Source organism: Arvicanthis niloticus, chromosome 11 (genome assembly GCF_011762505.2).
Source record: "Arvicanthis niloticus isolate mArvNil1 chromosome 11, mArvNil1.pat.X, whole genome shotgun sequence".
Taxonomy (NCBI): domain Eukaryota; kingdom Metazoa; phylum Chordata; class Mammalia; order Rodentia; family Muridae; genus Arvicanthis; species Arvicanthis niloticus.
This window is the reverse complement of record NC_047668.1, coordinates 64,554,599-64,626,687: the sequence shown is the minus strand read 5'-3', so window position 1 is coordinate 64,626,687 and position 72,089 is coordinate 64,554,599. Positions and strand designations below refer to the sequence as shown.

General features: G+C 40.7%; 1 protein-coding gene and 1 pseudogene across 1 annotated transcript; both read right to left on the bottom strand.

Moving 5' to 3' along the window:
* Positions 1 to 29,160: 29,160 nt before the first annotated feature.
* Qpct (glutaminyl-peptide cyclotransferase) lies at positions 29,161 to 62,584 on the bottom strand. The gene is made up of 7 exons (XM_034514528.2): positions 62,361 to 62,584; positions 50,492 to 50,638; positions 43,211 to 43,489; positions 36,770 to 36,946; positions 34,895 to 34,994; positions 33,113 to 33,229; positions 29,161 to 29,779 (listed from the first exon to the last, which is right to left on the bottom strand). Exons 1-7 carry the CDS (start codon positions 62,475 to 62,477, stop codon positions 29,634 to 29,636), a joined length of 1,083 nt encoding a protein of 360 aa, XP_034370419.1. The 5' UTR covers positions 62,478 to 62,584; the 3' UTR covers positions 29,161 to 29,633.
* A 2,976-nt stretch (positions 62,585 to 65,560) lies between these two features.
* On the bottom strand, positions 65,561 to 66,536 carry LOC117716853 (glyceraldehyde-3-phosphate dehydrogenase pseudogene; annotated as a pseudogene).
* Positions 66,537 to 72,089: the final 5,553 nt, after the last annotated feature.

Genomic DNA, 72,089 nt, shown 5'->3' with positions numbered 1-72,089 from the left:
ACCAGATAGTCTACCCAAACCACAAGTTCCTACCACAAAACCTATGTTGAAACTGATAAGTAAAAATATGCACAAAACCTCTGGCCCCTGTTCACATGACACATACACTGCACAAAAAAAAAAAACCATTGTAACTGGGGGACAATCCCTCAAAGATGGGGGCAGAGGGGCATTTGCAACTCTCAACTTCAGAAAATATATTCAGAGTAAGGACACATTACTGAAAGAAAAAAAAAAAAACTACATAGCCCAATTAAAATAAGGGCAAATAGGGCATGGTGGTACGCACCTTTAATCCCACACTCAGGAAGCAGAGGTGGGAGGATCTCTATGAGTTTAAAGCCAGCCTGAGTGTACATGAAGAGTTTGAGGACAACCAGGGCTACATAGTAAGATTGTGTGTGTGTGTGTGTGTGTGTGTGTGTGTGTGTGTGTGTGTGTGTGTAAAAACAGGCAAATATAACAGGCAGTTTTACACATGATAATGCCAACCTCACAGGGAAATACTATTTCTGATCTATTAGGACAGCTGTCATTAAAATGACAGGTAGTAAAGGGTGTTGGCAAAAGTGTGGAGAAATTAAAATAATGTGTGTTTTGGAAAACACTTTGATAGTTTCTCTGAAACTCCCACATTATCCAGCAGTTTTATTTCTAAGTATATCTAAGAAAACATGTATGTATAGAAAAACTCAGAACAAATGTTCAAGTTGCTAAATGAACAAAATGTAAAAATAACCCAATGCCCATCAACCGGTGAGTATTTAATATCATACAGTGGGATATTGTTCAACAATGAAAAGGAAAGAGCCACTGATACACACTACACACTACTATATACATAGTACATACTACATGCATCCTACAACAATGTGGTTAGTAAAAAAGCCAGGCATTGAAGATTACATATTTTACCATCTCGTGTGAATAATGTAGGCGTGCCAACTGTAGACTCCAGCTTCATTTGCTCTGGGACTGATTGGGCCAACTGGAAGCCATGGCTAAAGAGTAGGTTGACCTGCTTGGTTTGAGTGTTCAGGTCACTTGTCTTATGACAGCAACAATGGTCTTCAAACCCTGGGACTGGCCTTACTTAGACCAGACAATGTGTTTTGAAACTATAAGCTTTGTTGCTAGGCAACCACTCTCCTTTCTTTTGCCAGAAAATAATATCCGCTGATACCTGGTTCATTCTTTAGCCTAGCAGCTAGGCGATCAGGCCTGGCTCTGTGCTTTAGGGCTAGTCAGATCTGAAATTGATTTGTGCTTACAGACAGTCTCTGAGACTGATCATGGTACTTAAGCTCTGTGCCTCAGTTTCTTCCTCCAAAGACTGGGTCACAGAGTGGAGGTGACTCTGTGAGATATTGACAGTATAAGTGTTATATCCTGTGCCAAAATTGGTCTCTAGGAACTGACAGAAAGGAATGATATTTAACTAAGTAACGGGAGACAATGTTATTATAAACCTCGATAATGTCTTTCTTTTTAATTATTTATAAATAGCCTATTTACATACATAGCAGAAGTCTACCCATTGCAGTTGCTCAGTTTATGATTTCTTAGTATATCTGTTCATTTGTGCAACCCGTGTGGTCTGACCTTTCCTTGCTTGTCTCCCATTCCTGCCTTTAGAGTGGGAGTGTTTACTTTGTGCTATTGTAGGTTTGGAGCACATAACTTTCTTCATGATTTTACAGGGGCTGTAGCTAAGACATTGCCTTGAGTCTCACAAGAGACTTTGGACTTTTTTGAACAATGTTGAGACTGTTAACACTTTTAAAGTCAGGCCGAATGTATTTTCCATTATGTGGCAGTCATGAGGTCTGGGGCCCTGAGATGGAATGTTGTGGTTTAACTCTGAGAAGTCCCACAGGCTCATGTTTTGAAGGCTGTGAAGGTAGGCAGTCGGGCCTGGCTGGTGGAGATGAGTCACCAGAAGAAGCCCAACTCCTGTTTTAGAGTTCAGTCACCCCAAAGAGCTCTCTTTAACCTATTTGCTGGCGGTCATTACTTACGGTCATCTCTTACAAAACACAGTTTTTCTATCTCTAGAGATATTCCATTTTTGGACGTGTAATTCACACGAGATGGTAAAATATGTAATCTTCAATGCCTGGCTTTTTTACTAACCACATTGTTGTAGAATGCATGTAGTATGTACTATGTATATAGTAGTGTGTAGTGTGTATCAGTGGCTCTTTCCTTTTCATTGTTGAACAATATCCCACTGTATGATATTAAATACTCACCGGTTGATGGGCATTGGGTTGTTTTTACATTTTGTCCATTTAGCAACATGAACATTTGTTCTGAGTTTTTCTATACATACATGTTTTCAGTTTTCTTAGATATACCTAGAAATAAAACTGCTGGATAATGTGGGAGTTTCAGAGAAACTATCAAAGTGTTTTCCAAAACACACATTATTTTAATTTCTCCATACTTTTACCAACACCCTTTAGAGTGCAATTGTCTTATAATTATAAGAAAGGTCTTATAAACACAATTCTTAGGGTCCCATGCCCAGGTGGTTAATAAAAAGCTTTGGTAATTGTAGATTTATTTTTTTAACAAACATGGGGAAATTATTAAACTCATAGATTCAAAGTTAAGTGTGCCTGGGGCTGGAGAGATGGCTCAGCAGTTAAGATCAGTGTCCGCTCTTCCAGAGGTCCTGAGTTTAATTCCCAGCAATCACGTGGGAACTGTGCCTCATAACCATCTATAATACGATCTGATGCCCTCTTCTAGTATGCAGGTGTACATACAGATAGATCGCTTGTAAAAATAAAATAAATAAATCTTAAAAAAAAAAAAAAAGGTAAGTATGCCTGGATCTGAATTCTGCTCTAGCGTAGTGTGCAATTGTCAACTTATTCATCATTATGACAAAACACCAGAAAGAAACACCTTAAGGGAGAAAAGACGTGCTGGACTCTAGGTTTCGGAGGTGTTGGTTCTCCATGGCAGGGAAGGCTTGGCAAAAACCGAGTAGACACATCTTGGCAGGCCGGAAAAGCCAGCAATAGCTTAGCTTGCTTTCTCTCTTCTCTTCTTACTCTTACTAGATCTTTGGACCATGGAATGATGTCACCCACACACAGGTCCATCATTCACTCTCTATTAAGCCATCCTTACAGACACTCAGTCTCCCTGGTGCCTCAGTCTCCCCGGTGACTCTAAGTCTAACCACATCAACAATAATGACGAACCATCTCAATAGTTGTACCATGCTAACAAGTTAACTTCTCTAAGACTCCATTTCCTTATTTTAGAAAGGAGGCCATCTAAAATAAATATCTCTATAAGACTATTATAAATTGTTAATTATAGGATGCTTCAAAAACACACTCATTAAGCAAGAGCTTATGTCTCCTTTTTCCATGCATGTAGGTGCATACGTGTGTGCATGTGTGTCTGTGTGTCTGTGTGTATCTGTGTGCATGCATGTGTGTATGATGCATGTGTGTGTGCATGCATATGTGTGTGATGCATGTGTGTGTGCATGCATGTATGCGCATGCATGCGTGCATGCGTGCATGTGTGTGGGGGGGGTGTGGGGGTGGGTGTGTTTGTGTGTCTGTGTGTATCTGTGTGCATGCATGTGCGTGTGATGCATGTGTGTGTGCATGCATGTGTATGTGCATGCATGTGTGCGCATGCATGCGTGTGTGCGTGCGTGTGTGCGTGCGTGCGTGCGTGCGTGCGTGTGTGCGTGCGTGCGTGCGTGCGTGTGTGTGTGTGTGTGTGTGTGTGTGTGTGATGCATGTGTACACATTTCCTAGAGAGTCTTGCTGGCTGCGCTGACTGTATTTCTCTCAATAGCAGATCAGGAGCAAGCACATATGCTACTGTGTTAGATAAGATCAGCAACACATAGAAAAGAAGAATAGCCATGCCCTTGGGCACTCAAGGTTGTGACCCTTGGGAGAGATGTCAACATTCATATCTGAACCCTATTGACTCACTAACAACATATTGTCTCACAGCCTTTCAATGATTCTGAGAATATATGGGTAAAAAGCTGCAAGAAGAAACATGAGGCAAAGGTGACACCTACTGGCAGGCTGAGGTCCATGCAGAAAGCAGTCATCCCAAACCCAGACAAATCCCTGAAGCATCCTATGGCAACTGTCACCCTCTTACAAGTGAAGGCTATTGTCAAGGAAACAGAGATCTGAACAAAGGTTTATATGCAAAACTTTATCAGATATTGCTTATTTATAAAAGTAAAATATTAGAAACACAGTGGGAGATTAAAATAAATACACTTGATTTGTTCATACAATGGACTATCAGGGAGCCATTAAAAATTGTTTTCAAATCACTTTGTTAGCATAAAATGTTCTTTAAAATAATTAAAGAAAGTATATTATATGTGCAAAGTGTGGATAGGATAATGGTTGATGATAAAATCTCTATGAATAGAAAAAGATGATGTGTGTACATATTCATGGAAAAAATCTAAAAAGCCCAAGAGCTGAGTGTTGGAGTGCTTGCCTGGCATGCACAAGGCCTGGGTCCAGTGCCTACCTCTACAAAAGAAAAAGAAAAGATGGAATGGATGAAGGGAAATATTACTGTTTTCTTATTTCTACATTTTTATACTTTTCAACTTTACTAAAATAAGTGCATTGCTTTAGAAAAAGTTAAAACGCAATAAACATGAACTTTTGTGAAGCAAATTATTTCAATGACATTTTTTTAAAAAAAAAATAACAGTAGCCCCAGCTATACCACTCCTCGGCATATGCTCCAACATATAACAAGGACATATGCTCCACTATGTTCATAGCAGCCTTACTTACAATAGCCAGAAGCTGGAAAGAACCCAGATGTCCTTCAACAGAGGAATGGATACAAAAAAATGTGGTACATTTACACAATGGAGTACTACTCAGCTATTAAAAATAATGAATTTGAGGAATTCTTAGGTAAATGGATGGAACTAGAAAATATCATCCTGAGTGAGGTAACCCAATCACAAAAGAACACACATGGTATTTACTCACTGATATTCGGATATAAGCCCAAAAGCTTGAAATAGCCAAGATTCAACTAACTGACCACATGAAGCTCATGAAGAAGGAAGACAAGTGTGGATGCCTCGGTCCTACTTGGAAGGAGTGACAGAATGCTCAAGAGAGCAAATATGGTGAGAAAGTGTGGGACAGAAAGTCAAGGAGGGGCCGTCGGGAGACCACTCTACCTTGATATCTGTCCCATGTGCAGTCACCAAAGATAGACACCTATATGGATGTCAGAAAGTGCATTCTGACAGGAGCCTGATATAGCTGTCTCCTCGGAGGTCTGCCAGAGTCTGACATATCCAGAGGCGGATGCTCACAGTTACCCATTGATCTGATCAAGGGTTCCCAATGGAGAAGTTAGAGGACTGAAGGAGCTTGAAAGAGTTGGTGGCCCCAAGAGGACAGCAACAGTGCCAGCCAACCAGAGCTCCCCAGCCTGGGAGCACAAAGGGAGGCACCCATGACTTCAGCTGTATACTTAGGGAAGGATGACCTTGTTAGGCATGGATGGGAGAGGAGATCCTTGGTCCCATGAAAGTTGAACACCGAGCAGGGAGGAATTTGAGGGAGGGAGGGGGTAGGAGGGTAGGTGGGGGCACACCCTTGTGGAGGCAGGAGGGGGGATGGGATAGGGGGTTCCTGGGTGGTGGGGGGAATGGGGTGAGGGGATAAAATCTGAAATGTATTTTTTAAAAAAGAGATATTAAGAAAAAACAAACAAACAAACAAAATAACAGTAGCTATAAAATGACAACAAAGGATCAGTGTTGAAGATCTGAGGTGTACTACTGCAGCTCGGCCTCAGGAGCTGCCTCAGAGAGGCTGAGGTGGACTACAGTGGCCTGGGGGGGGGGGGCTGCCTCAAAGAGGCCAAACAAAAGCAGGGTCTGGTCCTCATGGAGGTGCTAAAGGCATCTAACTTAACTTCCTGACTTAGCAGGCAAAGTTAGGAAGGAATGCAGCAAGAGCAGACAGATGAGGCAGCAACAGCATCGGTCCTAGGAAGCAGGCCCCCAGTGATGTCCTCAGATGTATCGTCTGTGCAGAGAGTTTTCTTCTGTAAGTGGCTGTGATTAAAATGTCTGCTCCCCAGAACAGATTAATCCAACTCTGTCTCTTTGGTGAATGTCTGACTCATTTCTCCCATGGTGTATGTCAAGGTCCTGGCTCTTACACACAGCAGCAAGTCACTCCACTCCTCTGATCTTTACCAGTCTCACTGTCAACCGTGACAAGAGCCTTGCAGCTGGCCTTCCATGGATGCCACCTTTACATGAAATACCGTCCATTGAAAGTGACCCCAACCAAAACACAAACCAAAACTACAATTAGATTCTAGACCACCTCTGTCAGAATGGTTATCACTAAAATAGCAACCAAAAAGCTGGGAAGCATGGTGTACAGAGAAAGTGTTAAGTTCTGTGACCATTACAGACATCAGGATGGTGGTTCCTCAATTCCTAATATAGAATTACTATATGATCCCAGCTATGTTTTTTTTCTAGAAATGTACTCAAAGGAGTCTAAATTAGCACACTACAGAAACACTTATCCATCCATGTTTATCGCAACACTATGAACTATCACCAAGTTATAGGAACAGATTACATGTTCATCAATAGATAAATAGTGAAGAAAATGGGTGTTATGCATATATACAATTTTATTCAGCCATAAACAATAAACAAGCCGTGGCATCTTCAGAAAAATGGATGGAAGTAGAGTTGATGAGGGAGATAGGTCAGACACAGAATTATGATAAATATTCCATGTTCTTCACATGTAGAATGTGTGTGTGTGTGTGTGTGTGTGTGTGTGTGTGTGTGTGTGTGTGTGTGTGTGTGTCTGCAGGGAGAGAGGGAGTAGACTAGAAGAGAGAAAGGGAACAAGATAAATAAGAAAGGGCAGAGGAATGCATGAGACATGAAAGAGGAAGGGACAAGTGTTGAGGAGAGAAGGGGAGTCAATTGTGGGTGAATGAGAAGAATGCAATGTATTCATAAAATTCATACTGAAACCCATTCTTTTGTTATCACATGAAATTAACAAACAGGAAAGAAAGCAGCCTTGTGTAAGGTCATTCCCATGTGCATCCGTCATGGATAATTAGTGGCACACACACTCACACACTGTTTGTAAAAGTGTTATTTCTAATTAAAATCCCGTGAGTGAAGTCCCAGTATCAGCGTGAGGGAAATGAGATGTAGCCTGATCAATGTTGAATGTATTTTACGTTGCAGAACCAGGATTTGAATTCAGTTGCAAATCCAAACGTAAAGCCCTTGAATACTACTCAGAGTGGCCACATGGCTTTTAGGGCAGAGCATGGGGTTATGTCTCTGTCATCTGCAGCTGAGGATAGCAAGACCCAGAAAAACACTGTGATCGGCCCAGACAACTAACAAGAAACACCACAGACTTCATTTCCAAGGACAGTGAGGCCAACTGTCCAGTCTTAAGCCAATGTGGTTCCTTGTTCCAGGGCCTGCACTGGGATTTCTGTTTCCATTTAGCACCACTTCCCTTGTCTGGTAACCAGAAACTTGAAGTCTACCCTGTTATTCAGTGGTCAAATTACATATTCTAAACTGTACTTGGTGAACCTTTGAACTTCTGTGGAAACTGAAGGTCCACACAATGGAGTTTCCACCACTGTGGGGAGAGGGGAGTTGGAAGCTCTCATGTAGGAAGAGGCCATGGTCATGAGATAAGAAGTCCCTCCAAAACACAGGAGGTCCCCAGCTGCATCATCCTAAGGACCCCTGGGACCCTTTCCTCTGCAGCCACCAATCCACAAGGCCAAGCTCTACCTAAGACAACAAGTCGGGGATGTCAGCAAGGGTTAGGGTAATGAGAATTTAAGTCAAGGGGTCTGAGTCCAGAAGCAGGAGGGTGGAGGTGAGTTTGAGCATTCCTGAAGCTTGTGGTCTTGAAATGGCTGCTGTGCTCTTCATCCACAACGAAAGGCCATGTCGCCACTGCCATGTGTCTACAGTACGTCAAAGACCAGAAATAATTCACCTACACATTTTCTCCTGGAACGTTTCACTTTTCCTTCCATTTTTTTTTTAATGTCTACCTAGGGGTAAATATTGAAGTATCTCTTTCCATTATGAAATAATATTAGCCTCTTGATAACTAAGGCAAGGAAAACCGAACCAAACACACACACACACACACACACACACACACACACACACACACTAGAATACTCTAAGTCATATCTGTTGGTAAGATAAACCTAAGAGGGTGGCCAACTGTCATTCGGCGAGATTGCCTTTTTACCAATGACAGTGTAACAGACCCCAGAAGGCTACTGAATCACCATTATGGCCTACAGTGTCAGTTCCAATCTCAAATGCCCACATAGCTCTACCGTCCGCCTTCCATTTGAATCCCGTATGAGAACCTCCCTGATTCCATTGCATTTAACTCCTTCATCTGGTAAAGCTGCCAAATGAGCAAAGACCTCCACTTTAGCAGTGTTCACATTTTTTTTTTTGTATAAAAAGGTAGATATTTAAATTTTAAAATTAAGTTTTGTTTTCATTAACAATTAATAAAATTAAATTTATTTTTAAATTAAAAAATAAAAATAAATCATGCAGCATTTTAGCAGATGGTTAAAGGTAGGATGGAACACGGAGAAATCGAGTTCTCGATTTTAAATACAGGGCTCAAGAAAGATGTAGTGTTAAGAAGTGTCTTGCTGGGGAGGGAACTTCTCTAGGCAGAGGAAATAGCTTGTGCAAAGTGTTCGGTCATGAGGGATTGAGTCATTTTAGCAGAAATGTCTAGCAAAGTTTTTAAAGACACCAACCACTTTGAGGGTCTGAATAAAAAACACCCAAAACTGTGGGCACTATGACAGAGTACCTTGCCATCTTCTATAATCATGAAACATGGGTAGTTAGGGTATGGACCCTGGAATTAACTTCTGCTAAGAGGAAGAAATGAAAGCAGGTAAAGGGGATGACCATTACCAGTTTAGGGTAGGCTTAGGTATAAGCTGCCCCTATTCACGGCACCCTTATATGTCAGTTCAGGAGCTGCTGAAGATACAGTAACTGCCCTTCACCTTTCTGTTGTTTGAGCCATCTGGGATATGGGGGTAGACTCCTCCACAGGGCAAAAGAACCCATCATCCTGTCATGTGAGACATGAGGAATAATCTGTTTTCCCTGTAGATAAGAAAGAAGGTTTCTTTTTTGGTTTGGCCTACAGAGCCGAAGTTAGTCAGGCCTACACACCCAGAGCTGGTCAGGCCTACACAGACAGGGCTGGTCAGGCCTATACAGAAAGGACAGAAGCATCAGACTTCAGGCAGGTCTAATTTTCCCAAGCACCCTTACCCTGAGATGAGACTAGCATATAGCTTACTCTGGTGGCATTATGTTCCATTCAAAAGAACTACTTAGGCTTAGGCACATCCTGCCACGTAGGTAGATTGTATTGTATTTCTAGCCCATTTTACACAAGTATTTACTTTTCATAATCAGTCTTTTTTATAGTACCTGATTTTAAATATTATTTTATATTAAATAAGCTTTAAGTTTACTTTTAAACTTAAAGTTTTTAAGTTAAGTTTAAGTTTTGAGTTGCCTCAGGCTTAACTTAGACGATATATACAGAAGACTATTTAGTGAGAGGTATAAATTGGTTCTCCCTCTAAGCTTGTCTCTGTAAATAAGTTATATTTGTACTTAGTATGACTACAAAAATAGTTTTTAGGTTAGGAAAGCTTTCTTCTATAATTTTGTTGAAGATGTTTACTGGTCCTTTAAGTCGGGAATCTTCACTCTCATCTATACCTATTATCCTTAGGTTTGGCCTTCTCATTGTGTTCTGGATTTTCTGGATGTTTTGGGTTAGGAGCTTTTTGCATTTTGCATTTTCTTTGACAGTTGTGTCAATGTTTTCTATGGTATCTGCACATGAGATTCTCTCTTTTATCTTTTGTATTCTGTTGGTGATGCTTGCATCCGTGACTCCTGATCTTTTTCCTAGATTTTCTATCTCCAGGGTAGTCTCCTTTTGTGATGTCTTTATTGTTTCTATTTCCATTTTTATGTTCTGGATGGTTTTGTTCAATTCCTTCACCTGTTTGGTTGTGTTTTCTTGTAATTCTTTAAGGGATTTTTGTGTTTCCTATTTAAAGGCTTCTACCGGTTTACCTGTGTTCTCCTGTATTTTTTTTGAAGGAGTTATTTATGTCCTTTTTAAAGTCCTCTATCATCAACATGAGAAGTGATTTTAAATCTCAATCTTGCTTTTCTGGTGTCATGTGGTATTCAGGACTTGATATTGTGGGAGAACTAGGTTCTGATGATGCCAAGTAACCTTGGTTTCTGTTGCTTATGTTCTTGCGCTTGCCTTTCACTGTCTGGTTATCTCTAGTGCTACCTCCACTTACTGCCTCTGGCTGGAGCCTGTCTGTCCTGTTATCTTGGTTGTGTCAGAACTCCTCAGAGCCCAGCTGTCTCTGTGATTGTGTGAGCCTGAGATCCTTGGTGTAAGAGCTCCTGGGAGTCAGGCTGCTTCTGGGATCCTGAAATCCTGGTGTGACCAAACTCCTGAGATCCTGTGTCCTATGATCCTATGCTCCTGAGTGTGTTAGAGCTCCTGGGAATCCAGCATCCCCTGGGTGTTCTAGGACTACTCAGGCCAAAAATAGTTTTTAGTCCATTAAGGAATTTGATTAGTTATAAGGGGACTGATCATTAATTTCTGTGTCTCGTCTTCGTTTAATAACAAGTAATTTTTATAAAATTAGGATTTTATAATTTTACCTCTGTTAAGTTGAGTCTTAAGATTTATAACTTTGACAGGGTGGTGGCATTGCATTTAGAAGGCAGAGGTAGACAGATCTTTAAGTTTGAGGCCAGCCTGGTCTACAGGGTGAGTTTCAGGACAGGCAGGGCTACACAGACAAACCTTGTTTCCAAAACCATAAAAGGCTTCTGTGAGACTTTTTCCCAACACCTACAAAAAATAAACAGTCTAAGTAGAAAGTATAGAGTGTAGTTTTAAGCTCTACCCGCCTTTACTCTGGGAGGTGACTGAGCTACCAGCCCTCATCCAGCTTCTCTTGAATTCTCAAACAAAAGACACACAGTTTGTTCCTTTTCCAATTACCTCCTTGGCACAATTGCGGGGCACTGTTATTTCCCACCTGGAAAAGCACACCCTTACCAATTTCTTATCTCTGTCTCTCCACCTGCCCTAAACTTCAGTTGCTAAACTCCCCTAACCTTCGTCTGTAGGAGCAGCCTGTGTGGCCACTCTGATTGAAGATCTCACATAGTTGCTGTGTTCTTCTCCCACCAAAGTACGGCAAAAACTCCTTCTCCTTCCTTGCATCTCTCTCCTCCCCAGGAACCCAGAAGTCCCACCTTTCCCTTCCACCCAGTAATTGGCCCATGGTTTTCTTTACTGACAGATCAAGAACCAATTGGGGAACAGGACCTTACCATCAGAACTGCTCCCTACACCTCACCTTTTCTGTCCAATTTAAAAACAAAAACAAAACCACCAACCTCTTCTCCCAGAAATAAATGGAACAAAATCATAACAATCATGTAAGTTAAACAGTATGATATACAAATGACATTTAGCCTATCATTTTTGTCAATTAGGTAAAGTACTCCTCCATCATTCCTCACTGAAAGAGTTATGATTCTATCCCTAGATTATGCTTAGATTTTAGCCTGTAATGACACCTGAAAATCTTGTTATCCACTCTATAAACTCTCTCTCTCCCTCCCTCCCTCCTTCCCTCCTTCTCTATGTTAAACAATTTGAGTTTGAATATGAGACTGAAACTAGTCTTCAACCCTGTCAGAAATCTGAGAACAACATAAACAATACCTGGGTATATAGAAAGCACCAAACATAGCTCCTCAAACAATTTAGAGACAGTTGACAACCTGGACAGACCCTGAATTCTTCAACATGTTACAGCATAGTCTTCAGCCTTCTGACCCAGGATCATCTGACAGACCTTTGCAAAGCAGAATTATTAAGGACAGTTTACCCTGTCTTGGTAGAGGCAATAGTTGACTATTCTGCATAATGTTTCCTTTTTCTGGACAGTATTTTATCTGCAGATGAAATAGGCAGTTTCTTCCCAGTGGCTACTTTGCCACAATAAGCAACCTTGCTTGGAGGTGGAAATGCTCAATTCTTCTTTGAACCAAGAAGGGGGTGCTGTCAGAAGCAGATATGTCTCATTGTCAAATGATTAAATAACATTAAATGGCACATTCTATGAATTTCTGATGTTTTTGAAGAATATATATATATACCTTGACTATACTTAGCTAATTGAAGTATATGGAAAACACCCTTTTGTAATTAAATCAAAATCTAATGTAACCATGAGATTGCTATGTAGCCCTTAACTCATATTGCTTAATCATCTAAAACCAATTTGTAATAGCAGTTATAGAAGGACTGGGTTGAATAAGAATACAAAAAACTTTGTATTCTTAAATGAGTTCCATAGGAACAATGCCTATCTAATAGTAACAATATTAATCCCAAATTTTGTATCAATATAAGAAATTCATACCAATGAAAACCTTAAATCAATATCAAAATAAATGTTGTACCAATGTAAAAATTTATAACTTCAACTTTGTATTACTTATAAAGATTTCTACCAATTAAGATTATGGCTACACAATCAATTCCACCTATTTCCTTCCTGTTCAAAATTATGACCATTCTCAAATTATCCCTTAAAATGACAACTTTTCTATAATTTGTAAAATAACCAATACCAGACCCTCAAACCCAGGGAATTGGGCTGATGACTCTCCATAATTTCTTCTGACTGAACAAGGGCAATGAAAATTCTTTAAATGGGAAGGGAGAGATAGGAAAATTAGAAAATTTGATTAGACTTTAAGAAAGCTAACTTCAGCCGGGCGGTGGTGGTGCACGCCTTTAATCCCAGCACTCGGGAGGCAGAGGCAGGCGGATTTCTGAGTTCGAGGCTAGCCTGGTCTACAGAGTGAGTTCCAGGACAGCCAGGACTACACAGAGAAACCCTGTCTCAAAAAACCAAAAAACAAAACAAAAAAAAGAAAAGAAAAAAAAAAGAAAGCTAACTTCAGCATATGTTCTTCAGTCTCTGTATGCTTAGAAAGCTCAGGGATTGACTGAAATTCTGACTAGATCCATTTGAAAGGTTGAATGAGGCAAGATGACCTGAAATTCGTGACACAGGGGGTCCAAGAAAGTCAGCTCAGCATCTCTGAGAATGAATCTTACCAAAGCTGTATATTCTGTAATATATAAACTTTCATAACCAAAATTTTAGTACCATTTAAGATATCTATATGGATTGTGCAGGGTATATAAATTAGTTAAGGATGAAATTCTGCTTCTTGTTTAAGCATGTGAAACTCTTTTTATGAGTTAATTTTATTAATAACCAATTATAGTAAGTTTTCACTCATGTCATGTGAAAGATGGCACAAAGAATCTCTCTGCTTGTCCTGTTTTATTCTTTTGAAATTTTCTAGCTCTTCATGATGTCTCCCCCTGTCATATCTGATCCACATCACTCTAGAAGAGGACCAGAATCTATTCTCCTTTCCTGTCGACACAAATGCAAAGTTTTTCTTCCAAAATAGTATGTGCTTGGTCTTGTAACTAGAATCATTAAACTTTTAGCTTGACCTCTCTCCCAGAGGAATTTTAATATAATCAAACTCAAAATCACACTCATTTTGATAATTAAAACAATTCAAAGGAAATAAAACAATATAAATCAATATTATCTGTTGAGACAATGTTCCTACTGTCCCCTGCCCCGACCTTCCATGAGATCAAGGCCTCAATTGCTTATTTAATATCTCTGTCTACTTACTGTATGAGCCTATTTCCAAGCTCTCTATTTAATTCTCAAGACCTAAATTTCTACTACTGTCTGAGATAGTTTAGGCACCCTATCACTTGCTGACTATATAAGCCTATTCTTAGACTTCTAATCTGTCATGCCAGGAATATTGATCTCAGAATTCCTGTGGAGCCCATGTTTACAGAATTTGAGTATATCCTGGCAATACCCTTTCAAGTCTTCCCTGAAGCATTTTTTCATTCAATCTCACTTCTATCCTTAAAAAAAAAAAAATTACATTTCATTTATCTCTATCTTTTATCTGCTTGTTGGAGACCAGCAGCCTCTCTCTTGTATTCCTTCAGTAAATTCTGTCTCTTTTCACAGCAGGGGATTCCAGCTGAGGCTCCCAGTGTTCCTTTGTTTAAGTTTCCTGCATAATGCTAGTGCCACCATTGGCTCAATCAGCTCTGCTCATTGAGAAACCAATTCTCCCCTCTTCCTACACCTACCTCTCTCTCTCTCTCTCTCTCTCTCTCTCTCTCTCTCTCTCAATCTCTCTCTGCATGAGTGTTTGTGTTTCTGTGTGTGTGATATCAATCTGAGAATTCCTAATTAATAGTGAATTTTTGTCTTCCATGTTACACAACTATAACATGTTCTTTTAAGCTCCACTCATCTTTATTCTGAGAAGTGACTGAGCTACCAGCCCCAACCCAGCTTCCCTTGAATCCTTGGACAAAAGACACACACACACAGTTTGTTCCTTTTCCAATTACCTCCTTGGCACAACTGCTGGGCACTGCTATCTCCCACCTGGAAAAGCACACCCTTACCAATTTCTTACCTCCATCTCTTTACCTGCCCTAAATTTCAGTTGTTAAACTCCCCTGACCACTTACCTGTAGGAGCAGCCTGTGTGGCCACTTCATTTTGAGATCTCACATAGTTGCCATGTTCTTCTCCCTCCAAAGCATGGCAAAAACTCCTTCTCCTCCCTTGCATCTCTCTCTTTCCCAGGGACCCAGAAGTTCTGCCTGCCCGTTCTACCCAGTAATCGGCCCATGGCTTTCTTTACTGACAAATCAAGAACCAAATGGGGACTAGAACCACCCACTACACCAAGCCATTAACTAGAACTCTTTAAAATTTTGATTGAGATGCTAAATGTAGCACTTCACAGTTGATAGCCTCTGAAAGGGGTGGGGGAGGGTAAGGTCTCAGTTTTCTTTAAGGGGCTGGCTACTGGGAGTTTGACCATGCACCATTGAATATATGGGCACCACAAAATGGATTTGTATTCTCTCTCTCTCTCTCTCTCTCTCTCTCTCTCTCTCTCTCTCCCTTCCCCCCCCCCCCCGGGGGGGAGAAAGTTGCAAGTTGGGGTTGGGTCTAAGAGGACTGGGAGATGAGTGTGATTGGAATGCATTATGTGAATTTCTCAAATAATCAATAAAAATATTATGTTAGAGGAAAAATTGAAGCTCTCTTAGTATCGAAATCAACTTTAAACTATAGATACAGTTCATGGAGAAACTAGAAATCTAATTTTTAAAAATTCTTTTATAGTGTATACTTATAAAATATTACCCTTTTATATATGATTTATTTTTCTAAGTAGATAAAGTTTTACAACATTACCATAGACATACGTGATTAGATCTATATCTGTAAATCAGATTTCGTTAACATGAATGGGCCATTAGAACTTTAAGAATTTATACATGACGGGTTATAGCAAATTAAGATTGCCTATGTATTAATTTTTTTTTATTTTAGGTTTTAGAACAAGAACCAAGAAGTTAGGGGAGAATTTATATTTGTATAATTATATTTAGCAATTTTAACAACTCTCTTGATTTAAAAATATAATACCATAATACACAATAGTAATAAATAAGTGTATTATTTGTTGTAAGAAATTTTTCTAAAGGGGGTGTTAGGCAATAGTTGGGGCATTTGCTCCTATAACAACAATTTTTTGTGTAAGTGAACCTCCTCCCCTTTTTAGTTTTTAGCCTGTATTCCCAGAAAACCTTAATGTTTCATATAATTAGGGCTACCAGAAACCCTTGGCATCTGATATAATTGGGGCCTAATCACATACCAGGAGTGACTGGATACTCAGGTGAAGGGCCAGTTAGCAATTGTTTAGCTAAAAACATAGTGTGCAACGTTGCCTTAATAAGGGAGGGTTGAATTCAAATTACACATATGGAGTGATGCAACAAATTAGTGCTACCTGTGTGCATACTGTAAAACTATTGGGCCTTGTAAGTTTCCAGGTAAACCTTATAGAAAACATAAAACAGCTTTAACTTATGTAGCATGGAGAGGTAGGGTTTTGTTTGTTTGTTTGTTTGTTTGTTTGTTTTGTATCATAATCATCATTAAATTTATGTTCACTTTTCTGGTCCCAGGCGCTGCAAAAGCTGCAGGTTACCATGCCAACATGGCCTGGTCCAAGAACCACACTACACGCAACCAGTCCTACAAATGGCACAGAAATGGCATCAAGAAACCCCAGCCACAAAGATATGAATCTCTTAAAGGAGTTGACCCTAAGTTCCTGAGGAACATGTGCTTTGCTAAGAAGCACAACAAGAAAGGCTTGAAGAAGATGCAGGCCAACAATGTGCAGAAGCCATCATCAAGGCCCCTGTGAAGCCTCAGGCCATCAAGCCCAAGATGCCAAAGGGCACCACTCGCAAACTCAGCTGCCTGGCTTTCATCGCTCACCCCAAGCTCGGGAAGCAGATTCGAAGCTACATGGCCAAAGGTCGTAGGCTCTGTCAACCAAAGCCCAAGGTTCAGACCAAGGCAGAGGCCACAGCTCCAGCTAAGGCCCAGGCTTCAGTGCCAGCTCAGGCTTCCAAACGTGCCCAGGTCCCTGTGAAGGCCGCAGAGAAAAGGCTCCTGCCAACGTGAAGACAGACTGCTATGACACGCCTACCTACACTATTTGCAGATGACCAGTGTTCTATGCTGTTTTTACAAATAAACTCGAGGCAAGAACTGTTTAAAAAAAAAAAAAAAAGTTCACACTACCTAACAAAAGTTAACTGGAGGAACTCTACTAAAACTATGAAGTTGGAGTTCTTGTTGAGAGACTTTGACAGAAGGTTCCTTTTATTCTTTCCATGTATAAGCACTCTGTTAGCTGGTTTTATTATAGAAACCTATATATTGTTTATGAGGTAAACAATAGTACCCTCATTGAAAATAGTTTGCATTTTAGCTGTTTCTAAGTACATAGTGTCTTTTTCCTGGGCTTTTTAGTCAAATTAAAACAGATAGTTTTCAAATATTATCCATACCCAAAAGACATATGAATCTCTGTAAGACCAAACCCAGGGATCCTCAACTCATTAGCCAGTTTGTGTGTGTCTACAGATGAAGACCGACAACCTAAAAATGAAAGCAAGAGTATCCAGATTTGATGGGGCAGAAACAAAGACAGACCAAAGGCAAGAGGTTAAAAAGTCCCCAAAACAAAAAGAACGATCCTATCTTATTTAGGGAAAGCAGGCTTGGAGACCAGTAGGCACCAAGCTTGAGGTACCTAGGTAATATCAAATAGTCCAGTGTGGCTAGTGCAGAGTGAACAGTAAGAAAGACTTAAAGTCAGAGCATTTGAATGGAGAGATCACAAAGAGTCAAAGAGGTAGCTATACAGACACTGCCATTTACTCTGAATAAGCAACTATGTCAGGACTTTGAGTTTGAGACTGGCGAGATATGACATACTCTCTTCATGTTGCATGAAGCAGAGTCTAAGGTGACAAGGTAGAAGCAAGAGAAGCTCGTAAGTTCTCACAGTAACTGGAGCATAAGGTGATAGAGCCTTGGACCAGGATGTAACATTGAAGGTATCAAGAGGGTGGACCCAACTCTAGGTGTGCTTTGAAGATAGACATGGCCTGCACATTTGCTAACTAGTTGTGTGTGGGGTGTGGGAGAGAATTCATCAATGGCTTTAATGGTATGCTGAGGTTCAGGGAGAACAAATCACAGACAACCAAGGTGGAGAAGATTAGAAGTTTAGTGGGGTGGGCTGAGTTCCCCAAGTAAACTTGTTCTAACAGTAGAAGGTCTGTATGAACCTACAGGCAGTTGGGAGAGTTGCAATTGTCTTTGAACCTGTGAATACTGAAGACAGGTGAGTTTGATCATGGACTGGGACAGAGTAATGAGGGCCAAGTGCTGAGCCCTACAGTCTTGCAACATCCTCAAGTCTGGAGATGAGGAGAACACAGCAAAAGAGTCAGGAGATGGAGTTGGATGAGCTAGAGAAGTACAAAGCAAAGAAAGACAGATTCTAATTTCAATAATCATGTAGTAAAAGACATTCTAGTCTCTGATAATATTTGTCTTGCTTTCCCAAGGCAATGCACACAGATTCTACAACCCTAAACATTTTTTTCCCTCTTAACTCCATGCCCAATCATCTCCAGCCTGCCTTATGGTCACTGAGGAGCAGGCGGAGCAGCAGCCTTGATATTGGAGAGACAGCTGAGATGGACAGATTTAGTATAACCCATGTCCAAAGGGGGAGCTATATATCAAATTATAAACCACAGATTGTGCCCCCATGCAACTCTATCAGAACACAAAATGACAGTATGCTCCTGTGACAAGATATCAGGGTGTCACCAGTGTTGAGGAGCTCGGCCATATATTAAAGACAGAACACTAAACTCAGGGGAGAAACCTGCAGATCACAGTCTAGAGCATCCACCAACTTGAGATGAGAAGCCTATTGACCCTAGACAGATCCTGTCCTATATCCTTACAGGAGTTACTCTAAGGAGGTACCAATATGTAGGAATCAGAAACTCAGAAATAATCTTCAAAGTTTCAACTCTACAATTTGACTTGTAACCTGGAAGTTCAGCATTATCAAACTTTAATCTCTTAATTAAAAAGTGGTTGGAGGCTGGTTGGTTGGTTGGTTGCTTGAATTTGTTTGATTTTTGTTCTGTTGCTTAGGTGTTGGTTGGTTGGTTGGTTGGTTGGTTTGGTTTGGTTTGGTTTGGTTTGGTTTGGTTTGGTTTTTCTAGACAGGTTTTCTCTGTGTATATAGCTCTGGCCATCCTGGAACTCCCTTTATAGACCAGGATGACCTCTAACTCAGAAATCTGTGTGCATCTGCTTCCTGAATGCTAGAACTGAAGTCATACACCACCACCGCCCGCCAAAGTGTTTTCTGCATGTGCCTATAATTCTGGCTCTTGGGAGGCTAAAGCAGTTTATGTGAAGGCACACTGGGCTACACAGGGTGGCGCAAGCCAGTCTGGGTTACATAGTGAGGTCCTGGGGTTTTCATTTTTACATTGGGGATTTTTTTTTTAATGTGCATGGATGTTTTACCTGCATGTGTATCTGTGTACTACATGTATTCCTGGTGCCTACAGAGGCCAGAAGAGAGCATAAGATATTCTGGAATTGAAATTATGAAATTGTAGCTATTAGCTACAAACCACCATGTGGGTGCTAGAGACTGAACTCAAGTCCCTTGGAGGAGCAAGTGCTCTTTACCTTTGGAGTCATCTCTCAGTCTAGAGATCCTGAATTTTTAAAATGTTTTGAATAAGACCTGCTATCCTTCCATTTTAACTCGAAATAGAGATTGCTGGAAAAGGGAGGGGGGGGACATGAAAGGAGATGATAAAGACAGAGAAAACCCACTTCTGCTACATACCACTCACAGGAAGCAAAATGGTCCAGCACCAGAAGGCAGGCAACATTGACTCCACCGAGGAGTTTCCTTCCCGAGAGCTAGCTGTGGGAGCAAGGCATGAAGATGAGTCAGAAAGCCTCCCCTTGAGGTTTTAAAGATGCCCACGCAAATTTTCATAGACTGAGGTGTTGGCTACCAGAGGAAACAGCCTAAACCAAAGGCCTTGCCAAAACACAGAAGCCAAAAGGAGGGCAAATAAGCCTAAATTAGGGAGCAGAGGGCAGGTTGCTTGCTCGATCCCGCCGCACCTCTCCCTCCCCTGTAAACTTCTAACCTCTGATCCTACCCAAGTGAAGGAGCTCTGGCCAGCTTGAGTGTAGCCCGCATGGCTCTGGCAGACCTTGCCCTTCTCCGTTATTCCCTCTGCCTTGCTAAAGACCGTTAGATTGCATTCTTAAAGCTGGCCACCGAGGTCTTCTCCTTTATTTGGTTACTTCCTCCTCCAGAGACTGACTGCCAAGGTCCAACCATCAAACTATTGAAGTCCAGCGATCAAAAGCCCCCTTTGGCTTACCTAATTAACATGTCCAATTAAAATTAACTACTTCATCCTAACATGGGGTTTCCCATTTTACATTATAAAACCTCCATTTTTCTATGGGCCACATCAATGGGCAAGGTCTATCTAAAAGCAGTCTTTTGTCCCACTTTGGGAAAAATCCTACCCCTCCCCCCTCTTCCGCAGTCTCCCAGTCTATTATCCCATGCCTTCTGTCCCTCTGGAGCAAATAAATCTCCTTTGTGTGGAGAACTTAGTCTTGGGGGGTCCTGAGCTGATATTTCCTTACACCAAGTGTGTCTCATCCAGAAACTTCTCCAGTGCTGAGCAGTATTCAGAACTCTGTTCTTCTTCATACTTTATCATTTGGTTTTATTATTTTTTAAGACAGGATCTCACGTAGTCCAGGCTAGCCACAAACTCAGTATGGGGCTAAGAATGACTTTGAACTCCTGTTTTTCTCCTGACTCCACATCCCAAGGTCAGGACTTACAGGGATGTGCTACCATACCCAATTCCACATTATTTCACACAGATAATTTTTTCTCTCTTCTCTGGCATTTCCATAACTGTCATCTTCCTGAAAGAGAGAGGTAAGTCAGGTAGTTTCTTCTACAGGACTCCCAGACTCAGCTGGAAACTGAAGGCCAGATCTAAAGCACTGAGCTTGGACTCAGGAGGTCAGACAAAGCCATCTGACAACCCAACACTCTCTGGTGGGTAGAACCCTGGCTCTGTGGCTGCATCCACTGGTACATGTTGGTGGATTTGACCTTGGTAGTTATCAAATCCTTTTGTCTGGCTGGCTGGAAGCCAAAATCTTGGGGGTTTTTTGTGCTTTGCTTCTTCTAAGAACTATGTCCTCTATAATTTTGGGGGCACCGATCTGAAGTCCCAAAGTCAGTCAGGTGATGTGAAATGGAGATGCAGATACAATGAAATGGTACTGGAGTGAATGAACCTCTCAAAGTCTGATGCAGGTCCCAAATCATCATAGGGAACAAATTTATTTGAGTTTTCATGTCTCATTAGGGCACAGGACAGGCCTCCATTGAGGACAGGGGCTATAATCACTGGAGCTTGGTCAGGTAGTTGCCCAAGGCAGCCAGTGGACCACAATAGCATAGAAAAAGACACCTTCTAACATAACAGCAAAGGCCCAGTCTAATGACAGTGACTTTCTCAGCAAGAGTTCAAAACCAGGAAATAAATTGCTAATTGCTATATTTTCTACAAGATGACTTCTGATAATGGGTTGGAGCGTTATAAAAAGCCCTGAAAGCAACAAATTAAAAATATCGTGAATACCTAAATATGTGTTCAATCACCAAATATTTATTAAACATCTCTATATTAATATTTCTGTAAGTCACTGGGAATAGAATAATGACTATAAGCATGACCTGCCATCCTTGCTCAAATAATATGATGGTTCTTGAGAAAGATTTACCCAAAAATGATAGCAACCTTTAATAAGTGTAAGAAAGGGGATAAACTGAATGTCAAGAGATGCATATATGTATGTGCATATACCATATATATGATAAGGAGATATGAGGGAAGACTCCTATGAAAAGACAAAGAAGCTGAGTAGGGAGTAAAGGAGAGCTGTGCATAGAGAGAACACTGTCCAGAACCTCTCTGCATCAGGCAAGAGCTGAGCAAGTTCAAGAACAGCCAAGAAGCTTGTGGAGCTGCAATAGACAGGAAGGGAGAAGGTGATTTTTGAGGGAAACTATATTACAGCATCCCCATTAATCCTTAGTTCAGTTTAATGGTACCAGGAGTATCAGGCAACATGGTGCTGAGGTCCTATAGTACATGTGACTTTAAAGATTTCTCTGATTATTACGTGGATTGTGGATGAAAGAGGGCAGTGTGTCCACACGTCCAACTAGGAGGATCTTCCTGCTGCAGGTGACAGATGAGAAAGAAGAAAACAATTATCAAGGGCAGATCAAAAGACAGGCATGCCAAGATGATGGACTACAATGAAACTGAATAATCTTCAGATTAGTGTGTATTGCCTATGTGACTTACAGGTGAATCGTAGTGGCTGGATGTCCAGGATTAGGAAAGACACATTTCCTCATGTGTAAAATTTATCCAGGAAGTGTTTAATAAGTATCTTTTATGTGTCAAGTGCTAGAATACTCACCAAGGCTTCCAAAGGCAATGAAAAAAAAACCCTGGCTCTTCTTGTGAGCTCACATTCTAGAGGAGAAAGAAATACTAAATGAAAAGGCAAAGTAATAACATCCATAAGTATTATTTTAAAAGAGCATGAAGGAACTGGCTTAACCTGAGAAACCTCCATTACAGTTGTAGATTAGAATTGTCCAAGTGACTCCCAAAGTAGTAGGTTATTGCTGTTACAGTTAGTTGTCCTTCAGGGGTTGAAGACACAATGCACTTCAGACCTAGGACTCTGAAGCTGGACTTATCCTGATTTATCCTGAAAGCATCCTTCCTGTGCTCTAGCTTTCATAGTACCAGAATGTACTGTGTCTGCTGTCACGGGAAGAATCCAACTATGGTGCCTATGAATCACAACAATGACCAGCATGGGACATTCTCCCTAAGAGTGCAACTGTGGCACTCATAGATGGTGGTGACCAACAGCTGTCTAATTGAATGTAAGGCCCACTCCACAGTAGGAAAATACTTCCTGATATTAGAAACTTTGCCAATTACATGGGATTTTTAAAGTGATGAATTTTAAAAGGGAATCTACCACTAACAATCTAGTCAGCCAGAAAAATTCCTAACTGCATTCTACATTTTAACCTTACACCCACAGTCAAGTGTAACTCACTCCTCATCAAAGAAATTCCTTTTTATAGGAAGCCTACATCACCTCAGAAAACCACAACTGGTAAGAACTCAAAAATCAATGGGCTTTATGGTCACCTACGAAACAGCTCCTGGACCTAAGGCTCAGGGAACATCATAGAATATGGGAGCAGAGGAGTGTAGAATGTCAGATATAAAAGACCAGGAAGTCTGCTGTGACATTTTGTCTGCTAGAAATTACATGAAAGATATACCCATGATACCTCAACAATGAAACTGCTTAAGAGCTAAATAATGACAATATCAAGACATGCTAACAAAGAAAGGGGGCATCTCACAGGCTGTCACTCCCAGACAAAGAACTACAGAACTATTAGTGACTGCTGACAGAACAAATTAGTCTCTCCCAGGGATGAGACCCCTAATTGGTTATCCAGTCCAAGGTGAACTCATCAGGCTGTATGCATTGACTTATACATGTATGTGTATGTGTATATATGTATACACACACATACATACACACATAAATAATCAAAAACGGTCATCAATTTGAAAAAAAAGAAGACATGGGAGAGATTAGAGGAGCAATGGGAATGGGAAAGGAGGAAGTGATGTAATTATATTTTAGTTTTTAAAAAGAGGAACTGACAGGTTTGGGTTCCCTAGAAACCGAAGTGTAAGAAGAAAACTTACAGCTAATGCTTGAAAGAGAAGGTGCAGCTTCAGGAGAGTAAAAGTGAAAGGAGTAGGAAGCAGAGTTCGAAAGAGAGGAGAGCAAACGCAAGGAATGTTTCCAAGGCATCCAGCTTTGCATCAGGTGACAACTAGTTCTCCTCAGAGAAGACCATTGGAGGGAGGTCAGCAGCTGAGCCTTGGTCTCTTCATATAGATCATCTATTTAAGTGCTCTATAAAAGTCCTGTATTTCCGAGTTGTGTCACCTGGACCCTTTGAACAGCCACTGGAGAAACCAGATCCTTCTTCAATCTAGTCACCTTAAATTTGGAGCACACTGCACTGCTGAAAGAAAGGTAAGAATGTAAGATAGACAAGCCAAACGCTGAAGGCAAAAGGTATAGTGTTGATGATTTCTAAGGCCAGTTTTCAGCTTCAACAAAGTTAGATTCAATCCCTGGCTAATGATATCAGTCCAGTTCTGCCCCTGAAGTTGTCTGATAATGACCTTGATGAATGACCCAGGCCTCTCTACATCAGCTTGATAACATTAGCATCTGAGGAGTGCTATAAAAAGTAGGAAATTAAGAGGCAAATATACTGACTAAACTAGGATTTGGACAGAACTTCTGAACTAAACTACTCACAGTCAGCAAGCCTTTCCCTCTTGAGCTGACTGACCCCAGTCTTCAGCTTTCTAGTCTTCCAGACCTCAATGGTGTTTGGACGAGGTCTCCTCCATCATTGTCAGCTTCCTGTGGCAGGAAAGTTCACCTTTCTTGGTACACTCTTCAGGATCCTAAATTTTTGAACTTCTAAAATTAGGATGTTGAAAACTAGTCAACATTCCTTATTGATGACATCATAGACATAGAGGTAGAAAACTTCCTTGTTGTGTAAACTGTCCTGTATAGTCAAGTACCCTCATGTTCCAACAAACAGAGAGAGAGAGAGAGAGAGAGAGAGAGAGAGAGAGAGAGAGAGAGAGAGAGAGATTCCCTAGACAAGTGCTTCTATCTCAAGATGAAAACAAACACACTGGAGCCTTTTTCTGATGCCTTTATAACCAACCTGAAAGTAGCATGCCATATAACAGTAAGTTGAAGTCCTTAACATCCAATCACAGCATCAACAGAGTATGGTCGAATTCCTGTTTCTTTAGAAAAGAAGAATGATAATAATAATATCAACATCACGGGTAAGTCTATCAAAAAGTATGGCAATAAGTTACTTGACACAACTCTAACATAATCTAAAATAGATTGTTAACATCCTTAAAAGAGTTAGTTAAATACTTAACTGCCTTTGTTTTATATAATTTGCCCCACTAAAAAGAGAAATAAAACCTAAAGTCTTCATGAGGAGTTTAATACCTTTAGTTCTTCTGTCAGTAGAAGATGAAAATGAGTCACATGCCTAATGCACGCATCCATGGTTGTTCTGTAGTTCTTATCTCCAGCAAGAACAGCTAGTTTGGGGGATAGATGTGGAATTCATTTTAACAAGGAAGTGGCTCAAATGCTCCTGCAAGGCATTGTGGGAACAGCAGTGAAATCAGTGTCTGGGGTCGGCTCCCCTCAGTCACATCTCTATATTGATTGTTCCAGTAATATAATTTACTACATGTCAATCAGTCTTGCTTAGCCAAACCCAAAACTATTAAATCCATGCATGCTAAGGAACTTTTACCCACAGTGTTAAGTATGTGAGAGACAGGGCATTTTTCCTGGGTTAGTTATAAGTGATGTTCTTTATATTTTATCTGTTTTAAATTTTGCTTTTGCTCCCTTCATAGTGTTTGTAACATTGAGAGGTTTCTGTTTGTTTGTTTGGTTGGTTGGTTGGTTTTTTTTTGGGGGGGTGGCGTTGGTTTTGCTTTAAGCTACTTTGCTTTCTCTTCTAGACAAGTATGTGATCTTAATATTGATTCTCAAGTAGTCTGAGCTCTACATTGGCAAATTTGTATGTATTGGGACGTTGGGCCATGTTCCATGTGCTGCCTTTGAAATATGAGCACAATACAATGACTTCACATTGCGTGAGCATGCCAACCAAGTCGAGGCTGAGGGATCCAGCCACAACAGGCAGTCCTTTCATCCAGCATTCTTCAAAACTGTCATAAATTATTGCTGTTGGATGTATTGCCAGGATTCTGGAGCCAGTTTTCATGGGTAAGAGGACTGGAGGACCATCCGTTACCACCCTACTACCCAATCAGCTACCCAACATCTCTTTGTGACAGTGGCTTTAGACCATGGCTTCTGCCTCGTGCAGCAGAACAATCATTTTACTTTTTGAAAGCTGAAAAAGATAAACTGTGGGTGTCAGAGCAGTAAAGCTTAAGGCGGAAATAAGTCAAACCACTTCAAAACTACTTTTTAGAGTTTCAGACAGTAGCCCCGAAACTTAGAGAAACCTCAATTTTCTTACCTTCATCGTTGAAGCCTAAAGTAGGCAGAAACCCTGACGGAAGAAAATCCATGCCTTTGTGGATAGAAAATGCAAGTAACATCCCATGTTAGCTTGGCTTTAAGTTACTGAATGGTTTCCCGCATTTCCCCCTCGAGTCCCATGATCTCTATACTTTCACTCCCTGTGTTTAGATCTTCCAAAGAGACTCAGATGTTCTCTTCATCAGAGCAGAATAAAAGCAATCCTCACATTACAGGGCAGACGATTCTAGAGCCCTGTCCATATCCCCTTAAAGTAAACTAATCCCTCGTTCGTTTGATGGGGCAAATGTTCAGCTTTTCACATGATTTTTGCTGGAGCACGATGATCAATGCATTTCTTTGATGCATGAAAGAAGCTTCACAAAATACACTGTTTAAGGAGCTGGAGCCCAGCCTGGAAACATGGTCTGCTTTGTTCTTCTGGCAACTGGCTCCTGTCTAAAGCATTTCTCCATTGTGAGGATCTGTCTTTTCTCCTCCAGCCATGGCCCTCAAGCTACAATAACAGGCTCGTGATTTTTTTTTCTAGATACCAAAGTTATGAATACACTTTTATGAATATTTTCCTTTGAACTCACTTCTCTTGAAGCAAAAAAAAAAAAATAGCTGTATGTATTGCAGGGTTAACACTTGTAGGCAAAACATACAAGTTGTTTCATTAGGGGCTGTAAAATGCTCCAAAATGCACACTGAAAAATTCTAAATCCAGGACAGTGTATATGAAGCACTACCTCTACAGCTGCAGTTCTCAAAAAGTAATGGTTCTGACTGCCATGAATTTCACAAAACAGATTTCAGAGATTGCTATCCAAATCCATGCCCCAAATGTCTCTCTTTATGACATCATGATTGCTTCTCTTGGTGAAATAGAACGGCGACTCATGCAAAGCAAGGAAGCAAGCCTTCAAGGCGTTAAGCTGCTTAAGAGTGTGCTGTCCCCATATCCCATTTCAAAGCATCCTTCAACCCCCTCTAAAAATAATTCTATGAACAACTCAACAGATTATAATAGATCTCCTATTAATTTCACTCTCCCTCAAAAGGAGCTTAATCAATTCAGCTTATAATTCTGAATGCAGCAATGCCAACTATCATTCAGATTACTGACTAGATTTATTTTCCTGCTGCCTACTATTGCTTAAATCATGAACCATCAATGCAACAATTTATTTCCTAATGTTAAAAAAAAGGAACTTTCACAAACTCCTTTTAACTATTTTTCTGTCATATTAAAAAAAAATTAATCTGAAAAACTCAGCTCCCTTTAATCCTGCTTTGTGGCTTGGATTTCTCAGTCTTAGAGCTGCTCGCGTTGATATCAGTTTGTGCTCAGGCTGATGCAAAAATAGCTTTTGGTGTGGCGGGGAAATAAATCTGCACAGAGATGACATGCCTTTGATGGCTAACACTGTGAAGTGAGTCTTAGCAACAAAGGGTTTGAGAAATGTGACCCAGGCTGAGGGAATGTTCAGCATGCAACTGTCACTTTATCTAACATGAATAATATTGTAGAAAGTTCTAGACCACAGAATATGTGTGAGCTTTAAGACCAGATCCTAAACATCTGGGTTCATATTCCACTGTGGCCATATACTGGCTCCATGATTTTGAAGAATATACTTAACTCTTCTATGCACCATAAAATAACGGTAATGATACCAACTACCTCTTGAGTTGATGAGAGGATTGCATTGTCGAACACATGTGAAGCACTTCTGGCATTTTCTGTCACACAGAATCATCACTCAGTAACTATTTGCTCTTGATGGGGAGGTAGCTCACCTAACAGAGTACTTGCCTAACTTCCATCGCCTCATAAACTACATGCAAGGGAACATGTCTGTAACCTCTACCTGTAATCTCAGATGGAACTAGGATAGCCAGAAGTCCAAAGTCATCTCACCTACATAGTGAGTTCAAGGCCAAGGCCAGCCTTGAATAAATGAGACTATGTCTCAAAAAAAGAAAAAAAGGAAAGAAAAGGTTAAGTGGAACTGGGTTGCTCAGTGGTTAAGAACACTTGTTGCCCTTGCTGAGGACCTAGGTTTGGTTTCCAGCACCAACATAGTAACTCACAAACATCTGTAACAGTTCCAGCGAGTATGATGCTCCCTGGAACTTCTGACCTCTGAGAGCATCAGGCTCATACATGGTGCACATGTACACATAAAATAAAATAAGTACACTAAAAACAAAAACAAAGTTAAACTTAAGTTACAGAGGCACAACATCCCTCATAACCTTAGAAACAGCACTGTAAAAGAAATTCTAGAAAATGTTTATGGTGTTAAATATGAAATTACAATGTTTTACATTATAGTGATTATATCACAGTCCATAATTATGTAATCACATAACTAAAATTATATACTTTCCTTTTCCTACCTAGAACTTATATTTTAGCAAGTAAATTACTTTCCATTATGCCCGCTGTTATTAAACTTAAAACCAAAAATATTTCTGAATATTTTAGCCAGTTCACTCTCTACCTATCCTTAGAAGAATAACGATTTACTCCATCTCTGTCATGAACATAGGGAACAGTGGCCCCAACTAACCTCATTTATATGAAATGATTGATTTTTCTAAGTGTTCATCTGACCAAGATTATTATTTATAGATAATTGTTTTCTATCTCTGAAAATAACTCAGATGCCTACTTGTCTCTGAAAAAAAAAAATGCTATTATCTCCCAAACCCAAACACCCGAAAAACTAATTGCAAAAAAAAGTGTCATAGTTTATGTGCTACTGTTACGATTCCTCAATATTCACTCTTGAGCGTATACTCTGTGGCCTTTTTCTGTTTTTATCTTAACACAAGATACAAAAAGAAAATACATGTCTTATAAATTACATTAGTGGGGGGAATTCCCACAAATTTGAGATACAGTTTGATTCTACCTATATAAGAAATATGTGCAGTAAAACATGAGACTAACCAAAGAGGCATTAGTCTGTTAATGCAATGGGATTATACTTCTGCATCCTTTTCCAATGGCTTTGTCACGAACTCTATTGTCTTTACAAAAGAAAATTAAATGTATAAAAGTCTAGAAAACTGAACCATGCATTAACACATACACTTTCTCATTTTACGGACATGGAAAACAAATTCACAACATACAATTTAATGCAGACTTTAATTTCCATGAAATAAACTCCACAAAGCTTTTTTTTTTTTTTTTTTAAAGAAACTTAAGGACTGTCCAAGTACATGCCTGTGTTTCATTACACATTATATAGCACACTATACAATGATAATGTCACATATAAAACTACCACTATACAACATCATTGTGTTTAAGTATTGTTTACAACTCTATGACATCGGTAAGTGGATCTAATGTCATTTTAAAGTTTTCATCCAAAAGTTTCAAAAATTATTTTTTATTTTTTTACATGTTTCTTTCTTGTCTCTAGAGGAAAATTAGTGAAGGCATCACAGAATTCTACAATTTGCTAATCACATATTCGAAGACACCTACAGAATGAATCTATAGGACAGAAGTCTACACACATTTATCTGGAATCAGATTGTTTAAATGATGTCTTGAAGTTTCTGTGGAAGCAATTACCAGACACTAAATTCAAATATTACAAGTGAAGATATTCCAACACAAAGACCTGAATGATTTTGTTGAGATTGTCGATGGTTGGCGCATGCAGATTTTCTTCATTGTCATCCATGGTGTGCCAGACTTCAGGGAAAGGAGAAGCTATCAGGTGAAGAACTGGGACACCTGGAGGAGAGACGCAACTCATGAGTAAGAATTCCCGGGGGGTAAGCTAGAAAGTAACATTTGCAGGCAAAGAAAGATCCATATCCTTTAAGCCACTCGATAATTCATTGTTTCACAGCACATCTTCCATGTGTATGAGTACCTCAAGGCTTGTCAAACACACATCATTTAATCCAGTAGGGGATGATAAGACACCCATTGCCTGCAAAGCTCTTGTTCCGGGAGTAGAAAGGCAAGACCTTGCCTTTGTGAAGTTTACATTCTAGTGGAGAAACAAATGGACACATACAAGACATAATCATAGGCACTGCTAAAGCTTTTCAAAAATAACAAATCAGGGTGTGGGGATACAGATGGAGGGCAGGCAAGGGGACTGAATGAATGAGGAGCTATTTAAAACCAGGGAAGAGCCTCTGCAGAAGCTAACATTTAAATCGAGGCACAAACTGAAAAGAAAGCAGGCCAGGCAACGATCTACACATGAGCACTGTGGGTAACAATAGTCCTAAGTGTTAAGCTCCTGAGGCTTGGGCTGAGCAGGGAACACAAGATAGCCAATGTGGCAAAATCACAGAAAGAAGTGAAAAGCAAAGTAAGAGATGATTTTGAAACAGAATCAGAAAATGGAAGTCTTTTTAAGAAGTGAAAAGCAAAGTAAGAGATGATTTTGAAACAGAATCAGAAAATGGAAGTCTTTTTAAGAAGTGAAAAGCAAAGTAAGAGATGATTTTGAAACAGAATCAGAAAATGGAAGTCTTTTTAAGAAGTGAAAAGCAAAGTAAGAGATGATTTTGAAACAGAATCAGAAAATGGAAGTCTTTTTAGGCCATGGTAAAGACTTTCTGTTTTGCTCTATAAGACAGCAAACCAGGAGATTTAAAACAGTAAGTATTAGCATAATTTGATTTTAAAAGGTAATTCTATTTTATGGGCAAATAAAGGGAGAAGCAATAGTAAAATTTAGAGATCAGTGGGGAGGCTTCCTAAAAGTCACTGAGTTAATTTAGACTTTCACATCATGACACAGGATAGCTTTCTCTTTTTTTAATAACCTTTGATTTTATTTTATGTGCATTAGTGTTCTCTTCTGTCTGTGTAAGGTGTCAAATCCTCTGGAACCAGAATTACAGACATTTGTGAGCTGTCACATGGTTACTGGGAATTGAACCTGGGTCCTTTGGAAAAACAGCCAGTGCCCTTAACCATTGAGCCATCTCTACAGCCCCCAGGATATCTTTCTTACCAACCAGGCCACATCAAAGTTGAATGAAGGGCAAGAATATATAGCTTAGTTTTATGCAAGGCAAGGTAGGATGTCAGAGAATTCTGGGGTTTCCTAACTATGTAACAGGTATGGAGAAACAAAGAAGCTATCAAGACTTCAGAAAGTCTCTCATGAGAAAAGAGAAGCCATGGCATAATCAAACTAATTGATTTATTATATTTAATGAGTCCTGTCACTCCTAGATGGTTGCAAATTAGGGAAAATAGGAATTATTGTGTAGCCTAGCATTGTGTATAAGATTCAACTTAAAAGGTCATCTTTAAGACTTAAACATACATCAGTGCATGATACAGAAGTGGAACTCAGAGAAAGGACAGAATTAAGACAGCTCCCAACACACTGACTTGGATAAATGTAGATTATTTACTAAAAAGGGCAAGATGAGGAAGGAAACATTTCATGACACATATTCTTCCATGTCAATGAACAATAATGGGCTCTATCATTTCATCTGATAATCCAAAGAAAGGGGCTGATAAAGGGATGTTTTTGTTTCCTTTTGTTTCGTTTGTATTTGTTAGCTTTAATTTTTTCATACAATATATTTTGATCATTTTCTTTCCCCTTCCTCAGCTTCCCCAAGATATCCCCCACATCCTGGCCCTCCCAATTTTATATTTCATATTCTCTCTCAAAATCAAAACAAAAAGGCAAAAAGTACCAAAACAAAACAAACAAAAAGCAAAGGAACACCTTTGTGTTGGACAATAGAGCCTGCTCTGGAGTGTAGCTAATATACCCAGTGTCACTCCACTGGGGAAAAAAAATCTCAGTGGGTAAAAATTGCAGATAACTTCTTGGTTAGGGATAGGATTTTTAATTAGGGGAATGTCCAAGTACCTGGTAAAGAGGTGTTAATGTATTACAAGCTGCTTCTGAATAGCACCTCCCACCAATATAGACCAGGTTAGGGTGTATCTAGATGTCTTCCTTACCATTTAATTCATTTTAATTATCTAACATTAATCTTATAGATATAGATCCATAAGGCACATGTTAGCCAAAACATTATTTATAGCAAAATACATATATTACCTTTTAAAGATAGGCTCTCATTGTAATTAATTTAGTGTCTATTTTAGATCTTTTAAAATAATTTTATATAGGCCAAAATATTAATATATAAATTTAATTCATTCAACCTTAAGAAAGCATGGGCTTAATGATTCAAAGTAAACCAATATTATTCATGCTTAATTTGTTTATCAAATATAAGCAGCAGTTGGAGACCTGGAAACTTTCACCATTAAAGAAAGCTATCTGATGGCACCAGGATGCTAAGTAAAGTTTGGGGAATAGGAAGATTCTTTTACCTTACACAATGGTAACTGCAGAGACTCATGACTATTGAATGTAAAGCCATGATATAAATTAGGCATTTATATCATCTAAGACTCAGTAAGCACCAAAGAAAAGGGATGCTAAAGATGGAAGAACTGGGAAGGATGGGAGAGTGGTATGAATTGGATGCATGACAATGACGGAGCCACAAACTCTTGAACTCACAACAGCCATGACCTTTATGAGATCTTTGTAATACTGGACCCACAGCATCATGTCATGGAGAATAGAAGATCTCACGAGGCCTCACACCTCTCTGAGGATTTACACATAGTTACAATGGTTGTTATGGGAGGGAGAAACATTTACTTCAGTGGTGATCCTACTGGTAAGGTGCCCATACTTCTGTAAATAAATTTTCATCTGCTCCCCTGTAAGTAACCCTAACAAAACCCACTGGGTCATTAAAAAAAATACATGAAAGGGGCAGGGAGATTGTTGAGGAAACAGGAAGGGAGTAATAAGAGAGGTAGGGGTCAAGAGAGGGCAAAGGGAGAGGAACATGCTCAAACTACATTATACACATCTATAAAAATGTTATAATGAAACACTACATACAATTAACATATAATAAAAAGGAATGATAAAAAGGAATGTGAAAATCATATTGTTTTGAAATTTCAAAATGCACATAAAGTATAATAAATACAGTAGACACAGTAGAGAAAACACAATGCACAACAATACACACACACACACACAGTTACCTTTTCTTAAAAATGGAATGTGGTCATCTTGGATAATATTTCCATAACCAAAATTTTGAAAATACTTCCTCTCCAAAGAATGATCCTTGAGTAAACCCAATTCATAGAGTTCCTTTTCTGTGAACAGCAATCAGAGAGTAGATGAGCATCTAATTTTCTCTGATCAAGACTCAAAATACATCCTTATTTAGGGGGCTTGAAATCTTATCACACATAGAATTCTTCTCTACATATGTATCAGCAAACATGGCCACATCTCTGACAGTAAAAGTCTACGCTGCACCTATGTATACTACGTATACTTTGAAGTAGAGGAGAATAGAGACAGAAAGGCACACGTGACACTGGTGTTGGGGGTGAAAACCTCTTTAAGAGTAAATGCCACCAACCAAAGAGTACACATGGAGAGACCCATGGCTCCAGCTGCATATGTAGTAGAGGATGGCCTTATTGGGCATCACTGGGAGGCGCCCCTTGTCCTGTGGAGGCTCCGAGGATAGAGGAATGCTGGGGTGCTAAGGCTCCAGTGGGTGGTCAAGTAAGGGAAGCACTCTCATAGAGGCAGGGGGAGGGAGGTGGGGAGTTTGTGGAGGGGAAACTGGAAGGGGAGATAACATTTGAAATGTAAATAAATAAAATAATCAATTAGGAAAAGATTAAAAGAGACCAAGAATCTAATGACAAAAGAAAAAAAGTAGATACTCAATAGAACAACTGAGATTGAGAAAGAGAAAATAAGAGTGAAAGGTGTTGGGAGAGCTCAGGCTCAGATGCTCATAGATCCAGGTGGTGCATGGGGAATGCCTGCGGAGGGATGTAGGGTCTAAAGTGGGACATGCAAACAGTAGGATGTCATACAGCAACTGGCCACTGTGTGGGACCTCTATCGGTGATTCTCAAGGGGTGGTTCCCGATCAACAGCTTCAGTATCACCTGAGACTAATGTAGAGACGCAAACCAGCTGACACTAATTCAGGTTACAGTCCATTAACCCAAGCATGAGCATGAACTTGGGGGATTCTACTCTGTCCTGAAGTTTGAGAACCACTGACCCACACAGCCCATCACTCTTGTTGTCCTGTAACACATAACTAGTACACATAACCCATGTGCTTGCTTGTTACAAAATGGTAAGATATCATGAGATGATAAAACAAGGAAATCATTCCTGGGGTAGCTGTTCATTTTTGTGATTATTAAATTTCAAGGGTAAAACTGTATCGACTAGGAAGCAAGTGTAATGGGATTTTAAGAACACTTGAGAAAGCCCCAACTACCACCATATATAATGTTCTATCAATATTTGTATTTCCTTAACCATGGGGTACATTTTTCTCATACAATCAAAGAAATAGTTAAAAAGGTAAATTCCACAAACAAACGAGGACAGTGCAATAGACTGATGTGTGCGTTTCAGAAAAGGAAATAAGAGAGGCACAGGGAGCCCTTGGTGGGGAAAGACAAAGGAAGAAAATAGAAGGAGACGAATTTGAGATGGAAACTGAAATTAAATTCCAGAGTATCTTTTGGCATCATTTCTAAGAATCTATAAATGTAGTGTTTTGACATTTGTATTTCAAAATAGAATTCCACCTAAGAATCTAAACTGGGCCTGCTGAAGATTAGGATTAATAAACTAATTGGTAGGGTCAGACAGATGCCAGCGAGGTATGTTAAATATTTAAATAGCACATTTAAACCATAAATTGTGATTTTTTTTAAGGTGTAGTGCTCGTCATAGGAAGAAACACCATTTTGCTCTGTAGTAACTGCGATGCTTACCAATTGCTTGAAGTCTATTAAACCATCTGGTGGTCTTGGGGAAAAAATTAGGAAATGTTGGATTTGCCGCTCCAATTAAATCTAGTAAGACCAACAGATCCTAAGAGAGAAAAAAATATTGCTTTGTCACAGTCACCCAGACGTGTTTCAGACCCATCGACAGAGAAAAACAGTCCAAACTAAACACATTTTAATAACCGAGAATCACACGGAGAGCTTTTTAAATGAAAAGGGGGTTAGGGACATGATTAGCTAACCGGTTTTGAGAACATCTTGCTTACACAACATGGATAAATGGAGATGTTATTAGACATCAGAGGAACACAGCTAAGGATAAACTGGAAAGGGAGATTTGATGCACGTTTTATGGTTTGAGAAAAGAATAAATTTGCTGCATGTTCACGTGGTAGTCCAAGCCTGTCTAGTCTATGCCTTTGTAATTAGGCATTTCTAACTTTAATCTGTAACGAAAGGGTAAGCATGAGGAGAGCAAGTAAGAAAAAATTCCTTTAAAGGATATGCATCATGCTACTGGATCGCCGTTTCCTTGCGTAGCCAACAGTTCGATCCAGCTACTCTCTAAAGTCTCCTGTTATAACATTCCAAATGAAGCCAATTTCTCTTAGCTTATTTTAGCCATAAAACATCAGCAGGCTTGAGGACTCACTTCCTGAAGACCACCACCTAGATTAAGGCCTCCTGATTTAGTAATAAAATAAGCGAAATACTGTGTGGGTAACTGACAACTGTGAAACCTGACATATACTGGATAAATGCTTTCCGGTTTCAAGATTCCAAAGACATGGTATACATGAATGATATATACATACACGTATATATAATTGATATACATATTCACTCATTTGGAAAAAATGTTTGTTTGAAATAGGAACATATTTGTGAGATTGGATAAATTTCTGAGAAATAGATGGGCTTTTCCATCACTGTGGGTCATATATCTGGACTGAAAAGTAACTACTAATTGTCTGCATCTCTTCTCATTTGTCTGAACCCCTCTGAGCTGCTCGAGCACAGTGAATGGGTGATGACCACATGCCTTTGACTCACGGCAAGTTGTCCACGGAAAGTCATGCTCACTTAAGGGGTGTTTGGGAATTACAGAGGACACCGGTTGCTCATTTGATTCATAGGGTGACAAACAGCGGACATGTGTGAAGGCAGGGTGGAGGGTTTAGGGAGAGTATCAGAGACAACTGGAGAACACTGGGAGGAATGACATCCCGAGGGTAGCATAAGGTTCTAGGCTGGAGTTGATGTGGAATTGGTGACAGATCTAGTATGGGAAGAGAGTCATAGGAGGGGATTTACTGGCAGGCCACAGAAGGAAGATGTGTGGAGGTTGGATGCTAAACCCACTATTTAGTAATAGCAGCAGAATTTTAAGGCATCCTCAAAACATCTCTCCCCTCACATCATCAGGGCTACGTCAACCTATCACATCAAATTAAACATGCACATTGTAGTCACTGTACTGCCTTAAACACACGGGAAATTCCTCACTCTGTCCTCTTTCCTCTCTGCCCTGAGGTTCCCAGCCTCCTCTGCCTGGAAAAGGCCTTTCTCTCTCCGTAGTACACACGGTTGGGTGGGGGGTGCTCTCACTGAACCATGAATCTAATGACTCCTTAATCTGATGTTCACATCATTTTAATTAAGCCAAACACAGCTTCTAACATAGAATCATTCTTTTTAGGTCTGGGATTCCTCAAAAAGCCAGTGCTTGCCAAGGAATGTTCTACCATAAACAGTACTCTGAGGATTTCGTGGCGCTTTTAGGTCTTTACTTGGTCTTAGTAGCCTTTTCTCTGGAGACAGGGACTGAGCTACAGAGCCAAGGTAATTACTCAAACTAACCATGCCATCCAGTTGGTTGGTGCCTCTTGATCCAGGAGGGTGAGGGCTTGATGCCATCTTCTGAGCTAAGTGCCGAGACCCATACAGAGAATCTTGAGGAGACCAGTGATGAAAAGCCTCTTCACCATCAAAGAAAATTAGCCGGAGTGAGAGATCTGGCTTGGAACCAGAGACATCCTAAAAAAACAAAAAACAAAAACAAAATTTGGAAAAACCAATGGGAACTAACTTCAACCAATCACAGACTCCCAGACTGTATATTAAAAAGCACTTAATTAGGACATATTGACCTAGGATTTTCTTCAGAGATATCTATGAGCAGTATATCTTCAAGATGGGTTCATGATGATCATCAGTGGAAAGAAAGAGCAAAAATTCTCCAGTCATTTAAAAATTCACATTCTTTCCTAGTGACTGGGCAGAGAGACAGATGTTTCATGAAGTGGAGAGGTCCAAGCAAATGAAGATGTGCCAGAAGTTACTTGATACCACCTCCAACCCAAACATCATCATGCTCCTTCTAAAACAAAACGTCTTACATGTGCCCTTACTCCCTAGCAAGCTGTTACACTAGGGCTGCTGTGACAAGGACTGTGACCTGCCACTGAACTCAGGTGGATGTGTTGCCCCAGCCGCAGCCTCTCCTGGGATGCACCTCTTGGGAGCAGCCGATATCCCATGGCTACCTATTCAGACACTTGCATCTCTCTATAGAGCCACCACCTCCACAGCTCTCTGGGAGTTAGCTGAGGCTGCTGTAAAACCTGTACTGCAGCTCCACTGCTCCCTCCTCCTAATCCCATCTAATCCCTCTTCTGCCAGTGTTGATCTAAGGCCACTCCCTACTCACTGACGACTGCTCATCAGGTGACAGTCCACCTGGGAATGCGCTTCCTGGAAACCTAAGTCCCAACCTAAAGAACTGGCTGGGTACCTTCTCACCTTACTGGAGTCTGAAATTTGTTACTGAATCTAAGTTCAAGAGTCTACCCTAGGAACAGTGTAGGGACACAAACAGAATAATTATAGTGTTTCTCTTCAGAGAATGTATACATTTGGCAAGTTAGGAGAGAGAAAACAAATACATGAGTGTGGTAATGTAATATGCCGAGGGGCTCAAGTGTGAAACGTGCATCCATTGGAGAGAGGGAGGAATGAGAGACGGAGCCCTTGAGACATCAAGCAAGGCTGTGTGAGACAGACACTATTTGGGAAAACTAAAAAGGTTTACATTTTTTAATCCAGTTATGACTCTCCTGTACACATCAGTCCTTTTGGCATTTAAACCCCCAAGCCCACTTAATTTTACCTCTTCACAGCTTAACTTCTACAATGACCCTATTTACTCCATATTTTGGTCAGATTTCTGGTAATCATTCCAGTCCTTCTCTTATATACACTGTCAGCTTCATTGTCTCTAGTCATAGTCTCACTTTCATGGAACAAAATAATAACATGGAGTACCACTCTCTACCTGTGTTGTGACTATTCTCAAGATGCTGAACCTAGCTAGACAAGATGACCCACCAGGCCATGTGCCAGCTTAAAACCCATGAGCACAAGTTTTGATACAGCCTTTCTGTACTGTGCTGTAGACAACACACAAGCACAGTCATGCTGTATGTTCTGGGTTCGTTCACTCACCCTGAGTATTTCACACTTTTCCTTTCCCTAACCTGCAGTTCCCCAGCTCATCCATCTGCACTTCCAAGTGAAGGCCTTGATTTCCTCTTGTCAGTCGCCTTAGATGCGAGTCTCCCCACACATGCACCGAATTCCTTCTCCTCATGTCTGCGCAAGGACATTGCTTTAGCAAACGCCATTTCTCCTACGTTAGGTTTTCTGTCTCTGCTGGATAGTTCTGTGGGTTTTCAATCTCTGTTAACTGTTGGCCTCTTTTCCCATTCATAGAAAAACTCACTGAAAAAGTTTTATATGTGCAGTGTTCCTGAGGCTTATTCTTCAGTTCCATTTTTTTTTTTTTAAATTCTGGGTGTTAACCCAGGAGCCCCAAACATGCAAGGCAATTGCTCTACCAAATGAATCATGTTCCCTGAAGTAATAATAAATTAATTCTCTCTAAACTCCCCAGCGGGTGTACATATGCTTCTCACTACTGCCCTAAAGTTGTGGATTTGCAAATAAAAGAAACACATGCACGCACACGCGCGCGTGCACACACACACACACACACACACACACACACACGACAGCAGCCTTTTATTTTAATATGTCTTAAACAGCTCAATGATTGGGCACTTCCAAACCTCCCCACAGCTAACATACTCTCCCCTCCAATGTTCCTGAATTATTACTTACTAAAACCTATATTCCCCCCTAGCCTCCACAAAGTCAGGCCTGTAGCCCTCCTGAACAATGATCCCTGATTCTTACATGTTGTCAGTCTCTCTATCTCTCTCTGTCCTACACTTCTCAGGCTGGGAACTTCTCCCCAGCAATGGAGATTCTCCTCCTCCCTAGAGGTCCTTGCCCGGGGAACCTCAAAGTCCACCTCTGTCTCCTGCTCAGCCATTGGCTGTAGAAGACATGTGAATTCTCATGTAATTTGGGAACCAATAATGTCAGCATTAAATCAAATCCACAACATCTCACCCTTTTCATTAATTAAAAAGGCCTTTTCTCTTAGACATACATTGAACATAGTTATAACAGTGATGTAAACTATAAGGTATGATATACACTAATAACATCTAGTCTATCGGTTTTGTCACTTTAGGTACGTTACTATAACATCTATCCTAACTTCCTCCAGGCTTTCTATGAGGTCTGTTCTTAAGTCTATGCCTTCAGGCTTCATCTCCTCCAAGTACTAAAACATAGGTGTCAAGAACACCTATGACCTACACACTGCTAAATCCAAAGGTCAACTCTCAGTCTTCATCATCTCTGACTTACTGACAGCATCCAGCATAACTGATGCTCTATCCTGGGTAAAATTCGTCCATTCGCCTCCTAGAACAAGATGTTCTGCCTCTCTCATTCAGAAGATCGAGTTCAATGTCAGGCACCTGGCATCTATTGAGACCAGCAAGAAGAAATCAAGGCTATTACTTAGGAGTGAGGATGGGCAAGGTAAGGAACTGCAGGTTAGGGAGAGGAAGAGTGTTTAAATACTCACTGTGAAAGTGAATGGATGGGGAAAATACAGATTCCTTCATGTCTCCTCCCTCTTAAAATCAAAGAGCACCAGGACTTGCTCCCTGGTTGTCTTCTCATCTCTGCTGCATCTATCCTTGAATACCTATTCTGAATAGTGTGTGTGTGTGTGTGTGTGTGTGTGTTCCCACATCTGATCTCCAGACCAACATATCAGTTGGCAAATTAACATCTCCACACAAATATTTAATAGCTAACTCCCACACATGTGAGTATGCATGTAGAAAACCCATGCCTCAATTTTCAGACACAACCTCATTGTTTTCTAGCTTCTAGGATTTCTACTGAGAAGTCCTGACTCACTTTCATCCTTACAGTTTTTATATGACTTGGAATGGTCCCATTAAAAAACTTGTCATTTTATTTTTTTTCTTTCTAAAAAGGATATTTCATCTACTTCAGAGTCCTATGTTCTTAGTGCTTTCTTGATAATAGCACCTTTAATTTCAAATTTCCATGACCTCTTTGCTATGATGTGATTACTCTGTTATCAAAGACTGTTTTCTTTTATGACTGTAAATTCTCTCATGTCTAAGGATTTTTAAATAGCATCAAGCTATCTTCTGCTGCCCCTTGCAGTATCTATACTATTCCTCCAACTTCATGTTTCAATTTGCATAATTAGTTTTTCTTGCTTTCTTTCACAGTGGAAACTGTTTTCTAATATCTGGCCATGCCTGGTGTTTGTTTGTACAGAACAAGGTACTATAATGTTCATCGGAGACACAAATTGGTTGGCTCTACTGCAGTCACTTTAGGGAAATCTGGTGTCTATTCAGTGTTCTCATTTAAGATTGCCAAATGTCTCCCTTGGCATCCTTGTCTGTGGCATCTGCATTCTCTGGAGACAGATTCTCCAGTCCTCTGTCTGCTGCTGGCTTTCTGGTGCTAGGAATGGAAGAAAGCCTGAAGACCTCACTGTTCAACATGGTATTTACCTAATCTCCTGATCTGCCTAGGGTTCCTCATCACAGCCTTCTTTAGAGCTTGTCCTCCCAAGTCCAAAATATCCTTGGTTTAATTTTTTTTTTAAAGAAATTTTCTAAAAGCCAGCAGAATGTTCATCTCCCTGCCTGGCATGGATTCAAAATCTATTCATCCATATGTTTCTTATACTCATTCACACACACACACACACACACACACACACACACACACACACACAGTGCCTCACTTCTGCCTTCCTAAGTGTGCCAGACCTCTTAACTACCTCCTGTTATGATTTTGACAGGAGACTACCCAGTACCTTCTGAAGCTTTCCCATTTAATAAAGGAGCATGGCTTCTCTCTACTTGTCTCCATATTGTGTTTCCCACCAACACATGTCCCCTAGTTTCTTCAAAGACAGAATTTTCCTCGTTGCTTTAAAGTGATACCAGATAAAGGAAAAAATAAGGGTTTGAGCAGATTTTTTTTTCTTTGTGGATCGTTTTGTTTTGTATCCCAGGCTGACTTGGAATGCTGATCTAAATTAGGCTAGCCTTGACTGCCTCCCGAATAGATTAGGAAATCTGATGCTTTGGATTCCGTTATAGCCTAGCCTTTATAATACCATCACCCACACCTTCAAAGCCATGTTGGTGGCATATTCCCGTAGTCCCAGCTACTCAGAAGGCTAAAGGAAGATTGGAAGTTCAAAGCTTTATTAGACCACCGAGCAGGCTAGGCCAGCCTGAGCAATTTAAATACTGTCTTAAAATAAAAAAGCAATACACGGCTGGGGTTGTAGAACAACATTTACCTACGTGCAGGAGGTCTTGGCTTCAACCCACTTACTGAAAAGAAAAATACTAAATCATCAGGCCACAAAGACCCTCCTGGTGTCAGGTATACAGCTAAATTAGTAGAAGTTGCAGACTATCATTATTTTCCTGCCAGTTGTAAAAAAAAAAAAAAGAAGCAAAAGAGCAGCTTGCCTCAGGGGACATTGAATCAGTACTCACTAGAGACTACGCCTGTCTAAGTAAATTAATGCTGAGAACAGAATGAATGAACGTAAGTCATTTCACTACATTTAGGTGTCATCTGGCTGTTGACTTTCCAGTGAGACGTGTGAGGCCTTAGGCCTGAAGGAAATGAAAGCTACCTTATTCTACCTAGCTCTACCTTGGACTCAGACAAAAGGTCTCTGGCTGGGCTTGGCCAGATGGCCTCTGCTTTGGGCATTCACAGAATGCTTTGGTACTGAACAGTCTGGTTCCACCCTCTTGCTCTGTAGCTATGCTGTTTTATTTGGAGAAGTAAATTTATTTGTGACACGCAGAAATATGTTTTTAAGTCTCACTTCACTCATTCCATGTTTTTCTGTTAGAAATATAAATATAAAAAAAAAAACCAAAATGGCCTGCCTGCTTATGAATTCCCTCAGGAATGGTTACCAGTTCAAAGCAGGCCAGGGCCTGGGACAAAGGCATTACAGAAGGCTCAGCAAAACAAAACAGAGCTGTAAAAAGGGTATTAAGAGGGTATAAACAATCCTTGCTTTCTTCAAATTGAACATATCCAGCAAACAGAACCAAATATCTCTATTACTTCCATTACATGATAAACCCTTCATTTCTTTGCCCTCATTGTATCAAAAATTAAAGCCCAGGGGGGTGGGGAAGCATTTGTTGCCTGTGAACCAAGTTTCTGTATTCGCTTTGTCATGTTTACTTCGTTGTGAGCAGTATCAGAATTAAATGTCCTCATTCAGGTTAGCACTTTCCCCCAGTGCACCCTTAAGAACACAGAGACAGCAATCAAACCTGAGAGTCGTAAATGCATTCTGAGCTGCAGGCATAACAAGAACACCCCTATGCTACGTAAAACTGAGACAACCATAGACAACACAGACACAACCATAACACACTTCTGCCATGTGCTTTTCATCTTGGTGTGTCTGAATTACCCACACACTGGAGCTCTCCCATAACACCCCCCAAACTCCAGAGACTCATTATTTGCAAAAGAAATATGTTCAATTTAATATATATTCAAGTCTGATGTATATATGTATATATATCAGGTATCAGTTAATAAACCCACCATCAACTATCTGTAAATCATTGCCCATAGTAGACACTTCAAATCATGTGATCTTCCAAATAATACTTCCTCCATTTCATATTTTCTACCCAATTATTTTAAAATGTACCACAAAGTTTTGATTTCCAAATGACCTTCCCACTCTAAGAATTCTAGAACTCATGGAGTTGACGCTGTCTTTGTTTGTTTGTTTGTTTATTGTTTTATCCGAGGGGTCAATAAAAAGAAAGCAGTTACCTTCAAGGTATGGAGTTTCTTGTCTAAGGCACGAGCAAGTTCCAGCATCATTGCACACGGCACGGCTGAATCAGTGGCTCCCACGAACACTCTGCTGTCCCATCGAGGAAAATATTTGGAGTCATAGTGGCAGGCAAGGACCAGGTGTCGTTTCGCTTCTGGATTGAGAGTGCTGATGATGTTTGAGAAGGACCGGTATCCGTAGGGCGTCCTACTCAAGAAGGTGTCGACTTCCACAACCCACTCAGCCTGAAGCCTCTGAATCCGCTGCATGATATGCTGAGCAAAACAAACAGTTCTCATTGGTTAGCAGTGTCTCTGCAATCGCATGTGATGCCTTCTTTCGTTGCTATTGGAACAGCAGCCAGCCCAGGCTGGACTGAAAAATGGGGATATGGTCACACCCTAGGCTAGCATTGAATTTATGGTAATCCTCCTTCCTCATCATTCCAAGCACTAGGATTAATAGCATACATGCCTTGCATGTTTACTGATAGTAATAATATTACTAGTAGTTGTTGTTTGGGTTAATAGCAGCTTCTCATTGAAAAAAGAGGCTGGTCTCCGAGCTCACTCCTAACCTTTTGCCTACTTATCCATCCGGTTCAGTTGTCAATATTTGCCAACACTAGCAATCTGATGTGGATCTTTTTACACACTTCTCTTTGTACAAACCTCACCAGCACACAAGCACGTATATTTGAAAGAAGAGTGTGTCCTTTTGTAGGAAAAGCGGCCTACACTTGCTTTGTCCACTTGACAATCTGTCACAGGCATATCTACAATTCAGGGAGCAAATCCAGTTCAGCACTCCTAAAGACTGCTTTTAACATTTGTAAGAAGCTGAAGTGCTCTGTTTGAGAAATTAAGCATATTTGCTCTATAAACCTCCACTCTAAGCTTTCAAAGAATTACAAAGGGCAGCTGTGGGCGTATGTGCCCATGTCCCGAATGCACAGAATGTGCTCCAAGCCTTGAAACGCTTCACGAGTGGTGGACACTGGTGGAACGTACTAGCACCCACCTGCTGAGGGCTGTAGAGAAAGTTCCCATACCATAGCAACGATGGATGGGCATGTGGTCAGACCCGACCTAAGAATCTATAAGCAACTGTAATCCAAACTTTCTTTCTGTATCCATGGTAGATCCAGATCTGGAGCCCAGAGGAATCTCTCAGCACTGCCTCAAGGCCACTTTAGGCCTTCTGGGCAGCATGGTGACAGTGGCAGGAAGCAGGAAGTGAAGAAAGGACCACCATGCCAGAAACTGAAGTGTCTTCCTTAAGGATGCAAAATGAATGACTTAGAAGTGAGGAATGAGCTCACTGCTGCCTCGCTCTGCTCTTTCCCTGTCCTTATTTTTCCTTGGTCTTGTTTCTCTCACTCTAGCTCTCTCTTCTCCTCCAGTGTTCTTTCCATCTTTGTAAGGTGCCTTATTAAAACACATTCCAGAGCCTCAGACCACAAATGGGCCATTATAATCACTGACAGCTTGTCCCACAATGAACATCTAGACAGGAGGGACCTTGAGATAAATGAACAAATAGCTCACAATAGCTGGAAACAAACGGGAGGGTTTTTCCTACCGAAGAAATACAGAATTTTCTATTCTGGCCAAGTCTTGTGTGGCCTAGAGCCTGCTGATGTAACATGACACACAGGAACAAAGGGCTTTGCACAAGCTACAGCAGGAAGCTTCCAAGGAGAGGGGAACTTAAACAGAGGGGGCGGCACACCATCGATCTTGAAAAAGCCAAATAGACAAATCCCTTCGGTGTGTGCAGTTGGTAGACTATAACCTAAACAGTGCTCTGCCTCCCTTATCTTGCCTTTCAGCTGCTGCTCTATAGACACGCTGTCTTGTTCTGTTCATCAAAAGAAACACTTAGAGCCTTTTCACAACCAGCTCTCCTAGCTCCCTGACTTTGTTACTCACCCACAAGTCCTATACTATGCTTTGTTCAGAGCAGTCTACCATAGGAAACTTGAATTGACTGTAGCAGAAAATGTGAGTTAATACAATGAGAATATATAAAATCACATGACAGAGACCGTTCGTTGTTTCACTAGAGAGATCACTGTGCATCTACAGAGTTTTTCTGAAGATAAAAATGAGTTATCCCTAGACTTCGTTTAATTCCAGCACATCTGGTGTCCAGATGACAAACCGCTTCATAAAATGGCTTCTTAACACCGAGAGTAGCCTGAGAGATGCATTGGAATTTTAAAGTATCTGTTAAAGGTTATCTGTTAGCATTGTTCAGAAGCTTCACCCAGAACCTCATTTCTCAACTCAACGTCCCTACCCTGGCCCATGACTCCTAAAATCTATATGCATACTAACTTCCACAAAAAAAAAAAAATCAACAAGAGTCCCTAATAGCTGTCTCTGAAGTAACCTTTTTGTACATAAAATAAATATTTTCATTTTTCTTAGTAACTAGGATGAAATTAGGACACCAATACTCAGTGGTGTTTTCAGCTTTCAAATTTATTTAGTTTTCAAGTCTCCACCAGAATTCTCTGAAGGGGGTTCCCCAAACTATTGCTTTTATCACAATATTCCTAAGGTCTAAACAGCAGTTCGCACTTGACTCCGAGGCATCAAAGTCTGGGCCCTCCAGGAATGATGAGGGGTTGGGGTGGAGAGATTACCATTTGGCATTCTGATTCTGGGTGAGGCAGTAGAGGAAGCTATTCTGGGGTAACATTAGTATATGGTCCTAGCTGTGATGGAATTAAACAAATTCTAATTTTGCATATCTGAGTAATTGTGCTATAAGCAGCAGATCAGGATTGTTCTGAGAAAGTAGACTCTCCAATACTTACACTAAGTCTGCAAATGTACTACTGTGAGGGTTCTGATCCTGCCACTTTGGACTTCCAGTTAACTGTTTTCCAGGCTATCCCCTACACAAGGCTCTGAGGATCCACACAGGGCTCTCCATTGATGATTGTGCACCAGCAATAAACATACCTACATACCTTTCTCTGAAATTCAGTCTTGACTTTCTAAACTCTATGCATCTCTGATTTGTCTAGCTTGTCTCTTTTAGAAAAGGATCTTGATTGTCCCTCATGAAAATTGGCCACACTTGTGACTTAACTTATTTTCTATGTCTACACTAGAAATCAGTGAAATGCCCACAATTTAATGTTTTCAATTTACTTTTTATAAATGTTATATCTTTAGATTAAAATTTAAATTCAATAGTCAATTTGGGTCTCATTGATCAAAGGTCATAAATGCAAATTTTAAGACACAACTCTGCAAAATACTTTTTCTCCAAAAGAGCTCATAGAGATGTGCATCTTTCCTGGGACTGTAAGAGTTAACCCACAAACTGACTTTGTATAAAGTCCTCAGGATTCTGAAGCTGAGAATCTTCTTAAGTCATAACCGTGTGTCTTTATGAACTACAGAGTATCTGACCTAGTTCCCAAGATGCCTATTGGAACTATTTTTGTTATTGGGGCTGCTTAAATTTGACTCTGAATGAAAGGCTGTGATCCCACTCAATGTGAGATCCTTAGCATGGTCCCCTCATAATAATTGTCTCTTTTTCATTTTTAAATAAAGAAGTCTTTTTCTCTTCCACAACTTAGGGGGTCATTAAAGACTAGTGATAGCAATTTTCTTATTAAAAATAATAAAACTGAATCTCTTAGGTAAAATTTTTATATTATTTATTTTTTAATTGATTATTTGGAAATCTCACATTATGCTCCCAGATAACACTTATCTCCCAGTCTTCCCATGCCCAATCCCTTCCTCAGTGGTCTCCTCACCCAAAAGAGAAAAAAGTAAGTCCATTTTGTGTTGCTCATATACTCACTGGGATATGGTTATTCCCATCCCAATTCCTAGTGGTCAGCTCCCCAGAGGAGGATGACTCTTTCTCTGCCTGTATCCATCACCAGAGCCATCAACTGAGGAGAACCAAAGGTGGCTGGGTAGGGGCAAAGCCAACTCTCCCATAAGAGACAAGGCAAAGTAAAATTTCTAGCATGACCATCCTGTTATCATCTACTGCTACATTCATCAGTGCACATACAGCAGTCCTGCCTAGTGCTCAACACATTCTAAAATACTGCCAATACATTTCTCCTTTGCTTCTATCCCTTCAAGACAGCGGTCAATGCTATTGTAGACTCGGTGACACTCAGATGGATATTTATCTTCAAATATTCTTTTTTTTTAACTTTTTAATTTGTGTATGAAGTATGTGCATGTGAGGTCAGAGCTGTTGAGTTTCCCTAGAGCTAGAGTTACAAGCAGTTGTGAGCCACTCAGTGTGGGTGCTAGGAACTATACCGAGGTCCTCTGCAAGAGCAATACACTCCCTTAACTGCTGAGCCATCTCTCCAGCCCTTAAATGTATATCTTTTAAATCATAGCAATACCTATGCATACTGTTTATGCTAAGAAGCACAGCTTCAACAACGTTCACAATGTTTATGACCTTCTAGGAATAAGGAACTTGGGCCTCAAGTATGCATATGTGTACCTGCATGTACATAACCTTCTGAGCCAACAGAGTGAGAAAATGGGAAAGATTAGATGAAATATTATCATAGACCCAGATTGTTTCCAGATGAGGAGCTGGGGACTTTGAGAAGGAAACATTCTGACACTTTTAAGAAAATTCTTAGGACATGAGGCCTTGAGAAAATGTGAGATAAATAATGTGTTCCTCGCTCCCAGTGTGCCATGGGATGACCCAGAACTGAAGCTATTGGGTTCATTTATCATTGATCTAACTCCTTCCAAATATCTAGTGATTAGAAAACAAAGCAAATCTGAGTTCAAATTGCTGGTAGACATATAACTGCAAATAAATTAATTCAGATAACTAAGCCTTGGATCTTTTTGAATAAGTATATTGGGATAGGAATGTAGCATTGTTGTAGAAACTAAATGTGCTGTTCGAAAGTTGGCCATCGTCCATCCAGGCATGGTAGTTCACAACTGCAATCCTATATCCTGGGAGAATCAGACAAAAGGTACCCCAAGTTTAAGACCAGCCTGAGCTACATGGTAGGCCATCATGGATTGTGGAGTGATACTGTGTATCAAATATATATATATATAAAGGAAAGAAGGAAGAGAGCTAGGAAAGGACAAAAGTTGGCCATCATCACCACCATCACCATCATCATCATCCCCTCCTCTTCCTCCCTTCCCTCCTCCTCATCCTCATCTTCCTCATCATCATTATCACCATCTCTCAATGTTTCTGAAGGTTAAAATAACCAAGTCTGTTAGGGTTTTGTTGGGGATTGGTTCTAATGCTTTGAATTAATCTGGCCCCCCAAATCTAGAATCTGTGTGTCCAAACACTAAAGGTCCTTGTCCCCAGTTGGTTTTTGATTGATCAATAAAGAGCCAATGGCCAATGGCTGGGAGGGATCTTTAGATTTGCTCAGGCTGGGAATGGGAGAGAGGAAGAGGTAGAAATTGCCATGACCAAACTCTTAAGAATCAGGGAAAGTAGCCACGAAGGCCACTTCCCCAATTGTATTTGTTGTAGCAGAGATGAAATATATATTTTAAAAGATGTTAACTCAGGAGTACAGGAGGAGAGTGCCTGCTAGCAGCAGGAAGAATTAGAAATGCCCAACTATTAAGCTAATCAAGGCATATTAAAGTTAACTGGCGTGTGTGTGTGTGTGTGTGTGTGTGTGTGTGTGTGTGTGTGTGTTTCATTTGTGAATCCAGATAGCTCTTGGGTGAATGTGTGTGTGTGACTCATTGGAAGCACAGAGAGGTTAGCTAAACTCACTGCAACAGGCCTCATCTGAGGAGATATTCAAATGGGAAGAGGGCGCTAAAAAAGCCAACACACACACATTGGCCAAGGGTACACTTGGGGGTTGGGGGTGGAAACTACACAGAAGAAAAAGAAGAGCTACGAGCTGGGTAGATGAAGCACGCAGGTCTCTCTAGACACAGCAGTAGTTGCCAAGGTTTTTGTCTAAGAAGTTGAGCAAGTAGAATATTTAGTAAGAGGCTTTGAGAGGCCAGTCCCTTTCCTTCCCAAACTGTTGCCTGGATGAGATTAGTTTAGAAAAAGCAGACACTAAGAGGTAGGATTTCATGTGGCTCGGGCGGATTGACAAGGAGAAATTCAAGGTCTAGCCTAGTTTATAGCTTATTCATCCCTCTACACTACTGCCCTCCAAACAGCGGTGGTAAAATCAATGAACCTAGAAATAAAATAGAATCTGCAATATCTAGTAAGTTAGGGTAATAACAATGAGCAGTTTTCCAAAAACTTTCATTACAGTTAATATTGCTAAACATCCTTGTCTGTAGAATACACTGTATGTTTTCTCTGTGGTTCAGAGTAAATGTTTGAGAAGCTCAGCGGTAGACAGAAGCTAATCTTTGGGTTCAGCCAAGCAAACAATTTCCCTCAAGAGGAAAAAGGCTGGCAGCGCAGTGACTCCCTCTTGTCCTGGAACCGCTAAGCAAGCACTGTGAAAAGCTGTTGAAGTTTGGATTCTAGGGGCCACAAAAATTGGTTAGTAAGCTAGGACTGTGTCCTTGAAGTGAGCAAGAGCAGGGACCATAGTGTCCTGAATTATTGCTGCTGTAGCCAAGGCAGTGATGTCACACATAAACTGATTTTCAGTAAATGTGTGTCATTCAATTCAGAATAGCCACTTCCTCTCAGGTGTGTGCCTTTCTTGGTTACCTCTGACAGTGAGTAATGAGATAATGTTGTACACGACTCAGAACTTAAGCCTCCATCTTATCCCTTACGGGAAAGCATTTTTTTTTTTATTTACAGAGTATTTTTATTTTTTTTTATTTTACATCTCAAATGATATTCCTCTTCCCAGCACCCCTTCATAAGCCCCCCATCCCACAACCTTCCTCTCCTCCCTCCTTTTTGCCTCTATGAAGGTGCTCCCCCACCCAACCACCTTCTCCCACCCCACCCCTCCAGCATCCCCCTACACTGGGGCATCAAATCTCCTCAGGACCAAGGGCTTCTCCTCCCACTGATGTCAGACAAGGCCATCCTCTGCTACATATGTATCTGGAGCCATGGGTCCCTCCCTGTACACTCTTTGGTTGGTGGTCTACTCCCTGGGAGCACTGGGTGGTCCAACCAGCTGATATTGTTCTTGCTATGGAGTTGCAATCCCCCACAGCTCCTCCAGTCCTTCTGACAGCTCCCCCACCAGGGTCCCTGAGCTCACTCTGATGGTTGGCTCCAAGTATCCACATCGAAAGACAATATTTAAAACCTTTAGGTGTGCACTGTGTTCTCACCTGACGAGCAGAATAGCTCCCTGGTGATCCGGGATATCGTTCTATCAGCAATGGTCTCAGGTCGTTTTGCCACATTTCAGAAATGCTGGTGCCTTCTGCAACTTGCCGAAGAGATGAAGAATTCAAATGTACTGGTTGGTGGCGGTTCTGTGATCAAATAAAAAGTACTTAGCTCCAATTGCATGTGTTTAAGACTTAGCATGGTACATTTGTGGTTAGTGGTTTTAAAAACCTCAAAATAAAAGGAGTAAGGTTTATGTCATATGAGGTAAAGGACTCAACTGTAAAATTGTCTCCTTGAAACATCTAGATTTTGGCAGTTTGTTTTAAAAACAAAATTGCAAATATGCTTTCCTGGTAAGTCACGCTTATAACTGGTGAAACTTCAGATGACTTTTCTGAATAATTGCTTTGTAAAACTGGAGTTTAAAAATAACAGTTATGGGCTGGTGAAATGACTTAGTGGATAAGCACTTGCCAACAAGCTGGGAGAGCTGAGTTCTATCTCTGGGACCCACATAGTATAAGAAAACTGACTCCAGGAAGTTGTCCTCTGACCTTCATACATACACCATGGTGTACACACACACATACACACACACACAATTTAAAAATGAATAACAAATATACAGAGTAGCAACACTAAGGAGGCAGAGGCATGAAGATTACAAGTTCAATGCCAGCCTGGACTACACAGAGGAACTTTGTGTCAAAACACCAACAAAACAACAATAAAATAAAATTTTTTAGACTATTATCTGAAGAGAATTTAATACTTAAAAAGCTGAAGACAGCAAAGAAATGCACTGTTAGTGGGGGGGGGGGTTATAACAGGCAGTGAGGCACTTCAGAACTGTAAAGCAGGGAAGCCAGAGGCAAGACCTTCAGCTGCCATCTGCAGACTCAATGATGTCAGCCAGTTCTCTTCATTTCTTACTCCCCAGGAAGAACCTAGTAAACAGAGATGGTCTGTGTCTACACTGTCCAATACAGGAGGCCACAAGCCATTCGTGACTTGAGAAATAGATAGAAAATTGAGTTGTGCTTTAAGTACAACAGATATACCAGGTTTGGGGGATTGGAATTTTTATTTCTTGCTTTTGTTTTTGAGACAGTGTCTCACTGTGTGTCCTTGGCTGATCTGGAGTGCATTAAGTAGACTAGCCTAGCCTCCAACTACCAAGCTCTGGGATTAAAGGTATGCACCACCATACCTGTAAAATATACCACTTTTTAAGACTTTTTTTTATAAAAAGAAGAAATTTTATCATTCATATTTCTTTGGGTATGTGATGTAACAATTTTTACTATGCTATAAGAGAAATATTTTTTAAAATTAGTTTCACCTTTAACCTCTTAATGTAGATAGTAGAATATTTTAAATTACATTCCTTGAGGCTAAAGAAAAGAACACTGGCTGCTCTTAAACAAGACAAGGTTTTAATTCCCAGCACCTATATGGTGGCTTACAACCATCTAAACCTTCAGTCCTAGGGGAATCCAATGCCCTCTTCTAGGCATCAGGCACACGTGTGGTACAGGCATACATGTAGACAGAACACACATACACACTGTGCTGGCTAATTTTATGTCAACCTGACGCAAGTGCTGGGGGGCCAGCCCTGGTGTGGTGGGATGATCTTCTTTCTTGTCAGTTCTTCTTGAGGCAGTGGAGGGGGAAGAGCATTGGCGGAGGATAAGACTTTGTCTTAGAAGATATTTAGGGTTGCTGTATAATAAAAGTTTACTTATCTAAGTCTAAGTTACTATGCTACTGCAGCTGACCTGCCTTCTGTGATCCTCTGAGGCCAGAAACTGCAGTTTCTGGCACTTAGCCCCTCATCCTAAAAACAACAAAGAATTAAGTAACTAGTCTTTGTACTATCTCAGCAGGAACTGCTGGGCTCTAACTTACACCTGCTAGTCTGAAGTCACAGGAAGAAAAGACACTTAGAGATGTGATTATAGAGTTTATTACTAAGTATAGAAAGTTTCCTATGAAAGCTCTCTAAGGGGGAAAGTGGAAAGGTCCTAAGTGGGGAAAAGAAAAAAATTCTAGTAAGAAAAAAATTCTTCTAAGGGAAAAAAATTCTTCTAGGTGGGGAAAAAGGAAAGGAAGGGACGAACCTCTCTTTGTCTTTGTCTTCAGTACTTACACATCTTTCAGCATACATAATCACGTTACAAAGATCACCAAAAGTTCACACCAAAAATCAAATCATAAATTGAAATAGGCGTTTACAACAGAGAATGTTTACATGCATATTCATTAGGAGTAATTATCTGGCTAAACATCCATCACCTGTCTAGCTCCACAGGTTCACTGAAGGTTTAAAACTATAAGTTATTAGTGAAGTTTTGTATAGATAAACCCAGGCAATATTTTATCTTCTGTCCTAGAACCTATAATAAATTGTTAGTTCCCTTTTTATGAGCTCTGGTTAGTTGTTTTACAACCTCTTGGAATGTGCTCTGAGTAGGAGAAAGTCTGGTTACTATTTAAGAGCAATTAACTGGTGATACTTGGGAGATTGGCAGAGTTCTCCTCGAAGTTTTGACTATCAGAAAGGGACCTAATAGCAGTCCCGTTATAAAAGAGCGTAATAATTAATCACTGATATAATTTTAGGAATTATTATAGGATCATCATTAAGACTTAAGAAGTCATCTATTTGTCTATATAGCATCACTACGAGACAGTACATCTTCGTGGATCTGTAGAGATCTGCTCCAAAGGGGTGTGCTATTGTTAAGTGATTGTTAAATATGTTTAATAATAATAGGAAAAGCATATTAATAGCAGGAATCTTTCCTAAAATAAGTCCCTTACAGCCTTGATGAATAAGGGCTCACTTGTCGCAGATTATATAATAATCCAAGGCAAGCCATTTCAGGATGATCACCTGCTAGTTATTACCTTGTCCCATTATGGCTCCTGTCACACAATCTAGAATCAGAAAATGCCTCCATAAGACTGAGCTGTAGGCAAGCCTGTGGAGCATTTTCATAGTTAGAGATTGATGAGGGAAAGCCCACTCCATTGTGGGTGATGCCACCCTTTTGCTCGTGCTCCTGAGTTCTAGAAGAACTGAGCAAACTATAAGGAGCAAGCCAGTAAGCAGCAACCCTCCATGGCCTCTGCATCAGCTCCTGACATGTTTGAGTTCCTGCCCTGGCTTCCCTCAGTGATGGACTGTCACCTCAAAGTGTAAACTGAAATAAGCCCTTTCCTCCCTCCCCAAGTTGCTTTGGTCATGATGTCTCATCACAGCAATAGTAACCCTAAGTAGGACATACATAATATAAAATAAAAACAAGTCTTAAAAATAAAATGATATCTATGCATTTCTTTATCTATTTCATTTTAAATTTCAGTGCATGGGTGCGTGTGTGCACATGTGTGTATGTGTTGTGTGACACAGTGTATATACACGGAGGGCAGGAGACAACTTTAGGTCTTGGTCCCCACCTTCCACCTTGTTTAGGACAAGGTCTCTCTGCTGCTTTGTCCAATGCGTACACAAGGTTCGATTCCTATGTGCTTTGGGGTTTCCCCATCCCAATCTCTCGTCTCCCCATAGGCATTAGGATTACAGACCCCCACACTACTTGCCTCGCTCTTGCATGGACTCTGAGGGTTTAAACTCACATCCTTACACCTGCGCAGCAAGCACTTTTACACACCAAGCCTTCTTCCTGGCCCTCGATTTCTATCAGTGCAAACTCAGGATGGATGATATCCCTCTCAACATGAGTTTGACAACTGTAAAACTGGCTAAATAGGAACTCTTTTAAATCATCAACTTAATTATCTCATATTCTATTACTCTTTAGAACACTTATATATTAAAATAAAACTTTAAAAGCTCAATAGACCTGCTGCTCAAATGTACATCCTGACTATGACTTTACACACGATGAACTTTTCTTAGGACACCCAGAGTGCCGAATCAGCCATTCATTACAAGTTCGTCAGGTACTCCACGGGGATGTGGCACTCCTCCTCACAGGGAAATGAATGGCTGATCAAACGAGTTCTTCCCTAATGAGAATGAGGAGAGTGACATAGGGACATTGAGTTCTCTGCAATGCAAAACAGAAATTGGGAGAGCTCTGCCCATTCTCCACTTCCTTCCAGGATTAGTGTTAACTGGATACATTAAAATAATCATACAGGTAATTCCCTCCATATGAACCACCCACACAGCTAATGAGACACTGTAGAAACAGACCTCTGCTGCCTCATTGCTTACACCCCTTTGAACTTTGGGGTAGCCCAATGTTACTACTCTCCAGTGTTTACTATACAAAGAGCACAGGCTATTGGATCAGATATTATATTCTTTCAACTCAGCACCTACCACTAGCTATAACTCTGGCTGTGTTACTTAACCTAATCAAGGCCCCATTTCCTTGTCTGAAAAATGGAGGTGATAATACTCTCATCCAAAGGTACCCAGGACTAAATGAGCCAATGCATACAGATTGCCTAGTAAATATCCAAGGTGCTAGTTTTCTCTATTATATAGTAAAACAGTATAGAATGTGAGGCCTGGATGAGTCACTTAGAGATAATCTAGTCCAACCCCCTGATATCCACCAATGGAAACTGAGGTCTGTAAAAACCAACTGTAGAGAGCTAAAGGTGAATCTATAAAAAGGCTTTCCAGTCTGGTGCTCATTCTTCTGCCTCATCTCCACACCTCCGCTTTACTCTTGACTATTGACACTGTGCCTCAATATTTAAGGCGTTGGTTATTTATTGGGAATAATATATTTTAAACCATTTTTCTAGGGAACAGGAAGATGACTCAATGGGTACAGGCACCTGCTGCCATGTCTTAGGAACCTAAGTTCAATCCCCTGAACCCACATGGTGGAAGGAGAAAGCTGTCTCCTGCATGTTGTCCTCTGAGCTCCACGTAGGTGTAATGGTACACACACACACACATACACACACATTAAAAAGTGTATTTCTTTCATATGTCATTCACTGGGGGGAAAAGATTCAACTAGAAACTTTATAGACATAAACTCCTAAGATGACATGAGAGTAGAAACCAAAGTGGGGGACAAAGGGGACTATGGGTGTGTCTGGAAGGAATGCTTACAGAGCTCAGGAGTAGCCTATGCTTAAAGTGCATTACACACTTGCATGGAAATGGCCTTATGTAGTCCTATACAATAGGTAACTATATTTCCTAAACAAACTTGTTATTGAAGGCTTTAAATTCCTTAGTACCTCCAGTGTCTAAGTCCTCGTGTTAGCTATTAAACAACATTTGAAGAAGATGAATCTAAAGGACAAAAAAAAAAAAAAAAAAAATGTGAATTGGGAGCCAAAGAAAATGGGGGCAGAAAGGGAAATATCCATGGTTGCTCCTTCCCAACAGATACCTCTGTGTCTCTCCCCTGCCTTGAAAGCCTCAGCGTATGCTGCAGACTCCCATGCATCACGTTTTGGTCACCCCGGCATCCAGGCAGTTTGAGTTCTACTCCTTAGGGTCTTGGCATGCCAGCAATGCAGTCTGCCCTTCAAACTGTTTCCCTTCCTCTTCACCTTCAAAACTCCTGTCCTCTTCGTGCTTCAGACTGACGGCCATTCTCCGGTGTTGTGTTTAATATTTGTATCTCACATAAGTCACGAGCTCCAGGAAAACTAGAACTCTTTCACGTTTACCTGTCTCCCTCCAGAGTCACAAGGGTGTGGTTCACACTGAGCACCTGATAACTACTAGATAGTTTCAAGTAATGGACAGATGAACGAAGTATTTTTTCTAAAACTATCTTGGCTATAAATGTGTTTATTTAGTAAAGAAGTAAAAAAATCACAACTCTGTCTTCATAAAAACGAAACTAGCTGAATGCAGAGGCAGGTATAAAAGCCAGAAGAGACATGTGGCTGCCTGGTGCAAGGGGACAAGACAAATCTTAGTTCTGGGTTGCTAGCCATTACAAGGGGACAAGAAGTCTTAGTTCTGTGCATGTGAACTTTGCTCTTTTTAAATTTCTGCACAATGCTTCTGACAATTCACAACTCATTGGCCCAGGGAGGTAACAGTGACAAATACAAACTTTCATGTCAAAATCTGTTTCCGGGGCCAGCGATATGTCTCAGTGTTAAAGGTATTTGCCGTGGAGCCTGATGACCCGAGTCCAATCTCCAGATTCTATATTGTAGGAGAGAACCGACTGCAGTGACTTGTTCTTTGACACCCTGCGACACACACACCACATAAATAAATGAATAAATATTCTTATTTACACAACCATTTTATCAATGGCTTCTTTTCTATTCATTGTCCATTGCTCCAACCCCAGAGCCAACCTAGACACTGTGGGCGGAGTTCTTCACTTCATGCTGACAGTGAAAGGAAATCAGAGTCATGTTTAAATACATGCTTTACGGGAGCTTGAAAAAAAATCTCAAAAGACTTAAGAAAAGCAAGAATGAAATAAATAAGTCTTCATGATCTTTATATCTGCCCCCTTCCACGTGGCTGTGGCACGGTGCCATTCAATCACAGTTTAAGAAAGGAAGGGTTCAGTTTGCTCAGTCTGAAGGCTCTGGATACAAAGTAAACGTGCAGAGGCTCATGAGACAGTCGCTCACAGTACAGCAAGGTCCGGATGCAGAGAGATAAATGCTGCTACTTGGCTTTTTTTTTTTTTTTTCCGTTTAGTCATCCTGTCTGGGACTCTAGCCTATGCACTGGGGCCACCCACATGGAGGATGTGTCTTCCCACCTTTTCAACCCAATCTAGAAATTCTCCCACAGACAGGCGCAGAGGTTTGTCTCCTAGGTGGTTCTAGAGTCTTGCCAAATCGGTGAACAGTATTCAAGTATCACAGTCACCAACTGCAAAAGACACTGTGTGTAAAAGCTAGATGTCAAATGGCATGTTTTTAAAATTCTTCATAGCTGAGGGTAAGTTCAGGGGGCAGAACCACCGATGCTCCTGAATTCGTACTTTCACGTGCTCCTCCACTCTTCAACCTCCTGAGCTAAACAACAAAAACGATTGATTCCATAAGTGCACGCCAATCAAGAGTTCCTTCCCCCTTCTTTCTGGACCAGATGAATCTGAAAAATCACAGAAATAACAAACTTCCTAGTTGGTGAAGAACGTGGAAAGCAAAGCAACCAGAGTCAATTGTGCAAGCCCCTAGATTAACAAAAAGCTCTTGCAGAAAAGGATACCTACAGCTCGCATATGCTGAACCGCATTGTTTCTCAACCTGGGGGTCTCGACCCCCTCTGGAGGTTAGATCAACCTCTTCAAAGGGGTCACCTAAGATCATCTGCGTATCAGATATTTACATTACAACTCATAATGGGAGGAAAATTACAGCTATGAAGTAGCGACGAAAATGATTTTATGGTTGGAGTGACCGCAACATGAGGAGCTGTATCAAGAGGTCACAGTGTTAGGAAGGTTGAGAACCACTGAACTAAAGGCCTCTTACTCTCAGGACTCACTAAGTATAAAAGCCTGTTTCAAAACGAGAATGAGTGTGACACAAGTGGGAAGGATAGGCTCAGAGGACAGGGACTGGACCCAGCACAACGTTAGAGCTGGATGTGGGGGTGCATACCTGTGATCCCCAGCACATAAGAGCCAAAGACAGGACAATCACTCCAAGTCTGAAGCCAGCCTGCTCTACACAGTAAGCTCCAGTCCTACAACAGAGCAGCATAGTGATACTCTAGCCCCAAACAAACTAAACAAGACAACAAACAACCCAAGGGCAAGTGCAAATCCCAGGCTTACTCTAGGTGCATTTCAACTGAAAGGTACCTCAGCTGTTCCTGTTGGTGCCAACATTCTCAGAGAAACAAGGCTCTGTTACACCAGCAGAGCCTTGTCTTTTCATCCAGGCAGAAAGGACAATGAAGTCTGCTCTAGGTGACAAGAATCAGCTAAAACAAACCTGTGAACCAGATATCCTGAAGCATCTCCCATCTAATCACATGGCCCCAGGCATTTCATTACATAATTAGGAGAGGCCAAAACACTACATGTAAGGGGAGATCTTTATAAAAATGCAGCCAATTCAAGCTTCTTTCACGAACATTCCAGACAGTCCTCAGATTAAACTTTTGCTACCTGCAAGTTCCACTCAGACAGCAGTTACTGAAATGTGTGTATGAGCCATGGACGGTACAGACACTGCAGGGAAAGGAGCTGGAAACTGACCAAGATACTGCCTTTTTGTCTGGTGCAAACAGGTTCGTCGCTACTTAAAATCAGAGCTGAGAGGGAAACACAACAGAGGGACCAACCCCGGCAGCTCACTGAGTCAAAAAGCCTGAGAAAAGTGTCCTAATGTGTAAAACCGGGTGTCGTGTTTCTAAACCACAAGATGATAGAGACTCCAAGATGACAGTTGGTTTTCTCCCTGCACTAGAGGTCTTCACGGGCCTCGCTGCCCCTGCCTTGGACACAGGTGAAAAGGTGGCTGAGTAAAGGTAGAGAGGGGACATCTTACGGGCATTTAGAATAGCAAGTGGTTCAAAACCAGAGAAATTTGCAACTCCTCTGGACCCTTCCGAGTCTTTGACTCTCCACCTCTAATATGACTTGAATTTTCCTCCTTCAGCATGGTCACAATAAAGGAAAAATTCTTCCAGTCAAAATACATTATGTCTCAGCTTTATTGATAGAGATGTGCGAGCAACCTCAATGTTCAAGACAAAGAAATAAATTATCAATTGATGGTGGTTTTGCAATCATCAAATTATGCTTCCAGGGAATTTTATCAGCTTACAGGAAGATTCATGATGCACCATTAATCATATTAAACTGGATGTGCAATACTGAATGCAAAAATGCTTATGTATATTTATTTTTAAATAATTAACATGCATTGAGCCTTTGATGTAAACTAGAGACTGTGCTGTCTAACATATTCATTCTCTATAACAAGCTGGAATTTAATCAGTTACTCATCTCTATAAATCAATCTCTCTCTCTCTCTCTCTCTCTCTCTCTCTGTGTGTGTGTGTACATGAAGGAGAGCAATAAGAACACACAAAAGAAAAATGAGATTGTGTGTGATGTTTGTTACCTCTTTAGAATACATTGTTTTGTGTTTTTTTAACTTTTCTAGAACAAGTACATGTTACACTCACAGCCAGGGCATGAGGCTATACCATTCAGCTCATCGGAGCTAGCACTCCTTTTAACGTAGGGAGCTTTTCACCAGCCAGCAGTCCTCATCTAAAGGAGAGCTGATTTAATGAGAAAAAAAACAACTAAACCTAAAGAATGGGTCTGTAACAAAGAGCCAGGCTGAGGATGAGGGAGAGTGGGATTCAGGGACAGTCATCAGATACCGATCAACCTTCAGCATAATGATAACTCAAAAACTAGAGGAGATAGGTCAAGGAACTGAGAATCTAGGGGTGTGGGAAGAAAAGATGCCCCCCAAACACATGAATCCCCTACACACACACACACATGCATGCACACACATGTGCGCACATGCACAGGTACACATGCTCCTGGGCTACCTAGACACTGTTCCTCAGTCAGCCAATATTTATCTACCTTAAAAAAGAGAAAGTAAAGCAGAACTGGGAAGATCAAGGTTCCTGATTTCCAGTCTGTAAATGGAGATAAGCACACTCTCCCCAGTACTGAGATTCAAGTGAGGTGGTTTTATCTGTCTGACAACTGGTACCTTCATGTCAATACCCTTCTATATACACAAATACGTGGGGCCAGTCGGAAGTGGAATCATTTGTTTCTATGAATGGTTCCTAGGCTTCAAATCATTGAATCGTGGTTCTAAAGACAGCCATAAACTAGGGTTGGTGTGCTTTTGCACATCAGATGCTACTCCAAGAGACACACCTTTATTTCTAAACAAAGGCAATGGGTTTCCAAACTGATGCTTTTGTTATCATACTTCTCCTGTTGGCAGACGGGTGTACCAAGAGCGTGCCTTGTCTGATTAAAACAGTCAAACGTCATAAAAGGCAGGAAGGCATGCATTTAAGTGTAGGCTGATTCATCTCCCAGGCTGTAAAGTAAAGCTGGCTGCCCAGAAGACTTTATGGAGGGAGGCCTTTAGAACTCGGACAGCAGGAAGAGCTATTAACTGAGAAATGTCATGGCTGCCTGCCATTCACTCCTGCCATTTGAGAGTGTTTGTTTTCCCAGTGAAACAATTGTTAGAAGCCTCTTAAGATAAAGAAAACAGAAATTCATATTTTAAAAGACATTTCTCGCAAGTTAAATCTGAATTAGTTTAAAACATTTTAAGAATACCACAAGAACACGGCCCATGGAATCAACTGACCAGAACTCAGGTGGGCTCAGAGATCAGAGAGCCTGTTTGGGTCGGACCTAGGTCTTCTGCAAGTGTGACAGTTGTGTAGCTCAGTGACCTTGTGGTGCTAACAGTGGGAGCAAGAGCTGTCTCTGACTCTTTCTACCTGTCTTTGGGACCCTTTCCCCATTACTGGGCTGCTTCATCCAGCCTTGAGGTGCCTGGTCCTATTGTATAGGTTTGGTTAATGTCCCTAGGAGGCCTGCTCTTTTCTGAGGAGAAGTGGAGGAAGGGGTGAATCTGGGAGGAAAGGGGAGCAGAGGGAGGGGAAATTACAGTAGAGATTAATATATGAGAGAAGAAGAAATAAAAAGGAAATTTTCTTTTTAAAAGAAGAATTATAGAATGTTCTCCCATCTAGAAACACCTCTGCCGGCTACACATGCCCACAGACAGGTCCTGGCTGCAGCACCACCCCCTGGCAATATATCTTAAATTTATTGTCTTAAAACAAATTTGGCCTGGTGCCACATTCTGGTTTTAAAGTCCCTTCTCAGTGCTTGACCTCCAAGGTATCCCAAAGCCTTGCAGGAGATTTTGCCCAACCGCTTGAGCAGCACTTCCTGGCCTCTGTGGGACGCTGTTTTACTCATCCTGGAGAGACTGAAGTTGTGTGGTGTTGACTTCCCACGCCCATGTAAATGGGGATCTGTTGTAAGTCCTGAAGAGAAACTGGCTAAGCCTGAGCTCACCTGAAGTAGGCCATTCATACACAAGTGCATGAGACTAACTGGGAATGAGCATTTTAGACATGCAGAAACGCTAAAAGCCTTTAAAATACTCGTTTAGTAACGTTGTCGGAAGTTTCTATCTCGAGACCGACGCTTCTCTTAGTTTCTTTAAAGATATGCCATTTTATTCCAAAACCGTCATTATCTGCACAGCTTGTAGCAATTTCATGATTTCAAAACTGTTGTACAAGAAAAGGAAGTAATTGTGAATCTATTTTCTTCACACAAAGCGACTTGGCCAATCATTTTTATTCTGACTTTTTTAAATGAGATTTCCACAACTGAATTCATTTATCTGAAAACAGCGTGAGTCTCTTTTAAATATTTAACAATACGCTGGCTGTAAGTCCACAAGGAAACTCAATCTCCATGGAGCATTCTTGAATTCAGTAGTTAGGGATACGCGGGGACACCCCTAGGCACGCAGTCTAGGCACCCAGGAGCGAGCGCGAGGCTCGCGGGTCGCGATCGGGCAGTGGCGCCCCCGTGTCCCTGTTCTTCCACAGCCAGGGAGACATACTTCCTGTGCCTATCAGCACCCCCATCAGAGTGCAGCCAAAGGAAGGCGGGTGACATCACCCAGCCCCCAGGCGACTCCAGCGCAGCCCCGAGACCAGCCCTGGCGCCCAGACTTGGGAGAGAGAGCATTGGCTTCCCAGGAGCTGAGTGAGGACTTGGTGCCTGGGCAGGGGGACAGCATCCCTGACCCGTCTCCCGCTAGTCCAGGAGAAGGTGGCCGAGTCCCAGGTCCTGGCACCCTCCAACAGTCACTCAGGTACAGAACGCAGCAGCGGCCTCTCACCTTCTCCTGCGTCCAGGCAGCAGAGACCGGACTCAGATTCCCGGCTGTCAGGGACAGGACGGTCGCCAGCAGCAGGTGGAGGGTGCCCACGACGCGCCGGTCTTCACCGCCTGCCATCTCTGCAAGAGTGTGTGGGCGCGGATTCCCGGGGCCGCCGGCGGTCACGAGCTCGGGAACGCGCGCCAGTCGCCCTGCCTTCTCCCTTCTCCACCCCTGGATTGACAGTGTCTGCCTCCCAGTCGCCTCCTGTGGCCTCCCGCTGAGCAAGCACAAACCAGCAGTCCTTTTCTCCTAGAAGCCTGCAAGCCAGGACACTGGGCTTCCCTGGGTGACACGAGCTTTGGAATTCAAGGAACAAACAAAGCCACTTCCTTATTTTAGAAAGGATGGGTGGAAGGAAGGAAGGAAGGAAGGAAGGAAGGAAGGAAGGAAGGAAGGAAGGCAGGCAGGCAGGCCAGCCAAGGAAAAGCCTTCCTGTAGTCCTCAGTGCCATATATATGGATAGGGTTGAACAGGCCCTGGGGGCTGTAAGTGGTTTTCTGCACCTTATTCAGGGATGACACTCAGACAGCGTCAATATTTGTGCAATGCTCTGTACCAGGCACCGCCCCAGGTTCTAGGCAGTCTAACCAAGACCTGGAAGAAGTGGGCCCTGGACTGAAAGCACCTGGGAAAAGTGTTCCCTCCAGAGCAGTGATTCTCAACTTCCCTAATGCTTCGACCCTTTAGTACAGCTCCTCGTGTTTTGGTGACCCTCAACCATAAAATTATTTTTGTTGCTACTTCATAACTGTAATTTTGCTACTGTTGTGAATCGTAATGTAAATATCTGATGTGCAGGATGTCTGATATGTGACCCCTGTGAACAGGTTGTTAGATCCACAGGTTGAGAACCGCTTCTCTAGAAGCTACCATTTTTATCTTGTGTCTCTTTTCTCACAGACAGTTACCTTTCCTCTAAGAGACAGACCACTGTACCCCCAAACTGACACAAGGTCGAAATAATTGCTGAAATGTAAGAGATTTAAAATATTACAGTTGTTGCCAAAGGTAATTTATGTTTATGACTGTCTCGAAAAGGATCAAATTTAGAGCGCCTTCTTCCACTGGCCTTCGCATTGGGTATTCAACTAACCACAAATCAAAAACACTGGGGATTTGTATCAGTGTTACACACAAACACCTCCCACCATTTTCCTTAAAGAATATAATACTCGTTGCATGTCATTAAACATTATAAACAAACTAGGGATGCTTTAAAGTCTATGGGAGGATGTTCATTTTGTACGTAAAGGTTACGTCATTTGTATATAAAGGATTGCATGTCCATGGATTAGGATATGGAGAAGGTAATACTAGAAACAATCTCCTGCAGACAGCCCTGGGGGGGGGGTTGGGTTTTTTTTTCTTTTGTTTTGTTTTTTTGCATCATAAATCAGTATTATCTAGAAAATCCTATCTTAAAAATAAAAAAAAAGCAAACTAACTAACTGGATATGGGTCTCAGTGTAAAAGCACATGTGTCCATTCCCCAGCACTGCAGAAGAAGGGGGAGCAACCAGAGCTGGCAGGGTAGTTCAGTGGTAGGGTACTTTGAACCTTGCCTTCAATTTTCAGCATTGCAAAAAAGAAAAACTGGGCGGGGGGGGGGGGGAGGGGTATATTTTGTTCATAGGTTTCTGGCCTATGTGATTTTTTTTCTTCCACAGTGAGGATCAGAGTTTCTTCTGCCCCAAGTCAGCTCCCAGCTACACAGAAGTCAAAAAAAAAAAAAAAAAATCAGAACAAAACCACAGAACTGTTTCCTAAAGACCACAGTTAAGGGTATTGAAATCTTTCAGAAACAGATACACACACACACACACACACACACACACACACACCTTCCTAGGCTTGGCCACTGGGTGTTTTTAAGGAGCACTGGGAACACACAGTCCTGCTCCCATCTGGAGCTGAAGGAAAACAGAATGGAGGTGTCTCTTTGCTAGTCTAAAAGATTGCCATAGCTCTATTCAGGTCTGGGGTTTGAGTGGCAATTTAAACATCTAGGCCTAACTATTGTTAAATGTTTTTTGTTTTTGTTTTTGTTTTTGTTTTTGTTTTTGTTTTTGTTTTTGTTTTTGTTTTATACATCCAGGGACAGTTCTCACAATCAGACCACCTTAGGAGGTCTTCTTGTTGTTGTTCAGTATTCAGAACAAACCACTCTCAAGAGTTCCTATAACACTTCCTCTCCATAACTAAACCAACCTTGAGACAGTGGGTTTCCTGAATGGTTAAAAAATGAAGAAGCTGTCTTGTTTACCTTATTGCCTTTTTGTTTTCACAATATGACTCTGTTGAGAGAAAGAGAGGAGGTAGAAGTGCCAAGCCTATATGAAAGAAAATGTTTACCACAACAGCATGCTAAGTAAAAGCCATGCAAAATAAAACTGGAATTACTTGTTTATACATCACTTGGCAATGGTTCTTCTCCCCAGAGTTCTCTGAGCTGGGTTATATTTTTCAGTAAAGTGTTCTTGCAGTTTGGCATCCACAGGAAGCAGACTCTGAAACTGTTGAGAAAGTAGGATGTGTTTAGGGAGTACCCTTGAGACAAATCCTCATGGGAGGAACAGGAGAGGGCAGAGGGGGACCCTGGCACATTAGGGAGCCATGGAACGGAAATAGCAGTCATGATTGTCATGGGTCAAAATGGCTGGGGCTTTATCAGCCCATCTCGATGGAGAGAGGTCTGCATGAGACTCTGCTGTGAAGAAAGCTGTAGTCAGCAGCACTCCAACAGCTGGGGCAGACCTTCCCTAAAGCAAGATCTAAGCAGCATCTCAGCATCTCTATACACCCAAATGTATTCAAGGGCATTTGAAGCAGATATTGAAGCTTATAAGCATTAAATATTTTATGTACTGACTGATTTTGATCAATCAAGTTTTTGCTCAGATAAAAACTTTTCTTACAACTTCCCATGACTACAAATCCCTACTTTCCACATTCATGTCTCTCGATTCCTTTGGAGGTTGGGGTGAAGTGAACTTTACTGATGGTATTCAAGACAATAGAGCTCTCTAGCTCCCTCCCCTACTCCTGGGGTTCTAGAACAGAAGCTATAAAAGGTGCTCAGCGTGTGGGGAACGGGAGTTCCTCAGCAATCGAGGGCTTCTCTCTTTTCATTCTTGCTGGGATGGGTGTTTCAGGACTTCTTACTCTTTGGAAGTCATGTGGACCATGAGGTCCTACCCCCTATTGCTGTAGATATTTGTTGCCATATCAGAAAATGAGCTTTACAACATTGTCATTGAGAACAATGCCAGCCCTAGCATCAAAGGTAGAAGAGTAGGTGTCACTGTTAAAGTCACAAGAGACAACCTGGTCCTCAGTGTAGCCCAGGATGCCCTTTAGTGGGCCCTCCAATGCCTGTTTCATTCTTGGCAGCTGTCACAAGATGGCATGTCATATCCATGATGGATACACTGAGGATAGAAACATGGAAGGCCATGCCAATGAGTTTTCTGTTGGGTTCTGGGATGACCTTGCCCACAGCTTGGCAGTGTCTGTGGATACAGGGAGGGTGTTCTGGGCAGCTCCAGAGCCATCAAGCTACAGCTTCCCAGAGGGGTCATCCAAAATCATCTGGGTGGCAGTGATGGCATAGACTGTGGTCATGAGTCCCTCCATGATGCCAAAGTTGTAATGGATAACCATGGCAGGCAGGTGGGGGTGCTAAGCTGTTGGTGGGGCAAGAGTAACGCTGATAATCTTGACTATGCTGTCACACTTCTTGTGGTTGGCCCTTGTCACATGGGGGCATCAGAAGGAGTGGAGATGAATATGCTTTGGAACCCACCCTTCAAGTGAGCCCTAGCCTTCTCTATGGTGGTGAAGACACTAGTAGACTCACAACATCCACAGCACCAGTGTCAGCCAACTTGATGTTGGTAGCATCTCACTCCTGGAAGATGACTATGGCCTTGCTGTTGATGGCAGGCTTCCTGATCTCCATCTTGACTGTGCTGTTGAACTTGCCATGGTGGAACCATACCAGAACGTGTAGAGCATGTAATTGGGGGCAATGAAAGGGTCACTGATGGCAACTACATCCACTTTGCCAGAGCCGAAGGCAGTCCTGGTGACTAGGCACCCAATATGGCCAAATCCGTCCACTCCAACCTTTCCCATCGTGTTTCAGGGATGAGTCTGGTACGGCACAAGAAATGTGCCGTCTCTTGAACCGAAGTGGGAGAAGTCGAGAGTTTTTCTTAACTCTTACGCCCCAAATATTCTTCTTTCACCTTTCTTCATTCCTTCTTCCGTTCCTATTTCATTCTAGAAGCTTCTGAAAATTCTGCATCTTTGCGCCTTTTTTCCTCTATTGCAATTTTTTTCCTATTTTTCAAACTCTTCCTATGGAAAATAGCCACTAAGCTTTACATGTTAGACATTGAAGATGCTGTACATAATGAGACCTTTTCTCAGAAACAGAAATAAAAATAATGAAAGAAAAACACAAATATTTAAACATATATAAAATAAAAAGAGATGCTGTAATCATATGTTTTACTACAGTGCACAGAGTAAACAAACATAAGAGGGAGAAAAATGAAAATAAAAATAGCTGGTATTACTTAAGAATCCAGCAGTAGAGACTAAAGGGACAGCTCAATGCTTAAGAGCGCTTGCTCTACAACCATAAGAACTGTAGATCAGATCCCAACAACCACATACTAAGCAGGGTATTCCCCCAAGTGTTTTAATTCTACTTCGGATGAAATGTAATCAAGAGGACTATTAGGGATTGTTCAAAGAGAGACACTTCCTCAATTGAGTAGTATAGTCATAGAAGAAGCCATCACATACCCTCTTCAAACTTCCACACACAAACAAGTACCCACTCAAATAAATAAGTAAAAATAAATCTTTTTAGAAATTTTTATTGGTGATACAATAGGAAGTACCATTTTTATTAAATCTCAACTTCTAAGTGCATATCTTTTAAACAACAGCTATAATTCTGATACATTAAACTATACATTTTAAATATAAACTGTTATTAGTTTAACATACATATACACCTGAGTTCATAGGCAGAAAAACGAAATCTTTACTACCTCCAAAATACCCACCTCCTTGGTGATCTATCCCTGCATTACCTGATCCCAGACAACTGCCTGTTAGCCACTCTATTTCCAGAGTCAATACACAGTGCAGATGCAACTTTGCATTACTAGCTGAGGGGGTATGAGAGCTTCAGCTTCTCCACGTTCCCACGGATGCTCCACATGGCCTGTCTCTAATTGTAACCATAAGGAGAGATGACTGATGTCACTGGATTTTCTCTGTTCTGCTTCTGCTTTATTTTCTATCCCATTCACTTCTGTTCTGATCATTACTACTTCCTTTCTTCTTGTTTTGGTTTTACTTTGATATTCCTTGCTTTTAATTTATGTTATGGACAGTGTAAGCTTAAGTCAGTAACTTACAACATTTCAATTTTCTAACAAGAGGCCTTTTGTTTTTATAATTCTCCCTTAAATGCTACTTAGTTACTTTCCACATGTGTCACTATGGTGACCCTTTCATCCAATTCAATTACTTCACAATTTTTTTTTTACACACTGTGTGTATGTGTATTTGTCACATGTGTGCAGGTGCCCATGGAGGCCAGAAAGGATATCAGGTCTCCTGAAGCAAGAGCTGTGGTGAGTTCTCCTTTATTGGTGCTGGCAACCAAACTCTGGTCCTCTGACAAAGCAGCACCGGGTCTCAAACCACTAAGCTGCCTCTCTGACCTCCTACCCATGCATTATTTAAATAGTATTATTTAAATTTCAAACAGTTGAAGATTTTCCTTACTGATCCCACATTTAATTCCATCATATTCAGAGAATATATAGATTAGGGTTTTGTTTTGTTTTGTTTTGTTTTTTCAGTTTTGAGGACTGTTTCCTAACAATTAAAGCTGTCTTTGTAAATGGTCCTTGGGCAGGTAATAAGAATAGTGTGTGCTATTGTTATAAGGAAGAGTGTTCTATTAGTGCAATCTAGGTCAAGGTGGCTGATGTGTTGCCAAAATCTACACAATAACTGGCCCTTTGCCTACTTGTTCTACCAATTATTCAAAAAAAAAAAAACGGCATTGGAATGTCTAGTTACAGTTGTGAATTTGTCATTTTCCCCCTGCAGCTCTCTAAATTGTTATATTATTCATTTCTAAGCTTTTCTAGTGAGCATATAATATTCATATACAAGTATAATGTCCTTTTAAAAATTATCCCTTATCATTGTTAAGTGACTCTGTAACTGGTAATATTTTTTTTTTTTGCTCTGGAACCTATTTTCTTCAAATAGTAATACAATTCTTTGAAGTTTCTTTTGATGAATATTAATATGGTGAATTTTCTCATCTTTATATTTCCTTTCAAAAACAAATTTTGTAGAAGCACAAATTCCTCTAAAAGATTTTTCATTATATATGGGATGGAAAAATGGTTTGGCAATTAAGAGTACTGGATACTCTTCTAGTGGGCACAGCTTTGATTCCCAGCACCCACAGAGCAGCCCACAACCATCTGTGATGCCAGCCCCAGACGATCTGATGTCTTCCTCTGGCCTCTGTGAGCACCCAGCATAAACATAGTGCATTGACATACATGCAGGCAAAACTATACCTACACATTGAATGAAATAAAATGTTATTAAATTTATTTTATTGGGAGACATATCATACTGCTTTTGTGGAGGTCAAAAAATAACCTGCAGGGCTGGAGAGACGGCTCAGTGGTTACGAGCACGTCTGCTTTTTCAGAGGTCCTGAGTTCAATTCCCAGCAACTGCATGGTGGCTCACAACCATCTGTAAAGAGATCTGATACACACCTCTTCTGGTGTGTCTGAAGACAGCGACAGTGTACTCACATAAAATAAATAAATATTTAAAAAATAATAATAACCTGCAGAAGTCAGTTCTTTCCATCCACCATACAGAATCTGGATATTAAACTAAGGTCACCAGACCTTAGTTTGCACCCCAGCCACTGAGTCATCTTACTCGACCCTTTTTCTACATTAAATACGGACTTAATAGGTGCAGTGTACAAGTAAGTCTTGCTTTTCTATATATTTTAACTATAGATGGCTTTTAAAAGAGATACTTATAATCAATGTGGTTATTGATGTGATCAGATCTATATATCTTACTCTAAAACTTAAATTTTATGTATTCTATCTGGCTTTTGCTCATTTTTAACACCTTTTTATGAATACTGTGATTAACTGACCTTTTAAGACTATTTTGTTTTGTCTCTTTTGTTGACTTACCTGACTACAACTCGGGGTTCTTTGTTTTTGTTTTGGGGATGTTGGGTCTTGTTTTTGTTTTTTTTGGGGGGGTTGGGGTTTTGTTTGTTTTGAGGGGTAGGAGTTTGTATATATGTGTGTGAGTTTATAATCAGAATTCGCTGTATACATTTTTAGTGTATCACAGTCGTAAAGAATCACTGATGTGGTCATATGTGGACAACAACAGACGTTTTTGGTTTCATTTTTGAAATTCCATCTTTGTATAATTTTAGTCATCTGTTAGGTAGCCCACAATACTTTGTCTTTTCACCAAGCAATGACTTTTAAAGAGAATGTCAAAAGGGCTGTGTCTGAGTCTCTTACAAACATGTTAACAATTTCTGGTTACCGTGCTTTCTTTGTATAAATATATATAGTCATCTGGTACAGTTTTCTTTGTGCCTGAAATATATCTTTAATATTTCTTGTGTTTTAGGTTTGATGGAAACTGTATGATAGAACACTCTCTGTATGCTGAAAAAGCCTTTTTATCATCATTAATTTTTAATATTTTCCCTGAGTATAGAATCTATGTTGACAGATTTTTTTTCCCAGTGTTTTAACTATGGCACTGCAGCGCTGCCATCTTGATTTGTTTTACGTTGGAGGAGAATTTTGCTCTCATTTTTATCTTCTTGTCACTGTATATAATGTCTACTTTTTAAAAGGGGGTTAGATGTCTTTGGAGTTGGAATTATGGGTGGCATCCTGTGTAAGTGCTGGGAACTTAGCTTCAATCCCTTGGAGAAACAGCAAGCACTCTTACAAGTTTCATATTTAATCATGTGACTCATTAGTAGAATTTTCTTTGTGTCCTTGCACTTCAGATATACTGAGTTTCTTTAGTCAAGAGGTTTTAGATTTTCATAAAACTTGGAACATTATCAGCTAGAACCTCTTCAAATATGTCTATTCTCCCCCCTGTGTTTGTACATATTACTCCTTTGGAATCTCCAGATAGAGTAATTTGTGTAGTGATTTGTTTAAGTTTTTCCAGTAGGTTCTTGGGTGCTATGTGTTGTTTTGTTCTGTTCTTTAGTTTCTTTGCTTCTTTGTTTCTTGTCTTTTTCGCTTCTATTTTTCTCTCTCTTCAAGTTTACCACTCTTTTCTTTTGTAGTGTTTAATCTGCTCTTTGTCTCGTCATTTTTTCATCTCAGACATTCCTCTATATGGTTGCTTTAGATCCTCTTTATACTGACATGCCTTGTGTGTTCTATACAAGACATTCCTTGTGTGTTCATATATTTCCTTCTGCCTTCTTAGATGCATGGACTATAGTTATAAGAAATGTTTATCCTTGCCTGCTCACTAATCATCTGTATCATCTTCTTGGGCAGTATTTTTTTCCTTACTGTGGATTGAATATGCCTGTTCCCTTGTATACCTAGTAATTTTTAATAGATAATAGACATAGTAAATTTAATCTTTTAATGTTGGAAAATTGTTTTGCACTTCTTTGAATAGTTTTATCTTTATCATAGAATACAATTGATTAAATTGGAAACATTTTGATCTTTCAGAGAACTGCTTTTAACCTTTGCTAGCCAATAGGAGAGCAGTGAGCAATCCGGGGCTTGTGTCAACCACCACTGACATAATCCTTTCTTCAATATTATAATTCATTATTTGGTTATTATGGTTTTTCCAATGAACAGCAGAAACATGAAATATTCCTGACTCTATCAGCACCCAGGACTTGTTACTCTGCTCCACTTTCGTAGTTCTTTCTCCTGCTTTGAGCAGTATCTTTGTAGGTGTCATTGGTTAGTACTCAGCTGAATCCTTGTAGAATTAAAAAAAAAATTTTTGCTGATTTCCACGAAGCTCCTTCTCCTCTCCTCAACTTTCTTTTGCAAATCTAACCACCTGACTTCCCAGGTACTTGGCTCTGTTTTTCTATCTTGTGGACACCATTTGTCTCTGTTTAGAATTCTCTCAGCTGCACTGAAAGGTCCAGCTAGGGAAGCATCGGGCTCATTTCTCTCCACTTCTTCTCCATCATTTCCCCATGGTGTGTGTCTTCGTGTATGGAAGCATCATTTCTGGACAGGTTATTTTTCAAAATAAGATGATAAATCCAGGCACATCCTGACTGGCAGCATCACTGCCCTCTCTTTTTATATGGTGCATGACAAACGGGAAGTAAAAATAAAGCATTTCTGTTACACGATGAAGTGCAGTTCTTATCTCGGCTATGCCATTGTTTGAGATGCATTGTGAACCATTTGGTTTTTTTCATGAAATACCACTTTCTAATTGAAAAAACAATGGCTGATAAATTATGAGTATTCAGACTTGAATATTTGGCAGACATTTGGTTGAAAATGAATAAATAGTGCCTATACCCTCGGGACAATAACTGACAGTTTTTGTTGCCAATGATAACATTGGATC

Excerpts from the sequence above, each read along its gene's own strand:
- Qpct (XM_034514528.2), bottom strand. The coding sequence starts at position 62,477 with ATGGCAGGCGGTGAAGACCGGCGCGTCGTGGGCACCCTCCACCTGCTG. Across the intron at positions 36,947-43,210 it reads AGAAACTCCATACCTTGAAG|GATGTCTCTGGTTCCAAGCC; the intron begins GTAACTGCTTTC and ends TTGTTTTTTTAG. Across the intron at positions 33,230-34,894 it reads TAATAGACTTCAAGCAATTG|AAAAGGAACTCTATGAATTG; the intron begins GTAAGCATCGCA and ends TGCTGTTCACAG.